Source organism: Odocoileus virginianus, chromosome 9, assembly GCF_023699985.2.
Source record: "Odocoileus virginianus isolate 20LAN1187 ecotype Illinois chromosome 9, Ovbor_1.2, whole genome shotgun sequence".
Classification (NCBI taxonomy): domain Eukaryota; kingdom Metazoa; phylum Chordata; class Mammalia; order Artiodactyla; family Cervidae; genus Odocoileus; species Odocoileus virginianus.
Genome location: NC_069682.1, coordinates 9,718,337 through 9,786,311, shown reverse-complemented (window position 1 = coordinate 9,786,311; position 67,975 = coordinate 9,718,337). Strand labels below are relative to the sequence as shown.

At 44.8% G+C, this 67,975-nt stretch overlaps 1 protein-coding gene across 1 annotated transcript; it reads right to left on the bottom strand.

Moving 5' to 3' along the window:
- Positions 1-13,818: 13,818 nt before the first annotated feature.
- On the bottom strand, positions 13,819-36,689 carry RBM17 (RNA binding motif protein 17). Its single transcript, XM_020906587.2, has 12 exons — positions 36,556-36,689; positions 25,886-26,023; positions 25,233-25,349; positions 22,583-22,749; positions 21,751-21,848; positions 20,641-20,697; positions 19,319-19,460; positions 17,212-17,363; positions 16,084-16,157; positions 15,491-15,589; positions 14,246-14,318; positions 13,819-14,121 (listed from the first exon to the last, which is right to left on the bottom strand). Exons 2-12 carry the CDS (start codon positions 26,006-26,008, stop codon positions 14,018-14,020), a joined length of 1,206 nt encoding a protein of 401 aa, XP_020762246.1. The 5' UTR covers positions 26,009-26,023; positions 36,556-36,689; the 3' UTR covers positions 13,819-14,017.
- Between the last annotated feature and the right edge of the window lie 31,286 nt (positions 36,690-67,975).

Genomic DNA, 67,975 nt, shown 5'->3' with positions numbered 1-67,975 from the left:
GGTGAGATGTGGCAAATGTGGAAATTATACACCAGCCTTCTTGAGCAACTGTCCACTGTGAAGTGTGCAGACAATCAGAGAAACTGTCAGCTCTCCTCTTAGGAAAGGAATGGAGTCTTGGACTAGAGGGCATCCTTGGTGGCTCAGCGGCAATGAATCTGCCTGCAGTGCAGGAGACTCGGGTGAGCTCAGGGCAGGAGCCTGCGGATGGCAGCCCACCTGCCTGTGCGCTGTCTCCATATGTGGGCCCAGCTCCTGGGTCACCCCTCCACCCACACCAAGCTCTGGATTCGAGCTGAGACGTGACTAAGCCCTTCCTACAGCTCCCTCACAAGGGGGTGTGTGTGCACCTGTGTGCATACTAAGTCGCTTCAGGCATGTTTTACTTTGCTACCCTATGGACGGTAGCCCGCCAGGCTCCTCTGTCCATGGGATTTCCCAGGTAAGAATACTGGAGTGGGGTACCATTTCCTCCTCTAGGGGATCTTCCGACCCACCCAGGGAGTGAACCCACCTCTCCCGCAGCTCCTGCACTGCACAAGGATTCTTTACCACAGAGCTACTGGGGAAGCCCAGTGGGGGGTGGTGGGGGGTGGGCAGTGACAGCTAAAGAGAAGACAACTGAGGAAAAGCTTGAGAGGACCATGACTTTCACGGACAGGAGGCTCCCCTCAGTGGGAATGCCAGGAACAGACTGACCAGAGACCAGCAAAGTGAGTCAGAGATCTGCATCATCGAGAAGACGATGACTCACTGGACCAGGGACAAGCGAGGCAATAGAAGTGAGACATCCTTCTCCCAGCCTCCTTCAGGCTTTCTATGGGACCAAGGATGTTATTCTTAGTAACCGCCATGTCTCCCCTTTCATGTTATCTGATAACATCCAGACTTAAGAAATCACTGCAAGAAACCCTGACTTTTTTCATGCCTTCAGGGGCTTAGAAAAGCCCCCACAGGAGGGAGCATGGAGAATGCATCTGGAAGAACAGCGAGGAGGAGACTCCGTGACGCCCGGATGTGGGAGGGGAGGGCGCCACTCTCCGTGGACAAGGGCATCCTGGGCAGAGACGGAGGTTCAGCTGTGTGCTTCCAAAGGGGCAGACTTGAAGCACCATCGCTTCCCTTGAGCGTCTCAGGTAACCAACAGCCTGCATCTTATTATTTTTTTTAAGTTATCTTTGGAGTTCTTCAGTCATCTCTGGTTCCTACGAACCTAGATCACTTTTTAAGGGAATATATTATCAAGACATTTAGAAAATCATTTAATAAGCACAGTAAGTTTTGGAGATAAACTTAAGAAACTACTTCTCACATATCATGGGGAAATAGACAAGCTACCCTGACTGTGGAAGATTGCTGGCTGCCTACTTAATACCCATTAACCCTCTTTTTTTCAGAAAGAGAACTTCCAAGGTTTAGCAGGACATAAAGCTGTCTGAAAAAAGGCTACACCCCCAGCCTCCTTTCAGCGGACTGTGCATCTGACAGAGTTCCATCCGCTACAACAAAAACAGAAATACTGGATTGTTTCTCAAAGAACAGATGGCACGTGCCTCGTAAACTCTTCATCTCCTCTTTCTACTTCCTGCAGGTGGGAGGCAAATGCGATGGCTGGAACTTAGGCAGTCTTCACACACCATGAGTAGAAGGCATGTGCTAAACATGGTGGGGCGATCAGATAGGTAGCCCCTGGGCTCCTGATACTCTCATCTGGGCCCCTCAAACTGCTTGTCTTGGAACTCTTCTATGAGACAAAAACACATCTTATTTCTACTTTATTTAAGCTACTGTACTGGGGTGAACAGTATCCCCCAATTTATGTCCACCCAGAACCTCAGAATGTGACCTTATTTGGAAATAGACTCTTTGCAGATGCAATTAGTCAAGATGAGAGCAAACCAGATTTGAGTGACCCTAAATCCAAGACGACTGGTGTCCTTGTAAGGAAAGAGATACCTAGACAGAGTGCTGCAGGATGGAGGTCAGGAAACTGCATGATTGGCCACAGCTGCCAGAAGAAAGGGAGAGGCCATCAGAGAGAGCTCAGCCCTGTTGACACCTTGATTTAAGACTTGTAGCTTCCAGAACTGTGGGAGAAAAAAATGTCTGCTGTTTTCAGCCCCCCAGTTTGTCGTCATTTGCTACGGCAGCCCCAAGAAACCGGTATAGCTCCTGTTATGTTTTGTCTTTGTTACGCAAGGCCTAGCCCAACCCTCTGTATTAACCTTGCAGAACCACTGCTTTTTTCATCTCCATGCCAACATCACTGTTCACTCAGGGGCGGGAAATCCTGCTGGCACACGGCTGATGGTTTCCACTGATTTACAGGAGATGAAGGTTTTATTACCAGCTCCTCTTCACTCTGCCCAGAACTTCCTCCCTGCACTTCCCATTGAGACTCAGCAGTGCTCTGTGACCAGCTTTCTGCACCACTGATTAAAAAATGCAGGACATTTGGCTCTTCATATCCACAGGTTCCACATCTGCAGATTCAACCAGCTACAGATGAAAATATCTGAAAAATTTTCCAGAAAAAAGTTTCAATAAGCAAAACTTGAATTTGCCCCATGCTGGCAACTACACAGCATTTACATTATTAGGAACTATAAGTAATCTGGAGATGATTTAAGTATATGGGAGCATGTGGGTAGGTTATTTGCAAACTCTATGCCACTTTTTATAACAGACTTGAGTCTCCTCAGACTTTGGCATCCTGGAGGTAGGAGGGGGGTGTGTGTGCCCTGGAACCAATGCCCCTTGGATACCGAAGGATGGCCTTAGAGGAAAGGAGGGCAGAGCAGGACCGGTGCCCAGTCAGTAAGGTCACTCAGAGCTTCCTCTCCAACATACAGGTTCTCTTCCGCTCTTGTGCCCTCGTCCCTCTGCGCCCTCTCCTGCCCTCCTCTCCCTGAGCCATCCATTCTGGGTGAGGAGCCTCTGGGCCATCCCAGACACAAGTCACAGAGTGCTAACTGGGAAGTGCGTTCAGACCCATTTAGAGGAGCTGGGGTAACTAAGTCTTCTCTGCCCAAACTTCAGGTTCATAACCGCACTAACTCCAAAATAAAACAGAATGACCAGAATCTGAGCTGGGAAACTGCCACATTAGAGGCGCTTTCTGCGCAAACTGCGAGATCCTTGCTCTTGGCTCCTCCTCCTGATGTAATGGCAGGCGCCAACCTGACAGGCTCACACAGCCCCTGCCGTCAGCCTAAGCCACGTCTCCCTGCTGCAGCAGCAACAACCCACAGGAACGTGTGTGTCAAGTTCTTTTTCCAACACTGGATGACTGCACTCGTCTCTCAATCTTCAAGTACATTAATATCTCTGATGTATTACTGCCAGGCTTCGAGTGTCTCCTCAGGCATAGAAGCCCTCTTTTAAATTATGCAAATGAGCTTATTTACAAAACAGAAACAGACTCACAGATTTAGAGAATGAATTTATGGTTACGAAGTAGGGGGATGGACATGTACAACTGCTATACTTAAAACATAACCAACAAGGACCTATTATAGCACAGGGAACTCTACTTAGTGTTACATAACAACCTAATTGGGAAAAGAATCTGGAAAACAATAGACACATACATACGTACTGGGTTGGCAAAAGTTCATTCAGGTTTTTCCATAATATCTTGTGGAAACACCCAGACAAACTTTCTGGCCAACCCAATATAACTGCATCATTTTGCTGTCCATCTGAAACTATCACAGCACCATTAATCAACCATACTCAAAAAAAAAAAAAAAATTAAAAAAAATAATAAACCCTTTTACTGATGGCAGAAGTTAGAAGAGGCAGCAAAAATATTTTTTAAAAAGCTTCCTTTGGGTTGATACACATTATCAATTCCCTTAAAACACCACAAACCTTAACTTACTGATACAAAGGGGAAAAAAGTCAAGAATAATTGTCCAAAAGTCACACCAGAAACATTCAGAATTCAGAGAAGTTGTCACTCCTTCATTAAACAGAGACTAGAACGCCTACTCTGTGCCCACTGATACTGGGCATGTTGGCAGTGTGGACACTTTCTGCAGTCTGGGGCGGGCGGGGTGCAGAGTGGCAGCCACACGGGCTCCGTGACAAACTAATACAAGGTCCAGAAAGAGATCCGATTAAGGAAGGGGAGGGAATTACCAAAGCAAAATGATATGTAGAATTTCCAGGATATGAACTCAAAGGATGTGAATTCCAGACTGAAAGAGTCCCTCTCTGACACCCAGCACATGTGTGAACAGAGGCACATCAGACACAGTGTCGAGTTATGACACTTGAGAACAGCGGCTCCGAAACTTTCCAGAGAAGGAAGACAGACCATCGAGAGTGACGCTGCCTCTCTCAACAGTGAGAGAACAGTGAGAGAACAGTGTAGCAGTGCCTTCAAAATTCTGAGGGAAAATGGACGTTAATCAAAAGTCTATAGTCAATTACCAATAAAGTATGATGACAGAAAGATATTTTCAGAGGCAAAGCTTCAAAAAAATGTATCTCCCCAGTCTATTTTCTCAGGAAACCACTAGAGAATAAGCTCCATCTGAAATAGAGAGGATATCAAGAAAAAGATCCAATACGGGAGAGACAGAGATAGAATTTTAGTATTCCACTGACTTACTAAAAAACGAAAAAGTCCAGCCTCCAAACACCCCTTATAACCCTCTTTGCTCATTCTTTCAAGTTAGTCATAAAACATTAAAAACAAGTCAGAAATTAGTACTTCTATTTTTAAGACATTCTGTATATTGCTCTCAGTGGAGTCAACTGTATACAGTGACTAATTTTCATTGTTATACAACTTTTCCCGGACTAACTGAGTCAACTTTTTCCTGGAATGGAGTCAAGTTTGTAATAAGTCCATTCCATTTCCCCCGGGGAGACACAGGTCTGAGAGCCCTGCTCCTCCTGCTCCCGGGGGCCTGAGCTCTCCAGCCTGTCTGCACATCACGGCTCCTGGACCAAGCTTTCCTTCCCCTCATCCTGGGGACGACTCTCCCTCTCTCCTGTGTCAGGTCCCCCGCTTCCCTCGGCCAATGTCATCCTTTCTGGACTTACTCCTCTGATTGTAGTGGGAATTAGGGAGGTGGAGACTGAGTTCAGACTACTGGCCTTAGATACCTGCTCAGGCAGAGAAGAATGAAGAAGGCGGGCAATGTGTGTGTGGCTGGTGGGGGAAAGAGCCTCATGAGGGTGTATTTGGAAACACGGAGTCAGAGGCCAGAAGCAACCAGCTGAAACAGTTAAAAGTAGTGACCGCAGGAGAGGTACAGAGTAGAGGAGGGTTGTTTTCCATTCTAAGCCTCTGGTCACATGGGTAGCAATCCGCTAGGGGCAAGATAATTGATGGAAGACTAGGGGAAAAGTCCAGTACTACAGGCAGAGGGAACACTGTAAGCAAAAACCCAGCCAGTGTTTCTACTGCTGAAACTGAAGGTGAAGGTGTGGTGGGGGAAGCCTAAGCATGGAGTACGGTGAACTCCCCAGTTTAGTCGCTTACGGAGTATAGACGTGTCTAAGGAGAAGTCACAGACTAATACACGGGGTAACATGAACAGCTGGGGCACTGCTTTGGGAGATCAGAGAAGCGGATTAGAGCAGGGAGTCTAGCTGGAGACCAGGGTCTATTACAGGCAAGAGATGATGAGGGTTTGAGATCAAGGAACTCCGCCAGGTTAACGTGAGAGATGAGAAACAGAATCGACAGGTCTCAGTGAGACTGGGCTGGGTACAAGAGGAAGGCAGGGACCTAGGATGATGCCTAGGCTTCTGACTTGCACAATGCTTTCCCCAAATTAGAGACCCTGGCCAGCCTGAAAGGGGAAAAATGAGCAAAGTTCAGGACACATGTCTGAGATGGAAAGGGGTCACATAAGAGGTAGTTGGATACAGACCTTAAGCTTTTTATAATGAGGCCTGGTGGTGATAAAAATGTGTGTTGGCCACAGAAGAAACTACAGGCCAGGAGAGGAGCTAAGAACACCGAGGAAGAGGATGAAGGGTAAGAGAAAGGGAAACACTAACAGGAAGAGTGGTCACCGGCCTCAAGAAGGAGTGGTTAACGGTGTCAGATGCCATAAAAGGTCAAGAAAGAGGACGGAGCAGATCCCATGAGACGTGGGACACAGCGATCTGTAGCAGAGTGGCCAAGAGGAAGCCTGGTGAAAATACAGGTCTATTTTGTAATAGTCACAGCCCCCGTTCCCAGAGTGTGGGCTGAACCGAGGTGGTGATAAAAGGAAGGAGGTGGGGGCAGAAGGCAGGTGACCCTGTGGGAAGCCTGCTGTGAAAAGAAGGAAGAGGAGGGGCTCTGGGAGCAGCAGAGGGAGTTAAAATTTAAGGGTTTCACATTTTTCCCCTGAAGAAGGGTGAGACTTGAGAATGCTTATCTGAGTCAGAAAAGTAGTTAGTACAGGGAGAGTGTGCAAGCACAGGAGAGGCAAAACTGAACAGCCTGCCATGCAATCCAGCTTCACACTGCCAGACATTTCCCCAGCTAGTATACAAACTTATGTGCATGAAAAACCTGCACACTAACGTTCATGCCATTATTTATTTACTCATAATCGCCCAGACCTGGAAGAGGTCCTTCAATAGGGGAACAGATAAACAAACTGGTACATCCAGGTAACGGAATAAAAGATGAGCTATCCAGCAACAGAAAGACACAGGTGACTCTGAAATGCTACCTGAAGGAGGGCCAGTCTGAAAAGGCTGCACACCATATGATTTCATGACATGATCTTCTGGAAACGGCAAAAGTAAGGAGACAAGAAATAGGGCAGTAGCTGCCAGGGATTGGGGAGGGGAGAAATCTGAATAAGTGCAGCACAGGGCATGTTTCTCAGGGCAGTGAAATCGTTCTGTATGACAGTGTGATGCTGAACACAAAACATTAAGCATTTGTGAAAATCCATAAAACTTTACAGCCCAAAGAGTAAGCCTTAATGTATATACATGTTTAATAATTCATTTAACAGGCTGGGGGATCCTGGGCTGAAACGCAGAATGTGGCAAATAAATCTAAATGTATTACAAATACATAAAACAGTACTGCTGAAGGCTGGGGCGGGGAAAGTGTTAGGTAACTTTAGAAACACATGGAGTCTGTAGGCTCAGGGCATGATACACAGTGCACAGAGCCGTGGACTCCAGCTGATAGGGCTCTTGCCCACAGGGGCATGGATCAACAGTTCTGAAAGTGCTGCATGTGTATGCTGGAACTGAACCACTAAGTAGATGGCAGAAGTGGGGGCTTCTCCCTCCCCATGGCACTGGGGGTTACAGCTGAGCAAGTGAAGGAAGCTAGAATGACCAGATCAGATCAGACATCAGCATGAACTTGTGCTCACCTTAGTACACATACAGATGGTTACATATCTAACATATACTTCCTTGCTCTATTAGCTGAGAGGGCCAAGTCACAATGACATCCCAACAGCAATAAGCACACCTGATGGCCAGATTATGGATCCTAACCCCACTCTGTAATAAAGGAACCATGGTCAATTCTAGGACTGAGGCAGGAAGTAGATAAGATGAGCCTGCAAGATCTTGCCATTCCAGAAAGTGAGGAAGTGCTAAAGAAACAAAACCAAACACCATCCAGCAATGGGATGGCAAAGCCAAAGGGGTATAGATGCCAACCGCAAGAGCTTCCAATAGCCAAGCCTGAACCATGTGAGCAACACCACAAAGGACTACTGAATTCTAACCCAGAGTGTAATATCCGTGTGCTCATACTGATATAAATGGCTTAATAGGTAACAGAAAATCTTCCATGCAGAGCTCAAAAAAGCTACTCCATTCTAAGGAGGTGGAACATACTCCTACTCCTGAAGCGTGGGCTGGGCACAGAGGAGCAAAGGAGAGAAAGGAATCACTTCACAGCAGGGAGGCCTGACAAGCACAATCTCAGCCAGGTGATCAAGCCATCATCAGGGCTAAGTCCTGTTCACAGTGTGCACCCCGATACAAAGTGACAGGAACATACTTCACCTTCCTTCCTCTCCCTGAAACATCGCTCCAGCCTTAACCATGAGGAAAAACACTCAACAAATCCCATTTGAGGGTAGACCTACAAAACACCTGACCAGTACTCAACACTGTCAAGATCATCAAACAACAAGCAGAGTTTGAGGAATAGTCACAACCAGTAGGAGCCTAAGAAGATAAAACTATTAAATGTAATGAGGAATCCTGAACAGGATCCCAAAACAGAAAAAGGACTTAGCTGAAAACTAGAGAACTCTGAGTACATAATATGCTAATACTATGCGTTCTACAAGTATATGCTAGTGTGTCTGTATCAGCTCATTAATTGTGACAAACGTACCACACTGAGGTAGGATATTATTAACAGAAGTGAGGAGTGCAGAAGGGAACTCTGTACTGCTGTCACAGCAAGTTCAGTTCAGTCGCTCAGTCATGTCCGACTCTTTGCGACCCCATGAATCGCAGCACGCCAGGCCTCCCTGTCCATCACCAACTCCCAGAGTCTACTCAAACTCATGTCCATTGAGTCGGTGATGCCATCCAGCCATCTCATCCTCTGTCATCCCCTTCTCCTCCTGGCCCCAATCCCTCCCAGCATCAGGGTCTTTTCCAATGAGTCAACTCTTCGCATGAGGTGGCCAAAGTATTGGAGTTTCAGCTTCAGCATCAGTCCTTCCAATGAACACCCAGGACTGATCTCCTTTCAGATGGACTGGTTGGATCTCCTTGCAGTCCAAGGGACTCTCAAGAGTCTTCTTCGACACCACAGTTCAAAAGCATCAATTCTTCGGCACTCAGCTTTCTTTATAGTCCAACTCTCACATCCATATATGACTACTGGAAAAACCATAGCCTTAACTAGATGGACCTTTGTTGGCAAAGTAATGTCTTTGCCTTTTAATATGCTATCTAGGTTGGTCATAACTTTCCTTCCAAGGAGTAAGCGTCTTTTAATTTCATGGCTGCTATTACCATCTACAGTGATTTTGGAGTCCCAAAAAAATAAAGTCTGACACTGTTTCCACTGTTTCCCCAACTATTTCCCATGAAGAGATGGGACCAGAGGCCATGATCTTAGTTATCTGAATGTTGAGCTTTAAGCCAACTTTTTCACTCTCCTCTTTCACTTTCATCAAGAGGCTTTTTAGTTCCTTTTCACAGTAAAGTGTGCATCTAAAATGAAAAGTTTATTCTAAAGACCATGGCAGGGGGTGAGGGGATACTCTTGAGCAGGGAGGTGCCATCAGAACTAGCCTTGGGTCAGCAGGCCGCAGCGAGACAGGCGGGGTCACACTGTCCCTCCTCCTTCCCTCCTCTGCAGTTCTGCCTGGAAAGCAACCCCCTCGCCTCTCCCCAGGGCAATGCCTCCTCTGTCTTCAGCCCCAGCACATATCCCCTCGTGTTTATGGCCATGCTGCACCTAACCACGCCTAACAGACCTGCTCAGTCATCTGTGACCTCGGTACTCTACACGCAGGCAGCGGACTCACCGCTCATTTATTGTCTACCTTGTGCGTGCCAGACGCTGGGACTGGAGATAAAGTGCCACTGACCCCAAAGAGCTCAGTCAAGGGATGTCTCTCACGTTAGCCTCTTTCACCTTTCACCTTGCTTTTGCTTCTCTAAAATAAACTATGAACTCTTTGAAAGTATTATTCCCTTGTTCATTTTCTTCATTCTCAGTGCTAAAAACAATTAGCAATATATACATAGCAACTCACAAAGAAATGCTCGTTGAAGCAAAATGAGGAACTGAATTCTCCTTTAGGTATGGATGACTAAGGCGGCAGACTATAAGAAAGTATGTCTGCAAGGTTTTATACTCAATAGTTTTTAATTGTCTACAAAGTAATTTCCCCCAGCCTTTGAACGTATCACACATATTTTGGGACGCAGACTATCGGCAAGAGGTGAATCTGCCTGCAAGCAGCAGAGAGCCCAAGGGTCGAGGGCTTCCCTCCGTTTTCCCCCACGAGACCTGCACCCAGGGCTGTGGCAGCCCCTCACTGCCTGTGACCAGGACTCCCCTTCCTACCATGCTTAGCATGTTGGCCTCAAGTTCACTGAATGGCTGCCCTGGTTTAAATGGAAATGTGAAAAGCATTTTTAAAACTACCTCAACTGCCACTTACAGCTCACTGGCCAAACATGGGGCCATCCCTAGTTCCACGTTAGAAGTTCAGTCTTTTGGACTTTAAAACAGAAGCCTAATAAAGACCATTACAGTATACTAACACATATATATGGACTTTAGAAAGATGATAACGATAACCCTATATGCAAAACAGAAAAAGAGACTCAGATGTATAGAACAGACTTGTGGACTCTGGGAGAAGGCGAGGGTGGGATGTTTCAAAAGAACAGCATTGAAACATGTATATTATCTAGGGTGAAACAGATCACCAGCTCAGGTTGGGTACATGAGACAAGTGCTCGGGCCTGGTGCACTGGGAAGACCCAGAGGGATCGGGTGGAGAGGGAGGTGGGAGGGGGGACTAGGATGGGGAATACATGTAAATCCATGGCTAATTCATTTCAATGTATAACAAAAACTACTGTAATGATGTAAAGTGATTAGCCTCCAACTAATAAAAATAAAAAAAGAAAAAAAGAAAAAAATAAAACAGAAGCCTAAGAATGCGAGGAGGAGCTTGGGAACAAATGCTGGGCTGGATAGTGTCTGCCACAGCCAACCTTTCTGGCTCCCCACAAAGTACACGTCCATCCTCCCACACTCACCCTGGGCTGAGGAAGACGACTCCAGTCTCTTGCAGTTGACTTCAATGCAGTCTCGGGCTGAGGCGTCTTCTCCTCAGGGCAGACGCAGCCTCTGTGCTGCAGCTTTCGCTAGAGAGCCAGACCAGCTGCCCTGGACGCAGACCCAACATGCCACGGCTGGAGAGGACCAGGAGAGACCTCACACCCCAGGCCTGCCTGAGTGACAAAGGGCTTCCCTGGACGAGCTCTTGCCCAAGCGCTCTGTCTTACAGCAGCTGATCCTGGGCTGTCCAGTCCCTCTTGCACCTCAGTGGCCAGTGTCTCAGGGCAAGTCAAACCATCGCTTGTAGTGGGAAAGAACACCTTTAACCCCATTTTGCAAGACCACACTCTCCAGTCTCAACTGCTAAGGCTGCCAGCTGCTGGGCTCTTGGTTGAGGCTGTTATGGTAGGTTTTCCCAAACCAGCAGGACTCTTATCATGGGACTGCAAGCCAGAGTCTGGGAAAGCTTCTCTTGGCAAGGCCAAACTTTCTTCTTCACCCTGCTTTCAAATCAGCTCCTTCAGCCTGACTATCCAGCTCTCGTGAGGGCTCTACAGTTCCCCATGTATGGCTTGCTTAACCTTCCTGACAACCCTAAAAGTGGGTATGATCACTCACTTCGGTATTTGGCAGGGCCACCTGGTCAACACAGAGTGACCCCATGAGGCCTGGCACCACCACAAATGCCTCAACAGATGACCAGCACAGCCACACCCAGCAGAGTCCCTGTCCTTCAGTCATCACCGGTCCGGTCTGGACCCTAAAGCACAGTAACAGTTGGGCAAAATGTTTTGCTACTAAATAACTAGGTTCATTAATTTTTCACCAACTAACCTAGGACAGTAGGCCCCCTCCTCCGTCTTTTAAGATCTGTCACTTTCAGTTCCAGGTATCGACTTGTTCTTGGTTACAAGTGAGTGCATTCACTTTGACCGGTTTAAGCAGAAAAAGCACTTTACGAAAAAACAAAACCTAGATAGCAAATGCAATCTCCAGACTAGCTCCATTCATGCCTGAAGGCTTTACATAAATAAATCACAAATCACAGCTACAAACTGCTCCAAAGAGTGCCCTGACACAAGAGGCCCTGCCTCAAGACAGATCTCTGCCCCCAAGGCTAGGCAACACTGGGCCTACCTGCACAAGCATGAGGATGGCTGACGGAGAGAGGCGAGGGCCATCCTCCTGCCTCGAGGGGCTGCCAGGCAGGCTGGGGGAGCACGCTCAGAGTCTCTACCTCAGGGAGGCAGGTGAACGCAGGGGACCCCCAGAGGCAGGAAGGGCTTTCAGATCAGAGGCAGGCCCGCGAAGACAAATGTCTGACGCTGAGGCTTTCTACTTATACTGGAGCTTCATTCATTTTCAACTTACACTGGAAATTTTCCATTGACATTGATTTGAATTTTAATTAATATTAAAAATTAATTTCACATTTCTCAAGCACTACCTTGTATAAGATTTTCAAATTATTCTAACACAGGAAATTAACTGCAAGTAATGCACTAGCTGATTACTGCAATCATGGAGAGTTTAACAATTAGACAGATTCGGGAATATTCACTAAATTTCACCCATGCCAACAGAAACCTCAGTGAAGCACTTGCATCTCTCTGGTTGATGGTGAGAATGTTGGGAAAAGCCGCCTCAACAATGATGTTATGATAAAGCTCAACAGTGATGCAGCTGTCAAAGGGGGTTGGAACGTATACTTCCCAGACCTCAGGGCTCACACAAATTAAACTAAGCCGTCATAATGAGTACCCAGCACGAGCACATCTCAGCCTCTGTAAGCCCAAGCGCAACACCGTCATGGGTATCTGGAGCCAAGTGTGCGGTAGGCCTGTGCAAGTGTGAGGCTGGCTGCTGACTCTCAGGTCCTACAAAATGTCTAATTATGTAGTTCTTTTACCTTTTGTTCTTAAACTCATATTTATTCCATAGAGTATGTGCACTTTCTTCTTAGAAGCAGTCTTAATTCACTTTAACTCAGTAAAATAATACCACAAAAGAGAAAATGTTATTCTTTTATTTTATGTTAAATAAAAACATGAGAAAATCCTTTTTTAAAAAGGGTCAAAATATTCCTTATGTCTCCAAACCAAGTCCATGGATGCAAAGAAACACTGGCTACTTTCCTCCCCCGCAGGGTCACACACACTGTCACGTTGAAAGCACCTGAAGAGACACCACGGCGCATGGCCCTAGCCGCCGCTTCAGGTTAAGTCACATGCAATATCTGGGCAAGCAAGGAGCAGAATACAGGCAGGCAGACTCTAGAAACACTTCCTGCTTGGGCCAAACATTATTATTTGTTTTGTCTTGCAGTCTCGCTAAGCATTTAGGCCACATATACCACTGTACTTCGATGGTACAGTTTTTCACAATTCCAGAATTATATTAATTGGCAGTACAGTTTAAGTAGCTGATGTGGCTGAATTTTATCAATTTAAAAATTACATATGAGAACTAACAGGACTGCAAATTTTGCCAGTAGAAACATGACCCCAGGGAATCACCACTTCCACATTATTGGGCACACATTTACAATGTACCCATAAGGTTCTGAGCTATGCTAAAGACTAGGCTTCAATCTCTGAAAACATATGCTATATTCATGATTTCTATACCCAAATACTCCTAAGACCATCACAATCTCTCAAGTCTGACTTGACTTAACTGAAAATGATTCATCCAAACAGGTCATGGTAGGCTCAAGATTCTTCAACCTTAGTTTAGGTTGTAAAGAGCTTTTTCTATGACTGGAGTCAATAAGAATTTCTCTGTTAGAGAAAGCAGAGGGTTTCACCTTAGGCAGACTGCCAAGATGATACTTTATTATAGAGTTTATGAAGCTACAGTTCAGTAACTTGCAGGTTTTATTAAAAGAAATCAAAAAAGAAAGAAAAGGGGAACACAACCCCGCCAAAACTTTCTAGATTTTTTTTTTAAGTGCAAGAAATGCTGTATCACTGAAGCACTTGAGACTTATCATGAAACCCTAGCAAAAAATGTAATCACCTCAGAAGTGGTAATAAAAAAGAGAAACAACCAGAGAGGCACACAGATTGCTTTTTGTTTGTTTTTTTAAAAGGATTTTTATACTATATTAAAAAACCACAAAATAAAAAAGGGATCAGTCAACATATCTTAGAAGTCCTTACAGAGTCTCTGCACCCACAGCCAGGAAAGGCCCCCTGATGCCTTGTTCTCCTCTGCAGCTCGCCGAAGGATCACTGGAGATGACTCAGGCTCTAGTTTTTAAAATCAAACTTGTTCTGCCAAATCCAGGACCCTGAATTTATCCAAATTGTAGAAACATGCTTTGACCACCCGTCCACCAAAATACCTCCCATTCAGATCAACAACAGCTAAAAGGCAAACAAAAGACAGTTAGTTAAGGCGGGAATTCCACGAGACATTACAATATGTCTTCAAAATATTAAGATCACAAGTTCAACTTTTTAATTCTTTGTCATTAGCTGTACAACTTACCTTTAATTGCTGACTCAACCCTCTCGAATTCTAAAAATATTCGTACTGCTTCATCATCAGGGGCGCCAGGAATCTGGAAAAGAAATGGATTGTAGTAACTAAAGATGTCATCAGAGATGTCAATGATTTTTGTCAGAGTGAGTATTCCAATTACAGATAAGCAGGGGTCAAATGCCAAGGATATTAGTGTAATTTGTGTGTGCATGTGCACGCTCAGTTGTGTCCAACTCTGTGACCTCATGGACTGTAGCCCACCAGGCTCCTCTGTCCATGGGATTTGCCAGGCAAGAATACTGGGATGGGTTGCCATTTCCTTTTCCAATAAGCGTAATTTACTCATCATCAAAATTCACTTAACGTCTGTTTTGGACAGGCTGTGTGCTAAGTGCAAGGAAAAGGCAGCTAAGCAAGACCTTTGCAGGTCCTATGTCATCAGACACATAAACAGATAATTATGCAATCAACAGACGCAAGCCAGCATGGAAGAGAAGCTGAGGTGAGCAGGAACTAAAATAAAACATCTGTACGTGAACTGTCTGTCACACCAAGCTGAGTTCCTCCATTATGCTTTCTAGGCCCCACTGCACTGTGTAAGCACGACTGCCGCTAATCCCCACCACACCCACACCATCCCAGTCTCCAGAAGACGTGACCCTATGTGAATGCCAATTCCCTCCTACCCAAATCCTACCCACAGTCCAAAGCTCCGCTCACATCTGATACTGTTCAAAAAGCCTCCTCGAACTATTCGGTATTGATCTAATCCTCTCTCAAATTCCTGTACTTATAAGTCAATGTTACTGAGTCCAGCAACTGAATATTCTCTAACTTCACATTTGTTCTGTCGTTTCTTCAGCTGAACGTATCACCGAGAGCACAGGAGGCACCCCCCCCAACCCTAGTGCAGTCAGTACTGGTACGTGGGAGGCACTAAATAAAATACTTGCCGAAAGAATGACGCCAAAGGCACATGTGACACCCCTGTCACTAAACCACTGAGTCCACTGTCATCAAGTCTAAACGTCAGTCACAAAATGAAATGTTTCTTCACCAAATAACATTTGAAGTTCTTCTGATGCTAATATCTGAAATTGCAGTAACTAAGTAAAAGCAGTATAACTAACCAACACATGTCACCTTCTATTGTAAGACAGGATATTACTTACAATGGATCCTCTATTTATAGAAAATGCTTTGTAACCTATCAGTCGTAACTTGGGTTATAAACAAAGAAATTTCGCTTACTTCAAATATCACACATTTTCCAACTTTGCCGTATTTTTCACACTCTTCCTTGGTTTCTACTTCCAAGTCTTCATCCACCTCTCCTGCACCAACCATGTTCTATAAACAAAAATAAATATATAAATTCCAATATCGAGTATAATTGACAACTATGTAAAAGAGATGTATGAGTAACTTTCTTCCACGATGGCAAGTGTTTCCAAACCCAAATGACCCAAAGAAAATTTTCATTTCTGAAATATCCTGAAGTAGGCTAGTTTTTTTAAAAAACTAAAAAATATACATTAGGCTTCAAGAAGAATTACCAAAGCAACTGGGCAAGGACCAAAATATATAAACCAAGCTGAATTTCTGACAATTTCAAACATTTTAAAGTAATTTATCACTGTAGTCTTAAATACTATGTTTAGCAAAGAGACACTAGTGAAAAGGAATCTAAAAACCAGTCTTCCAGGGAGTCTACCCACAAGTACCACTTTCAGTTCTCTTCAGCTATCCCGTCATTAGTGGGGCTGACAGCATGCAGGGACAGGGCAAGGGGGAAGGACACACGACTCAAAACGGGCAACAGGGCTCCTCCTTCAGCTGCTTACCCTGAGTAGGACCACTTTGGTAGGACACTTAAGTATTTCAGTTAATGGATTTGAATCTGACTTCTTGGCTGCGTCTGTAAGAAAACATCATCAGACATAAGTGTTAGGGCACCAAGTCTAAGTTACAACGAGCAATTTACTTTCAACAGCAATCCCCACTCTCTGTGTCCTAAAGCCAGCATCTACACAGTCTCTGAGCAAAGATGCAGCCTTATCTGTCTGAAAGCATCACTTTGCTTTGGTATAATTTTTACCATAATTTCTATAACTTTTTAACATCCTCAGTGAGGTGCATTTTTGCTTAGTTCACTTCCTAAAGGGCCGACAGGGCACGGTGATCACCACCCTCAGAAGCGAGCCTTGGCTCAAGCAGTGGTCAGCAGTCCTGAGCGCAGTGTAAACGAGCGGGTCAGCGGCCAGCCACAAGCTGACAGTGTCAGACACTCCCACACATCGGGGTGACTGCTTGTTTCTGGTTCCAGCCTGTGAGGCTCACTGCTGCTTCCTCAAGCTCCACATCAACATGCCTGCCAGGAAAGTTCTCTTCCTTCTTCAGGAAAAGGCATTCAGCTAAGACTGATTCAAAACTACTCAGTTCTGCTGCTTAAAGTGCTAAATCATGTTTGACTCATTCCAGTACGCCCTCACTACAGAACAGACTGTAACAATCAAATGAAAATAAAACACCAAGTAGGCACCAGAAGACTGCAAAGTAACATCAGTTTTACAGAGCAGTCAGTAAGAAAATTAGGATGAAAGGGCAGAAAAAAGCAGAGAACCCTTACAGGATAGAGATACAGTAGAAAGAATCACTGATATACTGTGTATGGCTCTGTACTGCTATAAAAACACAGTAACGGTTCTATCAGTATAACAAGACTCTTTCCCGAGGAGAAGCAGGCATGACAGGATTTCTGGAGTCCTGTTCATTTCTGCCAAAGCCTCTCGTCTTCTTTTCCTCCCACAGGCGTTCTGTCTCTCTGTCCTGAACTATTTGTATTTGTAAAGATGGGCCTCAGAATTCTGTTTCCACCACCAGCTGGAAGGCATCACGATGAGGAATTCTCTCATTCAGGATGGCCTGCCCCCGCCCACACCCCCAGGAGCCCTGCTCGAGGGGGGGCCCACCTTTCTCGGTGGCGTCGCCCACGATGATCTTGCCGCCCCGCTTGCTGGTCTTCTCCACCGACAGCGCTGTGCTCAGGCCCTGCTCATGCTTCCCGAGACCCTGGCCTTCCCGGAAGCCGTACTTCTGCATGATTTTATGTGCTACCGTGCCCCTGCGAGGAGGAAAAGGAGAAAGGTCCCTGCACTTGGGTCATCAGCTACAGCACAGATTATAGATTTCACATCACAATTTCTTCTGAGAGGAGAGAATGTAGATTCCACAAGGGTGTTGATGATGCCAAATATCTACTAACGGGTTGAGATGGAAGTTGTGGGATGTTCAGGAGAAAGATAAAGAGTGAATGCCCTTAGATTACCTGAGGTGAAGGAAACACTAGTTCCTCTGGTGAGAATTCCCCAGGGCCTGTTAGAAAATACCAGACTTCCTGTGTCCATGCTCTGCTACAAGGCTCATAACTAGTTTAAGTAAGCCTGTCAAAAACTAAGTATGGTTTCATGTAATGAAGACGACTGCATTTTTCTAAGTAGTATAGAAGAGTTTCCAATGACTGACTTCATAAATGAAGGATGCTTAGGGACCATCTATTTAATAGATGGAAATGAAGAAACTGGGGCCCACAGTGGCTGCCTAGCTTAAGGCTGACTGAGAGCAAAGCAAGCCACCACATGTTGGTATTAACGGTGGGACTGAAATTGAAAGCCATAACCCTGAATTCTTAGTCCACTGCTCTTCCTCTAGTTCGTGATAGCTTTCAAACTGCACAGGGAGGGGCCTCAAGGGTACCCACACTGACCACTGCTTCTTACGGCCTGAACCCCAAAACCCTGCTTCAACCAGAACTGTACCTACAGTATTTCACATATGTAATTTCCTTAAACATTTCATTTGAACAAGTTGTTCCAGAGCTAAAAAGACTGAAGACTTATCAACTGTACTACATTGCACCTTCTTCAGGCATAAATATTTAATACCTTTTTCTTACCAGTAATAAGGCAATTTGTTTCACTAGCAGAAAAAACCAAAACCAGCCCCCAGTGATGTCACGCCTGTGCCCCTGCAGTACACTGTCCAGGGCAGCCCCACGCGCATCTCTCCAATGAGGGAACATCCTCTGTCTGCACCGCCCAGGGCAGTATATTGAGCTTTGTGTGGCTACTGAGCACTCGAGACTAGCATGAGGAAAGAAATACACGCTGAATTCTATTCACGTTCAATTAATTCAAGAGCCATAAATGGCCAGGAGCCCCCAGAGAACAGCACAGGTCGAGAGAACAGGTACCAAGGTGAGAACTCCAAACCCTCCGACACCATGTGAACGCTGGCCCGCTCCTCGGCTCTGACCAGCCCCGCCCCAAAGGAGTGAAGACAGAACAAAGCGCTCGCACAGGCGAGGGCAGACCAGAGAGACCTCACAGGCACAGCCTCCCCACCAGAGGCGCCGGCCTTCCAAAGGCCTCGCTGCGGTGCTGCTTCCGACACCCCTCGGAGCACGAGGGGAGCACAGTAAAGAATATACACACTCTTTTAGCCGAAACACATGCCAAATCCAGCAAGTCCTAAAAACAACCCACAAGCCCCACCTGAAGTCAACCTTAACACTGACTTTCAAACGCTGGCAAACAAATTTCTAAGTATAGGTAGAATGACTAAAAGTGTTTAGACCAAAGGTATAGACTCATGACCTTAAAGCAAAGGTCATTTTATCAAGGAAAAAAAGGACACCATTCATCTTTTGGACATAGTATAAGTCAGGTCTAATTCATATGAGCTATTCTATTTGCCAATGTTCTGAAAACAAATATAAATAACAATCAGAAACTGTTCCTACCTAGAGGATATAATGTTCAGCATCCAAATCACTCAACACTTCCGACAGAAAGCTCTCCGTTTTGTACAAAACGTTAACAGGGTCGTGCTGCAATACCCTCCCAGTGACTCGAGCCCTGATCCCCTGTGACTGGGCGCCCCAGGCACGCCCTGTAAACCCGCTGAAGCCCTCATCTGCAAACACGCTGCATCCACTGGAGGGGCTGACCACACCACCCCCGCCCCCCCAGAGTCCCACCCTCCCTGCACCCACTGAGGCGGAAGTGCCCGGGCCGTTACCCCATGTTGGCGAGGAAAGAGTTGCCAGGGCCGGTCGGGGATCGGGGTCTGTCTTGTTCCTCGTACACTGGGGGAGGGATAGCAGCTTTGGAAGACTGTGAGCGAGGTCGTGAATCCTCTTCATAAGGGAAGTCTCGGGGCACTGTTGGATGATAGGAAACAGGATTTTATTTTTTGTGCTCCTTACCCCAGCAGACATCAAAGGTCTCCGAGGTCAGGGACCACATGCCAGTTCAGTGAAGTGCAACCCCAGCTGTGCAACAGAATCAGCAAGGAGCTCAGAGAGCTGCAGATGCTTGGGCTCCACTCCCAAAGACTGGCTTCAGTTGGGGTTTATGGTCTGTCAGGTATTTTCATTATTAACTTTTTTTTTTCTGTATTGTCTTCTTTATAAAAAGGTAACATTCATAGTGCAATAGGTATTTAAAAACTCTGAGGACTGTTAGACTTTCTCAGGATAGTTTAGGTATGCTCCAACACAGAGAGCAGGAAAATGAACTAGGAGATTCACCAAAGTCCAGCTCCAACCCCCAATTCTAGAACCGATCCCTGGAGACTTCTGGGAATCTGAGTCAAGGCGCACAACCTGTGACTGAGAGACCTAACTCGGGGACGTGCTGCCACCTTGTGGAGGGCCACAAAGTTAACAGCTCCTAGATCACTGAGAGCTGCTGGGAGTGCGGGACTGCAAGGAGATCCAACCAGCCCATCCTAAAGGAGATCAGTCCTGGGTGTTCATTGGAAGGACCGATGCTGAAGCTGAAAGTCCAATACTCTGGCCACCTGATGCGAAGAGCTGACTCACTGGAAAAGACCATGATGCTGGGGAAGATTGAGGGCAGGAGGAGAAGGGGACGACAGAGGATGAGATGACTGGATGGCATCACTGACTCAATGGACCTGATTTTGGGTAAACTCCGGAGTTGGTGATGGACAGGGAGGCCTGGCATGCTGCAGTCCATGGGGTCGCAGAGTCAGACATGACTGAGCGACTGAGCTGACCTGAGATCACTGAGCACAGAACTTGAAACTGAGCTACTATTTGTTTTAACCTAACTCCAAATATGAAATGTTAGAGAAAACAAAATGAATTATTTTTAACAACAAACAGAAAAGCATCTTGCTGCAGAAAAGCCCTAGAGACTGGCATAAAAACTTCTGAAACATAAGGGCTGGAAGGTGCTCTTGGCCGATGGCTCGAGTGAGGAGGGTTTGGGGGCCTCTTCCCTGCACCCAGGTGCCTGGCTGATTCCAGCTGAGGCTTCCCAAGATTGGGTTAAAGACGTGCAGCTGAACAGAAGAGGGAAGAAACAGGTACGTACACTCTTTGTCCTTCTCCACAAGAGACGTGGGAGGTGCAATGGCAGCTCCGCCCATACCTGCAAAACAGACATTCTGCTGAGCAAGGGCTGAGTGAGGGCAGAGCGAGTCAGCCCGGGCCCCGTTGAATCGCACCCCCACCCCAAAGGAAGAGGCAGCAGGCACACTACTCCAGCCTCTCGCTAACACCTAAAGAGTCCAGTGTCTGAACCCAGGGTTAAAAGTACACAAGTAGGTACCACTGCTTGGATGTGTGGGTACTTCTGGTCAGTCTGCTTTGTGTTGTCATCATTCTTGTTCACATTGCCTAGACAGAGAATGGTGGACACAGACAAACCAACGCAGACTCCGTTTGCTATCAGACCACCAGAGGGAAAACGTGAGCAGAGAACACAGGGATTTTTCACCAGGGAAAAGCCCTAACATATGTATTATAACGTAATCATCAATGAGACACTGCAAAAAAATGATAAAATGTAAATTAAAGAAACTAATTACAAAACCATGCTGCACCAGCATGAAATGTTTCACAGAAGAAATTCCCCAGAATCAGTGTACAGGCAGCAACCACATGTGATGAAGCCGTTCTCTCAGAATGGACACTGCTTAGCTATCTAGCAGTCACCAAGAACCTGGCTCTCACACAACTGCGATGCTGCCTGTGAGGCTTCAGAGATGGAGGCGGCCTGACAGAGCAAGAGCTCACACCCTGTCTCCCCGCCCTCCTTACGACACTGCCAGAAGCCAGCATTCAGGGGCTCAGTCATGCATGTGGGTGGCAAGGATTCTGGATAAGAGTGCACTCTCCACTCAGTGCTGTTCTTAATGCAAGTGCAGACGGACAGAGCACAGGCAGGCATGGCTATGGTACGGACAGAGACAAGCACAGGCATGTAGTTTAAGGTGTGCTAAAGGGCCGATAAGGAAATGTTAGAAAGATTATCTGTGAAAACACAACAAAAAGTTAAACCCCATACAAATGTGGGTTTTTGCTGAAATTCCAGAGAGAAAACCACCCAAATCAATGTCAGCTAAACTAATTGTCAAACTGAATACAGAAGGAAAGGGTAGAATTGCACATCTCAAACATGACATTTATGTTCACGCATTACTTCTTTTCCTCCTCTCTCGCTCATAATCTTCATCTTCATCAGAGTCTGGATCGGGTCGCCTGGAAAACCCACTAGCTTCATGTCTGTCTTTACGCCTCCTGTGATAACAGATGGAACAATTCAGAGATGTGAACTCAAGGGCCCAAGTGAGAAAAATCCAGAAGATAAACTGAACAAATTTAACAGGTATATCCATATAAATAGCAAGAAAAAAGCTTCCTTCATATTTACCTCTTTCAACTTTAAAGCAAATCAACACAGGTAACAGTTAATAAAATAATTTTGATTCTCTAGAACATGCTTTCACTCATGAAATGAGTCAGTAAATAATGAGAAATAGTATATTAATGTTTATATAATCATTTAATAATTAATATTCAGCATTTTTAAGAGAAGAAATGCAAATAAATCTGTTACCCATACTTTCGAAAAACATAAAAGATGTTATGAGTTCTTAAAAACTCTATCTGACTCAAAAATAGTAAAAGGTGAGAAAAACATTTTAAGTATTTTAAGCAGTATGACTCTAGTAGAGTCCGAACACAGGAAAAAAGAAAAAACCTATTATTCAACATCAGTTTGTAAGCTATTTTTCTAAAAACTCACTCAAAATGTCTGTTCTAAGTTTTCTGCATCTATACGTGAATTTACTCTGGAGTTTGTTTCTATGATGGGATATAACAACCACACACTCTTAACAACAGTCTGACTCCTGAGGACTGTTCAGACCAACCACAAAACCCACTCAGTCCACAGACAACACTAAAGTTCACTCATGACATCTGAGCGAACACTTCAAACAATCCCATCCCACATGTGCATGAGGCCTTACTTTTCTCTCTCTTCTATTTCCTTCTGTCTTTCCAGCTCCCGCTGCCTCTGTCGCTCCTCTCTTTGGCGCTTCACTACTTTCTCATAATCGTTAGGAAACATGGGATCATATTCATCAGCTAAGGGGATCAAAACTTCTCCTGCAGAAAACCCGCTGGGAACAGGGTCCTGAGGAAGGGAAAATGCCCAAGTAAGTATCACCCGCTGTCTTGGAGTTTTACTCACAGAATTAAGGTCAAGGACCATGTGGGCAAGACTGGGCCCCGAGGACCACCTCCCTCTGCTCTACAGAACAGGGAGCAGATGCCCGGGGAGGCTCGGAGACTCGGCATGCTCACGCGCCCGGCCCAGGGGCGGCAGAGCACGGCAAAGTTCACCTCTCAGTTCGGGATCAATCCCATAATACCCTAGAGCATTTTCCTGAAAGTCTTAAAACAAGCTGCCATCACCCAAAATTTTAAGCAATAAATTTGATTTTTTAGACTAAATATAAAATACTTCTACTTTTATATACATAAAAACTTAAAATACAAAACAACTCATTAATAACATATTCTTGCAGTCATTTAATATAATAATCTCAGATTTTGATTACATGGAGACACAACATATTAAGACTCTCAAAAAAAAAAAGAAAACAAGGAAAGAAAAGGAGAAAGCCTCCTCCTGGGCTCTGAATGCTCCAGAGTCCACAGCCTCCCCAGGCCGCTGCATCTCAGGCTGTGAGTCTGAACAGCGTACATAACTCCCTTCACAGCATGGTTCATTTTTTAAAGTCCGCTAAATCAGGTTTTTGCGTTTCTTTTGTACATTTACAAACTGCTGAGAGAAAAAGAACAAAAGGCAAACAGTGCACTAGAAACACAAGATGACAAGGGGGCTTTGCCCTAGAATGGCGGTCTTGATCTCTGTGGTTCTCCTAAGCCCTGACCCACTGCATGGTCTCACGTTCCTAAATCTTCGTACTTTCTTCTGTTTGTTTCTCTAGCATGACACCCTCTTAATGTCTATAAAAATAAGATACCTTCCCTGGTCCCCAGACACCCAAATGAGTGCAGGTCAGGGTCCCTAAGCTCCCACTCTGCACCTGTCAGGAGGAGCGTGCCCAGCACTGCCAAGGGCAGGACAGCTGTTTGCAAAACGTATTTTACATATGAACACAAAACAGGCATGATACAGAGAGCTTATGCTCAGTATCTATGGATCCAAATCTAACAATTCCTTGACTACACTGTGCAATTGGACATTTTCTCATCATATTAATAAAACAAACACATCATGGTCTCCTTACAATTAAAAATCAAAAATCACTTTGACTTGTTGAATAAATGAAATTAGAAAAATGACTGTAATCACCTCCCAGGCCCTATCACTGGAAATCTGACACAAATCTATTTGCAAGGCTCCCAAAGGGCAGGTATTCATTTGTATGGACATAAAAGACATTTCTAAAACACAAAAGCACCTGAACAACACTTCCATTCAGTTATTATTAAGACAGGAGAAGCTAACAATCAGCAACTCAATTTATTTAACACTGCCATCACAAAGTTTCAACTCAGAGCACAAACTGTCATCATGAAGGTTAATTCTCTGTCATTTAAAATCTGACAGCAAACAACTTTTACTGTGTGAACTCTGCTAAGTTCAACAATGAGCCATCCTGCTCTAAATGCCAAAAAGAATAAGGGGCTTGCTTCATTTTAACAGATTGACAATACCCAATACTGCAGAGGGTGGGAAAAACTCAAACGCTCACACTGCAGGTGATACAACTCTGCCAGAAACAACGTGGCAATAAATAAATTGCCCAGGGAAGGGACTGATCTCCTAAAGTCACCTCAGGAAATCTATCCTAAGAAAATTTTAAATGCATAGAAAGCTCTCTGAAAATGTGTTCCCTAAAAGGTTTACTGGTCCTACAGTTAGGAAATGGGTGTGTAAATCACCATACACTTAGCTGATGGGAATACTTTACAATTAAAAATTGGCTATGGTGCAAAAAGGAAAATGTTTACTGATTAAATTTGGGGGTGATATTATAGGTTCTGGAGTCAGTATACAATACAGAAGAAGATTAACCAGTTTTTGATTAGAAGCAGCAAGAAAAAATTAGGTGACGAATTTGTGGGAAAAAATGTTAAATGACTAAGAATCCTCAGAAAAGTTCCCTTGTGGGGAACCAAGTGGTTTTCCCTCTTGACAGACTACCAGACTGCAGGAGAAGGATCAGTTCCCCTGGCCAGGAAACCCCACCAAGAGCTTCAGAGCATGCCACACACGGGAACACAGAGAAGCCATCAGGACGATCACATGGTCCTATACTTTTTGACACAGAGGGACAGCCACAGTGTATTAAGTGAGAAAAGCAAATCAGGGAACAGAAGATGCAGGAGGAAAAGAATACCAAGTTTTTAAATTCTTAAGTCATTTATTTTTCTTTTCGTCCACCTCCAGTTTCTGATTATATAAGTACTGAGCTTTAAACAGATTAGGTGTTTTAAAGTTGATAAAACCAGAGCAAAAATTAAATTGAACATGATACTGACTAGACTGCAAGGCCTACAGAGGAGGGGTGCTCAGAGTGACGTGTGTGAAGTGCAGCCTGGGAAAGCAGGAGAGCCCACCCAGGTGTGTGTGTGGAGGCGTACCTTGAGGCCCGCGGCCACGTGTGGCGGAGTGTCCACGATCTGCCGCTCATCTGAAGAGCCGCCTCGCTTTAGGTCGATTACTGGAGCAAGGACTGTACTTTGTTTTGTCCTCTGGCTCTAAAATCATCAAAAACCAAGAAAAATGTACTGAGACTTCAAACCAAAATTCGGATTACTTGTAGCAAAGCTTTTTTTTTGGTCTCTGCAACAAACCTTTCAGATATGAGAGAAACAATCTTAAAACAATAGCCTTTTAATTCAATTATTACGATAACCATACACTAGTTCCTTTTTCTTACAACACAAATCTCCCATTTTTATAAAAGGTTTACAGAAAGACTGGCTGCTGTTAAATTTTCATATGAAATAATACATTGAAAAACTCTATGCTTGGACATACTGTACTTTGAAAACCAGCATCACTGCTGGAAATCAAGAGTACTCTTTTCCTTATCCTGATTCTCTGAAGCAGTTCTATTTCCAGGAGACAGGAAATGACCTTCAACTCCTATTCCTCTCCCTTCCTACCCCAGCCTCTCCCCCTACAACGGATGAGCCCGACATATTTAACAAAGAGGCAAAGGAGTGGCTCTTAATCCTCAGGAGGCACCTGCCAGGACTCTTTCCTCACAGGTGGGCTTAGCTTCTCTCACCTTGGCCTGAGTGAGAGCTGCCTTCTTCACCTGGAGCTGAGACTGCAGGAGTTTGAAGTTTTTGGACCAGCCTTCTGTTTTTGAGTCACTGGTCTCCACTCCCAGGTCATCGTACAGGGACATCTTCTCAGATCAGTGCTGAAAGGGAAAGTGGATAGGGGTTAAAGAATGTAAGAATGTAGTGAAGATTTCTAACCTTCCTATGTTAAAATATGCAGTGGAATGGAATTTCAGAGGTAGGAAGTATTTGATGAGATCACCTCATCCAGGAATATTCAGTCACAGAAGTCAAGACACCTGATATCACCAATCGGTGCCCTTTCTAGTAACCATGTGCTATTTTCAAAATAAACCTCTAGCATGAAGTTTCCTGTATATAAGATCATGTGATCAAGTAATTCAGGAGTGAAATCATTCTGTTCTACAAAATGAGGGAAGAGGTAAGTTCCAGAGTCAGGGCATTCTTAACTACACATATTAATTTTAAAAATTCTACTTTCTGTCAGCAGCAAAAAGTAGAAGCCTTACAAAAACACCTATTACCAGGTGACTTAGCACAATTAACCACCTTTCGGTGGGGGGGTGGGGCGGTGGCGGGGAAGCTACCCTTTTATAAACAAAAATTTTATTATATGCCTACAAATAAGGGGGAAAACCCAGAAATGATCGCACAGATGTGACAGGAAAGTAGAAGGCTAGATTGTACTAATACCCAGGCTTCCTTGTATCCCACCTTGAGATCTTTAATGACACTGAGCACAAAGAGAGAATCAACAATCTGTATGTGAGTGACCAACACATGCTATCCCTGGCAGAACAGAGGAGCGCAGAGGACGAAGACAACAAAAATGACAGTAGTAACACTTGTTGTTCAGTCCTCTCAGTCATGTCCAACTCTTCGGGACCCCATGGACTGCGGGACCCCATGGACTGTAGCACCCCAGGCTTCCCCGTCCTTCATCATCTCCGGGAATTTGCTCAAACTCATGTTGAGTCAGTGATATTATCCAACCACCCTCAGTCGTCCCCTTCTCTTCCCGCCCTTAATCTTTCCCAGCATCAGGATCTTTTCCAATGAGTCGGTTCTTTACATCAGGTAAAGGACTGGAGCTTCAGCTTCAGCCCTTCCAACAAATATTCAGGGCTGATTTCCTTTAGGGTTGACTGGTTTGACCTCCTTGCAGTCCAAGGGACTCTCAAGAGTCTTCTCCAACAGCACAGTTCAAAAGCATCAATTCTTCGGCGCCCAGCCTTCTTTATGGTCCAACTCTCACATCCATACATGACTACTGGAAAAACCACAGTCTTGACTATATGGACCTTTGCTGCAAAGTAATATCTCTGCTTTTTAATATGCTGTCTAGGTTGGTCATAGTTTTTCTTCCGAGGAACAAGTATGGCTGCTGTCATCATCCACAGTGATTTTGGAGCCCAAGAAAATAAAGTCAGTCACTGTTTCCACTTTTTCCCCATCCACTTGCCATGAACTGACTTAGACCATTCAGGCATGATCTAAATCAAATCCCTTATGATTATACAGTGGAAGTGAGAAATAGATTTAAGGGGCTAGAGCTGATAGACAGAGAGCCTGATGAACTATGGACGGGGGTTCGTGACATTATACAGGAGACAGGATCAAGACCATCTCCAAGATAAAGAAATGCAGAAAAGAAAAATGGCTGCCCGCGGAGGCCTTACAAATAGCTGTGAACAGAAGAGAAGCGAAAAACAAAGGAGAAAAGGAAAGATATTCCCATTTGAATGCAGAGTTCCAAAGAATAGCAAGGAGAGATAAGAAAGCCTTCCTCAGCCATCAATGCAAAGAAATAGAGGAAACCAACAGAAGGGAACGACTAGAGATCTCTTCAAGAACATTAGAGATACCAAGGAAACATTTCATCCAAAGATGGGCTCGATAAAGGACAGAAATGGTATGGACCTAACAGAAGCAGAAGATATTAAGAAGAGGTGGCAAGAATACACAGAAGAACTGTACAAAAAAGATCTTCACGACCCAGATAATCACGATGGTGTGATCACTCACCTAGAGCCAGACATCCTGGAATGTGAAGTCAAGAGGGTCTTAGAAAGCATCGCTGTGAACAAAGCTAGTGGAGGTGATGGAATTCCAACTGAGCTATTTCAAATCCTGAAAGATGTTGCTGCTAAAGTGCTGCACTCAATATGCTAGCAAATCTGGAAAACTCAGCAGTGGCCGCAGGACTGGAAAAGGTCAGTTTTCATTCCAATCCCAAAGAAAGGCAATGCCAAAGAATGCTCAAATTACCACACAATTGCACTCATCTCACACATTAGTAAAGTAATGCTCAAAATTCTCCAAGCCAGGCTTCAGCAATACGTGAACCATGAACTTCCAGATGCTCAAGCTGGTTTTAGAAAAGAATATCCGCTGGATCAAACTGCCAATATTCTCTGGATCATTGAAAAAGCAAGAGAGTTCCAGAAAAACATCTATTTCTGCTTTATTGACTATGCCAAAGCCTTTAACTGTGTGGATCACAATAAACTGTGGAAAATTCTGAAAGAGATGGGCATACCAGACCACCTGAACTGCCTCTTGAGAAACCTATATGCCAGTCAGGAAAAAACAGCTAGAACTGGACATGGAACAACAGACTGGTTCCAAATAGGGAAAGGAGTACGTCAAGGCTGTATATTGTCACCCTGCTTATTTAACTTATATGCAAAGTACATCATGAGAAACGCTGGGTTGGAAGAAGCAGAAGCTGGAATCAAGATTCCCGGGAGAAATATCAATAACCTCAGATATGCAGATGACACCACCCTTATGGCAGAAAGCAAAGGAACTAAAGAGCCTCTTGATGAAAGTGAAAGAGGAGAGTGAAAAAGTTGGCTTAAAGCTCAACATCCAGAAAACTAAGATCATGGCATCTGGTCTCATCATTTCATGGGAAATAGATGGGGAAACAGTGTCAGACTTTATTTTTGGGGGCTCCAAAATCACTGCAGATGGTGATTGCAGCCATGAAATTAAAAGACGCTTACTCCTTGGAAGGAAAGTTATGACCAACCTAGATAGCATATTAAAAGGCAAAGACATTACTTTGCCAACAAAGGTCCGTCTAGTTAAGATTATGGTTTTTCCAGTAGTCATATATGGATGTGAGAGTTGGACTATAAAGAAAGCTGAGTGCCGAAGAATTGATGCTTTTGAACTGTGGTGTTGGAGAAAACTCTTGAGAGTCCCTTGGACTGCAAGGAGATCCAACCAGCCCATCCTAAAGGAGATCAGTCCTGGGTGTTCATTGGAAGGACTGATGCTGAAGCTGACACTCCAGTACTTTGGCCACCTCACGCGAAGAGTTGACTCGTTGGAAAAGACCCTGATGCTGGGAGGGAATTGGGGGCAGGAGGAGAAGGGGACGACAGAGGATGAGATGGCTGGATGGCATCACTGACTCGATGGACATGAGTTTGGGTAAACTCTGGGAGTTGGTGATAGACAGGGAGGCCTGGCACACTGCGGTTCATGGGGTCGCAAAGAGTCGGACACCAGTGAGCAACTGAACTGAACTGATGGGACGGATACTATGATCTTAGTTTTTTGAATGTTGAGTTTTAAGCCAGTTTTTTCATTCTCCTCTTTCACCTTCATCAAGAGGCTGGATAGTTCCTCTTCGCTTTCTGACATTAGGGTAACAGCCTGTCACCGTCACCAGGGTGGTCAAAGGCAGTATCTGCTGCAGAAGCCTAGGAGGAGGCTACCAGTAAAGCCAAGAGCAGTCAGGAGCGGGTGGGAACTTCCGGGTGAGATAAATCTGCTCCAGGTCAAATGCAGTCAGAAGTCCACACCTCTAGCTGCTAAGTCCTTACTGCCACGTTTAAAAACCTCAACATTTTGAAACCCACAACATGGCTCATTTCTCAAAATAAGATAGCAATCTGTTTCTCATAGCTGGAAAGGGGGAAAAAATTGACTAAAAACCCTAAACTGCAAAGAAATGCTTAACACAGGAGTTGCTAACTTATGAACACATTCCAAAAGTCTGTCAGTTCCCAGGCTCAGACAGCATTTCGCCACTGAAACCGTGTCACACAAATCCTGTTTTGCCTGTGTTATGTCTCAGGAAAAGAAGGTGATACATACAGGAAGGGAAATATCTAATTCTCCCCCAGAATCACATCTGACCTGGGGCAAAACTTCAGTGTCTGCTCACTTCTCCACCCTTCTGTGCATGGATCTTAAGACCCTGACACCTCGGCTGACCTGGTTCCACGGTGTGTGGGGTGGGGGTGAGGGGGTGGATGCCACCTCCCTCCCTCGGACAGCCGTTCGGCTCCTGAGCTGAAGTCAGCCCAGGTCACCTCTGGGTGCCTTTCAGAGCTCCTCCCTTCCTTTATACCTGAACCCTGCGATGACCTGAGAGCTCTCAGTGCTGATTGCTAAATGAAAGGCCCCAAGGCAGCACAGAAGCAGGGTGACTGAAAGCAGAGCCCACGGTACTGGTGGCTGAATGCTCCAAGTGACAGAAACATTGAGACATGCCTGCCGGTCCTCCCCTCAAGGCTCCTGAGACAACTCACTGGCTCCGCAGGGACAAAGATTCCCTGAAGAGTGCATCCCACAGGGAAACGCCCGCTGCCTTCAGTGCCAGACAAAGCGGACTTGGCAACACCGTGTCACGTTATTAAGCTTAAGACATGCGCAAGACACTGAGGCTAAACGTAGAAAAGTTAATGAATTCCTTTTCTCATCTCAGCATGCCTGAAATCTGACCAGGTCTCCAGAGTTTTGTAGGGAATACCCCTGGGGTCCACTTCAGAACCTACTATTTTAATCCATGGTCTTGTAAACTCCACGAAAACCTAGATCCTGTGTGTGGAGGTCACTGCTCTACCCCCAGACTAAGCTCAGTGTCTGCCCCAGAATCGAACAGGGAATCGGGCCAACTGCTCAGTTAACACACTACTTGCAACCCCCTCTCATCCCAGACTTCAGAAATTCTGGCCACTGACAACTGCATAAGACCACAGAGCTGCAGAGGCTGTCGTGCACTTTTCTTCCAGCCAACCTGGTATTCAAAACTAACCCTTCTTTTCTAGGCACACATCCTTAAAGTTTACATTTAACCTGAAAAACTCAACGCAACAGCAAAGAAAAAACAATGCTGAGTGTCCAGCTTGCAAAGGGCCCATGAATGATGCCAGGTTTGAGCTGCACAAGTCCATTTAGGCGTGGCCTGTTTTCCACAGTAAATACGACAGGACCACACCAGCCAAGGTTGGCTGAATCCACAGATACGGAGGGCCAACTGTGAAGTTATACGGATTTTCAGCTGCGGAGGGTTGGTGCCCCTGACCCCTGTCTCGTTCAGGGGTAAACTGTAATGTGGTTTTCAAAACACTACTTCAGAAATGACCATGCATCTTTCATCTAACCTAGTCTAATTTTTTGAGACCTCATCATTCAGTTGATCACCAGACCAAAGCCTAGTAAACACACTGTGGGTTCATTTGTTTTATCCTTCTTTATTCTTATAAAGGCAAGAGAAGATGGACACATTTTGGCAAATAAATATAAACAACAACACTTTCTGGGAAATTATAAAGCTAAATTATCGAACTTTGTTCACAAACCAAACTCTACTTTGTGTCAGTCGCTCAGTCATGTCTGACTCTTTGCGACCCCACAGACAGTAGCCCGCCAGGCTTCTCTGTCCATGGGATTCTCCAGGCAAGAATACTGGAGTGGGTTGTCATTCCCTTCTTCAGAAGAACTTCCCAACCCAGGGATCGAACCCTGGTCTGCATCGCAGGCAGATTCTCTACCATTTGAGCTACAGGGAAGTCCTTTTCCACTTTACTTCTCTCAATACTGCTTAGTAAGAAATTTGAGAACACCATCAAGAAAGGTATTTACAAACAACGTTGGTCCCTAGAGACTAGTTCAAGAGGTGGAGCAGAAGAATGTGCACTCATCTCCTGCCAGAGCACCAAAATCACAATTAGTGGTTGAACAGCCATCAAGAGGAAGACACCAGAACCCACCAAAAAAAGATACCCTCCATTCAAGGACAAAGGAGAAGCTGCAGTGAAACGGTAGGAGGGGCACAATCAAGACAAAACCAAACCTTACACCCACCAGGTGGGTGACCCACACTCTGGCGAACACCACCAGCGGAGTTCTCACACTGCTCTGAAGGCTCTAGGCCCCACATCAGGCTCCCCAGACAGGGGGTCTGGTCAAGGGACTGGGAATCCCCAAGGAATCTGACTCTGAAGGCCAGTGGGATTTGATTACAGGACTTGCACAGGACTGGGGGGAAACAGACTCCACTCTTAAAGAGAGTACAAACAAAACCTTGTGCTTACTAGAACCCAGGGGAAAGGAAAACTGACCCACAGGAGACTGATCCGGGCCTCCGTGAGTGCTGCAGGTCCCCTGCAGAGGTGCGGGTGGGCAGGGGCCCGCCAGGGATGGGGCACTGGCAGCGGCAGTCCTGGGAGATGCATCTCGGCTGGGTGGGAGTTCTCTGGGAAGTGCCAGAAGCCCCAGTGCAGAGCCTGAGGGCTTCCCTGGAGGCTCGGAGGGTGAAGTGTCTGCCTGCAGTGCGGGAGACCTGGGTTCGATCCCTGGGTGGGGAAGATCCCCCTGGAGAAGGAAATGCCAAGCCACTCGACTCTCTTGCCTGGAGAATCCCATGGATGGAGAAGCCTGGTTGTCTACAGTCCATGGGGTCGCAAAGAGTCAGACACAACTGAGCAACTTCACTCACTCACTCACAGAGCCTGTAGACTCCAGGACTGGGTCACCTCAGGCCAAACAGCTAACAGAAAGGGAGCACAGCCATCCATCGACAGACAACTGGAGTCAAGTTTTACTGAGCGTGACCCCGCCCACCAGAGCAAACCCAGTTATTCCCACAGCCAGTCCCTCCCATCAGGAAGCTTGCACGGCCTCTTATCTGTATCCACCACAGAGAGCAGACAGAAGAAATAAGAACTACAACCCCAGAAGCCTCTAGAACTAATATTACAATCAGAGAAAGCTGACCAAGATGAAAAGAAATAGGATTATGTCCCAGATGAAGGATCAAGGATCCCCAGAAAAACTAGAGGAAGTGGAGATAGGCAATCTCCCAGGAAAAGAATTCAGAATAATGATAGTGAAGATGACCCAGGATCTCAGAAAAAGAATGGAGGGGATACAAGAGATGTTTACCAAGGACCAAGAAGAATTAAAGAACAAATAAATAGAGTTGAATAATACACTACAAGGAATCCACAGGATAAAAACTGAGGCAGAAGAATGGATAAATGACCTGGAAAACAGAATGGTGGAAATCACCGCTGCAGAACAGAATATAGAAAAAAGAAGGAAAAGAAATGAAGGCAGTCTAAGAGACCTCTGAGACAACATTAAACACAGCAATATTTGCCTTCTAGGGGTCCCAGAAAGAGAAGAGAGAAAGGACCCGAGAAAATATCTGAAGAGATAACAGCTGAAAACTTCCCTAACATGGGAAAGGAAATAATCAACCAAGTCCAGGAAGCACAGAGTCCCAGGCAGGATACAAATAATGTTGGTCTCAATGGAAATCGAGTGACCAAATGCCCACTAAACAGAAGGAAAAAGACCAACTTATTCACTTCTGCATTTCCAATTTCTGGCACAGAGGAGGCATTCAATAAACATTTTTAAATATAAACAATTAAATAAATTCTTTTTAGCCACATGAATCAGCAGTGAAACTACACAACGCCCACAGGCTCCACTAGGAAGTAAAGAAACAAAAGCTTCTGAGATGGATGGTGGTAATGGTCACACAACACCACTACACATGTAAAAACAGTTCAAATGACAAGTTTTATGTGTCCTTCACCACAATCAGAATTTTTTAAAAACCAAGTAAAAAGGAGAGGAGCAGCAGCACAAGGGGAGGCAGTGTGAGCTAACAGGATGCTGGACATGCCCGAGGGAAGGAGTAAACGCGATGGGGACATTTTCCCTATTTCAGGGCTACACGCTCAAGCAGTGCAGAGGCTCTCTACCTCCAACAGAGTTCTCTCAGCCAAGAGCCCAACTCCTGAGACTTCACCACCCAACTGGTGAGGTTCCATGCCACCATACTTGCTCCAACTCCAGTCTACCTGAAGCTAGCTGCTGACAATAGCACCTGATTTGCCTCGCTCAGCAAGCTTCAAGTGTCATTGTGCAGCAAAATCTTATGTTCATTTAAAGTTCCCTGTTTCTATCCTCAAAACCTTCAAAAGCACACCTTAAATATCTGAAACTGATGTCGCCTTACTAGCACCTGCCAGCTTTCTGTACCTCAGAGCTTACACATCAGATCTCCTCATCACAGTAAAGGCAGAACAGCTTTCTTCATTTTTCTCTTCACAGATCTTCAAATTCACAGAACTGAATGAGCCACAGCAACGACACGCTGTACCCACCTGCACTTGTAAAACTTGCTTTAATTAACTACTATGCTGCAACAAGCGCCAGCGGGACAAGAGATCACCCTCCACCCACATGGTCACCACCCCATCCCGTCCACCCAAGTGAACTCCCTGGACCAGCAGCAGCCTGAACCCCATTCTCATTCCTTCCTTTCCTCCTTTTATATAACCTTACCGACACAACCTGCTGCATCCATTCCTTTAGAGGTGTATATATCTTCACTTTAGCTGCCTTGAGTACTTGTAAATATATCACAGTTGATTCATGCATCCCTTCTGCTGCAAACACTGAAAATAACAAGTGCACTAACAAGACTCTGTTATGACCTGAACTTCACCTAATTAATGCTCAGATGTCTTTCAGATAGTAAAACACATTTATGTCATGAAGTCTGGTGACAAGTAATAAAAACGGAGCACTTTCTAACATTTGGATATACCTTAGGAAGCCAGGACCAAATGGAAATACAAACAGTTGATTTTCATAGCTTCTTTAAAATACCATCTCACCATTGACGTCTTTTTCATAGTAACATCAGACTTTGATCAACACATCTTCCAGGTATGCTCTTTTTTCTTTTACTTAAAAAGAAACATGGTAGACACAGTTTTTCTGGAAGAATGATGACTTTTCAAGATTGTACCTAAGCTAGAGAAGTATTTTTTAAAACGAGTGCAACTGGCAAAAAAGAACATGGAAGACATATTCTTAGGAGCATCCCACATGCTCATCTTTTAAGTACATCTCTGAAGCCTTTGCTGACAACAACCCTCACATAAAACCAGCTACCTCCTGAACACACTCACATCATGTTAGGCTGTCCACCGGGTGACATGTCTGTCTCTTACTATATCATAAACCCCTCAGAGGCAGCAGGGGCTGTTTCTGTCTTTATATCTCCAATGGAGCACCATGCTTGGGACATTGTTAAGCACTTTTTAAATATTTTCTAAACATATCAGTGAGTGGTCAGTCAGCATACAACACGTTTCTTAGTATGTACCATTTGCTTTATTTCTTCTAAAAATAAAACACCCACAGTTTAAGTTACTAATGTAATATCCCATATTGCCTAAATATCCTCACTATAGTCAAACTGCCTGAGGCCTTTAACCCACAGAACTGTGGAAACCGAATTGCATCCTTTAAAAACACCTGTTGAGGGGAGACACAGTCCGCACCTACCTGAGAATGTGCAGAATTTTGCCCTCCTCCAGTATACCCTATTTCCCACCCACTTGCCTGCCTCTAGGAATAAGCACCTCCCAGGGCCCTCCTTCACTGACTTGTCAGAGAACCTTCTCGATCTGACCTGACTACCCCTATTCACACTTCTATCTGCCTTTCCTGCAGATTCCAGAATGCACTAAGGTGCTTCAGCTCTGCTACTTTTACACTTATTTCCTCGGCAGGGAAGCTTTCCCTCATTGTGCACATCTAAAAAAACACCCCCAAGGCTCAGTTACACGCCTCACTCCTTTGAAAGCCTTTCCAGACCCCACTCGAGTCCCTCAGACCGACCGAGGCGTAGCTTTTTACACTTGTTTCTCTGGAAACTAAACTCGCGGGAGCGTAGAGACAGAATCTTACCGATCTAACTATCCGCTGTTTCTAAACATGACCTGGGCAAAAGAAAACGTTCAAGAAAAAAAAAAAAAAAAAACTTGGTGACCGAATATTAAAGCTAAAATACCGCTTTAAGAAAAGACAGAGTCCGAGGCAGTGCCGGAGCCTCGTCCAGGTAAATCCCTCATCTCTGAGGGATGGCCACACCTGATTCGAAGCCGGGGGCGGAAACGGATTCCTTCCTCGGCGCCCCCGGCCCCGGCCACAGGCTACTCAGGCCCGCCTACCGGGTTCAAGGGACCAACAGCTGTTCCCGGACAGACCGACAGCGAGAGGGAGGGGACAGGAGAGGGAAAGGCGCCCTCGGGTCGACAGACAAGGACAGACCAGACAGACGAGGGAAAAGAGGGTAGAGAAGGGGTGCGAAGGCCCGGCAAGCCGAGACACATAAAGAAAGGGGGCGGCAGGGAGCGAGAGAAGGCGGCGAAGCTCATCAGCGGCCAGGACGACAGGCGCGGGGGAGCCAGCGGCGCGGGGCCGGTCCGGGACCCCCGCCCCTCGCGGTGCGGCCTAAAGCAGCGGCCTCGCCTTCCGCGACGCCCGGCCGGGGAGGCGCGCCGGCCCCGGCGCCCGCCCACCGGCCCCAGAGACCACTTACCCAGCGCGCCCGGCCGACGCTCCCGGGCCGCGGCGGCGCACCGACGCCAACGCGCCGCCGACACCGCGGGCTGGGCGCTCGGCGTCAGCCCCCGACGGCAACACCACTCCGGCGCCAACCCCTACGCAGACCCCGAGGGACGCGCGGCGGCGCGGGGTCACGGCGCGTACGGCCGGAAGAGAGGCGCCCGGCGCCTGCGTTGAGGGCGCTCCTGCTGCCGCGCGCCCCCTGCCGGCCGGAGGACCGCGGCAACAGAACCGGGAGACTTCCCTGTCACCAAGAGGGGTCGCGATGGCACAAGGTTGTGACGCTACAGACCCCGGGAGCCTGGCATTGGCCTCAGATGGAGAGGAGGACGACTGGTCCAAGGCTACAAAGGTCGACTTCAAAACTGTTCATCATCAGTGTGCACAAAGCTGAAGATAAATCATAGTAGGAGAGATGAACGGGGAAAGGGCTGTAAAGGACAAGACCAGGAGTGCTGAATTAACTGTGAAGTGATAGTCGCTCAGCCGTGTCGGACTCTTTGAGACCCCGTGGATCATACTGTCCCTGGAATCCTCCAGGCCGGAATATTGGAGTGGGTAGCCTTTCCCTTCGCCAGGGGATCTTCCCAACCCAGGGATCGAACCTGGGTCTCCTGCATTGTAGGCGGATTTTTTACCAGCTGAGCCACAAGGGAAGCCCAAGAATACTGGAGTGGGTAGCCTTTCCCTTCTCCAGGGGATCTTCCCAACCCAGGGATGGAAACCAGGTCTCCCACATTGTAGGCAGATTCTTTACCAGCTGAGTCACAAGGGAAGGGCTAGGGAAATCATGGATATGAAGTTAGGGTTACAGGATACATGTTATACACATATACATACATATATACATAAAAGGTACATGTTATAAAGCCTCACGATTTTAAAACGATAGGACAAAATTTGGGAGGAAAGAGAAAATAGGATTCTGTGTCAATGAGATTTTCACGTCTATATTTGAAACCGTATACAACCCCTAGGTCCCTTTCCTTTGAAGTAAAAGAATTTTGCTTAGTCTCCCAGGTCTCCCCAAGTCTCAAAAGGCTGACTCAAGAGTTAATGATTGGGAAATGTGAAGATTTAAAGTAGCTATTGAGCCAGGAAACTGGTAACAATCTAAACTATAAACCCTCCACAGAGCAGAATCACCCACTTCCCAGGGCCCTGAACGATAAAGGTCTGACACACATTCCTAGGTTGTTTTTACAGGAAACAGCCTCTGCCAGATGAGAACCGCTGACTGCAAGCATACAGACACTAAACTGGCTGAAACCAGAAGGTTGAAGATGCTTGAAACTTCACCTTGATGCCAACCAGTCTGAGAACTGTGCAGGAGCTGATCAGGCCCCCTGCAGCCCCTTCCCTCACCCTGCCTTTAAAACCTCTTCCCTGAAAGCTGTCAGATTCAGGTCCTCTGAGCATGAGCTGCCACTCCTGCTAGATGCCTGCAATAAATGCTGTACATTTCTTCATCACAACCCAGTGTCAGTAGGTTGGTTTTACTGCTTGTGGGCAAGTGGACCCAACTTTGGTTTGGTAACATATTTTGGGGTAAAAACATTTCAATTTGATAAATCAAATAGTCGGCATTTAAATATGCACATTAGTACAAAGGGACTTATGAAGAAAGAATACAGTTAAAAACTGGTGGTTAAGAAAAGAGAGAAGAAGGGACAAAAGAAGGAAATATTGTAGGCAGTCGGTAGTTAACCTAAAGAAATAGGTGGTTAAGGATATCATGTGGCATTCTGATTATCATTAACCCAGAACTAAAATACAACCTTTCAAATTCTCTAGACACATGCACACAACAACAGCAAGTCACATAAAATCACTCAGTGAAATATTTGTAAAAGTTAAAAAACAGAAACCATAACAGAACAGTAAGACAGAACTAAGACCACACATATATGTGAATCAACATAAACTAAAAAAAAAAAAGGGAAGAAGGCACAAAAATACAAAATATGGAATAAGGGGAATAAACTCTGGATACAAAGGAAAGTGAAATTAGCTTAGGGGAAGACTTTGTTCAGATTTAAATATAATAATCTATTATAATATTTATTTATTTATTATTTTGTTTATATAATCAAGGCTGTACATTATCACCCTACTTATTTAACTTATATGCAGAGTACATCATGCAAAATGCCAGACTGAATGAATCACAAGCTGGTATCAAGATTGCTGGGAGAAATATCAACCTCAGATATGCAGATGATATCACTTTAATGGCAGAGAGTGAAGAGGAACTAAAGGAACTCTTGATAAAGGGGAAAGAGGAGAATGAAAAAGCTGGCTTAAGACTCAACTTTCAAAAAATAGTAGGACCAGATGATGGTATCCGGTCCTGCCACTTCATGGCAAATACATTGGGGAAATGTGGAAAGAGAGTCAGATTTCATCTGGGGGGCTCCAAAATCAATGGGGACAGTGACTGCAGCCATGAAATTAAAAGACGCTTGCTCCTTGGAAGAAAAGCAATGACAAACCTAGACAGAATATTTAAAAAGCGGAGACATTACTTTGCTGACAAAGGTCTGCATAGTCAAAGCTATGGTTTTTCTGGTAGTCATGCATGGATGTGAGAGTTGGACCATAAAGCAAGGTGAGCGCGGAGAATTGATGCTTTCAAACTGGTGCTGGAGTAGACTCTTGAGAGTCCCTTGGACTGCAAGGGGATCAGACCAGTCAATCCTAAAGGAAATTAACCCTGAATATTCATTGAAAAAACTGATGCTGAAGTTCCAATACTTTGGCCACTTGATGCGAAAAACTGACTCATTGGAAAAGACCCTGATGCTGGGAAAGATTGAGGGCAAGAGAAGAAGGGGGTGACAGAGGATGAGATGGTTGTATGGCATCACTGACTCAGTAGACAGGAGTTTGAGCATACTCAGGGAGACAGTGAAGGACAGCAAAGTCTGGCGTGCTGCAGTTCATGGGGTTGCAAAGAGTTGGACACAACTTAGTGACTCAACAACAACAACAAAATCTGGATGAAATAATTTTTATAACAATATAATTTCTCAAAATGGACTTTAGATGAGTTATAAAATTTAAACAAACGAACTCTAACAGGATAAACAGGAGGAAAGAGCAAAGAGCTACTCTCCAAAACACCAGGTGCCGATGCTTCCACAGAGAAATTTTATCACACTTCTGTTGTTTATTGTTGTTCAGTGCTAGGTCATATCCAACTCTTTTGCGACCCCATGGACTGTAGCCTGCCAGGCTCCTCTGTAGCCTGTCCGTGGAATTTTCCAAGCAAGGATACTGGAGTAGGTTGCCATTTCCTTCTCCAGGAGATCTTCCCAACCCAGGGATCGAACCCAAGCCTCCTGCATTGCAAGTGGGTTCCTTATGGCTGAGCCACCAGGGGAGTCCTGCAATGAGACCTCCAGGGCCAATGAACTCTGTTCTGCAGTTCCAGAGTGTAGAAAAAGAAGGAAAGCTTCAAATTTCTCATACAGAGCTAGTATAGTAGTTATAACCAACAAATACAGCCCAAAGAAAACTGTCAGCCATTCTCACATATGACCCTCAGTGCAAAAATCCTAAATAAAATACTAGTGCAGCATTAGGACAGAAGTTGTCAGTCCCAAGGCTTGGGGATCAGCTCTGGGTGAGATATGAAGCATTCTGGCAGTAAAACAATGTGTCAGGGCTGGAGTGCTTGGCTGCAGATTTGGAGGAATCAGTCCTGACTTCAAAGCATTTATTTCTAAGGTTGCTTGGAGAACTAGGTTTGTAGGGGTCAGTTCCATTTTATTTATTTTTTAAAATATTTTTTATTTGATAATTTTTTTTTAGTTTTTCTTCTTCTTCTTTTTGATGTGTAGTCTTTAAAGTCTTCACTAAATTTGTTATGACACTGCTTTATGTTTTGTTTTTTTGGCCCTGAGGCATGTAGTATCTTATCTCCTTGACCAGGGATTGAACCCACACTCCCTGCATTGGAAGTCTAAGTTACCGGACCATCAGGGTAGTCCTGGGGTCAGCTCCATTTTAGAAGTGAGGGTTTCCAAAGCCGAGGAGTCATTCCTGGAGGGAATCCCTGATGCAGGTTCAAGTGCAATCAGGCTTAGGGTCAGGGTCAAATAGATCTGATTCTAAGCTTTGGACTTAGCTGTGGACTCTGGGGCAGAGAAGGCAATGGCACCCCACTCCAGTACTCTTGCCTGGAAAATCCCATGGATGGAGGAACCTGGTGGGCTGCAGCCCATGGGGTCACTAAGAGTCGGACACGACTGAATGACCTCACTTTCACTTTTCACTTTCACATACTGGAGAAGGAAACAGCAACTCACTCCAGTGTTCCTACCTGGAGAATCCCAGGGACTGGGGAGCCTGGTGGGCTGCCGTCTATGGGGTCGCACAGAGTCAGACACGACTGAAGAGACTCAGCAGCAGCAGCGGTGGACTCTGGGGGGGCTCCTTAAAGGGTCCTGCTGCACTTAGGAGCCTATAGAGGACCACACAGCTTTGCAGCCCCAGTGGAAGGAGAAGGGGGTGGGAAAAAAGGATTAGACACATTGAAGAAGTTGCTGGAGGTGACACAGTTGGGAAGAAATAGGTCACGGACCAAGGATGGGTACAACCCTAGGGAGCATGCCTATCACAGGGAGCCAGTGAGGGCAGGAAGTGGTGCAGTGACTAGGGAGTGGTGAGGCTCAATCCTCAGCGGTAGGACTTTGTTTTAGACATGCAGGTGATGGCTCAACTAGCAGCAGATCAGAATCCTAGTGGAGAGAGAGAGCCTCAAGGTAAATCCCTGGCTGCCTCTCCACGCAGTCTGTGGCAGGAAGTGAGTAGATGGCACTCCTGCACGTGGTCCAGAGCCCAGCGAACAGATGATACAGATGGGAACAAATGTGTTTGTCTGGGTTCTGGCTGTCTCTCGGGAAGGGAACCCAAGCCAGACCCACGATGCTCTGCACACCTGGCCATGCAGCTGACCAGCCAGCTGCCGTTCTTCTTGCTTTCTCATTTCCAGTCTGTTATTTATTTGAATGCAGCTGCAGGATCATGCAGGGGCCAGCTGGATAAGCAAGCATGGCCTGATGTCTCAGTCTGTGATCAGGCATCTACAGTGGTGAGGGAGCTCTCTGGAGTCTCTCCAGTGAGGTCACTAATCCCATCTATTGGGGCTCCACCCTCATGACCTCCGCAAAGCTCCGCCTCCTGACGCCATCACACTGGGAATCAGGATTCAACCTGTGAATGTTGGGAAGGACACAAACATTCAGTCTATAGCGCCTGGTATTTTGCAGAATTTGTTAGCAGGAGCCAATCCTGTGGAAATCAAGCTCAAAGGGAAACAGGAAATGGGAGTGACGTTCAGCTTAGGGCATAAGGAAGTGAACCTTCCCACCCCACATCCTACAAGATGGGCAGGAGACACACTATTCTCTTAGTCCCTCTGGTGAAGAAATGGTGCCAGTCTTTTTTTTTTTTTTTTAATATTTGTTTATCTATTTCCTTGCCTGTGCCAGCTCTTAGTTGTGGCATATGGGATCTAGTTGCCTGACCAGGGATGGAACCCTTGCTCCATGAGGAGCAAGGAGTCTTAGCCACTGGACCAACAGTGAAGTCCCGACCCTGCCCATCTTTTGACAAGAGCACTAAACGAGTGATTCAGAAGCGTAGCCCGTCTCAGAGAGCTTAGGATTTACTCTTGTTCCTGCCATCTGACTCACATTACCTCACCTTAAATCTCATGTGATATGGTGGAGACCTACATTCATTAGAAAGTTCCCCAGAGAAATTGAGAGAAAAGCATTGAGACCGTCTTAGTCAGCCCAGGCTGCCATAACAAATAGCACAGACTGTGAAGCTTAAACGGTGCACCCTGATCTCCAAGCGAGAGAAGCACCGCTCATTACGTTCTTGGGGAGGGCGCCCTCCTGGGCTGTCTGCGGCCACCCTCTCGCTGTGCACTCCCTCGGTGGAGACAGCTAGCCCCGTCTCCATCTTCACATCATGGGAGCTGCATCCTCCAGGCCTCATCTAAGCCTAATCACCTCCCGAAGACCTTGCCTCCCAGCACCATCACACGGGGCAGGGGTGGTTGGTGAATTTTGGGGAGACACAGACATGCCGACTGTGAGGGAGAGAAAAGACCCACACTTCTTGGGGCCCCTGGATGCCTCGTTTCGAAGGGACTGAAGCGGGAGGAGGAAGCCCCAGCTGCCTGCACAGCTCTCTCTCCAGTCCTGAAGTTTGTGGGCCCAGACTGTGGGCTCTGGGAAGCTTCCAGAAGGCGGACAGCGCCCAGAGGAGCTTGGCAGCGAGAGAAGAAAGATTTCAGCCTTTTTTCTTCCTCTGGGAGCCCTGAGGGCTGGAGAGACGTCCGTACTGGAGTCTGGGGAGACTCTCCACGAGAGACAGTATGAAGTGCTGCATCGTGCCTTTGAAAGGAGGGTGTGCTGATGACCTGTTTCTGCTCTTTTTGGGTCATAGTTTCCAGACTGGGGTCCTCAGGCCCTGTTGCCTCATGCAGAGGCCGGGCGGGGGAGGAAGAGCGTTTATTTGGGTCACACTGAACAATTCCACACAGCTGCAGTGTCGTCCCCACTTAACCGATGACGTTTCCTGAGCGGAAGTGACTTTCTCATGGGCACAGCCGGCGGTGAACACGCACCTGAGTTGCCAAGGCGGCTCCGTCTCCCTAGATGCCAGATAGGAAGGCGGCTGGGGCCGAGGATTCAGGCTGATTCAGTGCAAAAGGATTGATGAGTCATTCTTGCAACAAAATGCATCCCTTGAACATTTGAGACATGAGATGAACTTGCTGAGCACCTCCTGTCCACCAAACTCTGGAGGAGAAAGGGCCCAGAGGTGCGACAGAAGGTGTCCAGTCCCACTGTACCCACCTCCCTGATGGAGTTACAGGTGAGGGTGCAAAGACCTGCCTTCTGAGGCCAGAGCCTTCAGTGGGGCAGAGCGGGCACTTCTAGGCGGAATCTTCTGTCCCCTGGGGCCTCCTTCATAGACTGGACATGTCCAGTGTGCAAGCTGTTTACCACCGCCCCTGCCTCCTTTTCCGGTTGGATTCTGTGTGTTCACAAATCATTGTCACACACTTATAGAGAGCTTTTTGGTGAGAGCTGAACCATAAAGAAGGCTGAGCACCAAAGAATTGATACTTTTGAACTGTGGTGTTGGAGAAGACTCTTGAGATTCCCTTGGACTGCAAGGAGATCCAACCAGTCCATCCTACAGGAAATCAACCTTGAATATTCATTGGAAGGACTGATGCTGAAGCTGAAACTCCAATACTTTTGCCCACCTGATGAGAAAAGCCGACTCGCTGGAGAAGACCCTGATGCTGGGAAAGACTGAAAGCAGGAGGAGACGCAGGCAACAGGGAATGAGATGGTTGGATGGCATCACCAACTCAACGGACATGAATTTGAGCAAGCTCCAGGAGATGGTGAAAGACAGGGAAGCCTGGTGTGTTGCAGTCCATGGGGTCACAGAGCCAGACACAGCTTAACAACTGAGCAACAACATTTTGGTTTACAGACAATAGATGCAGTTCTCCATCTGGAATTTTCTAGTTTAACTCTCAGGAGGAAATCTTTTTTATTGATCCTTGTCTCTGAGACATTAGAAACATCCTTTTTACATTCACTTCCTGTCCATTGTAACCAGTATTCCCTTTATTTTACAAACTGAGGATCTAAAGCTTAAGTAGATGGAGGGATAGAACTCAGGCTTTTCAATGAGTGGGCAGGGTGACCAAATTGCGGAGACTGGGACTAGAGATGAGGGGCCTGGAAGAGGGCCAGTCCAGCACGGATGGAAAACTTCCCTTGTGACACCAGCAAAACAAGCTGTGGGTTTTCTTTCCAGCAGTGCTCAGCAGCCTGGAGGGAGAAGGGCAGAAAGTGGGTGGTAGAATCAATCAAAAGCTAGACGTTAGCAGAGCAGGTGTCCTAGAAAGAGAGGAGGCTTGGGGGGAGCCTGGATTGGCAGAAGAAAGGCTGGCATGAAATGCCTTGGCTTTCAGACGGCAGAGCAGGGAGGGAGCAGAGGGGAGAAGTAAAAGGATGCCGGAAAGGGAAGAAACAAGTTATCAAGATGATGGTTAGATCAAAATTATAATCTGACCAAAAATTAATTCCCAGGGTCTCTGTATGTAGAGATATTTCTGATATTTCACAGAGGATGATTTTTGTTTAATTTATCTCTTAACAATTTGTCCACTTTTCAGAAACTTTTTTGACTTTTTTTCCCCTTCATTTCTTTCCTAAGTCATTCTATACAGTTATTCCTGTAATGTTGATAACAACAAACACTTAGAAACAAATTCAAAAGTCCAATAATAAAGATTTAATGAAATTTAATGATGTTCAGTGGCAATTTATATTGAAGGATCCCAGTTTTGGTTTAAAAATATGGAAATATATACACAGATAGTATTTAATGGATAGTTACCAAAAAAAAAAAGATATTTACCAATAAGACTTTATCAAGATAAGTGGGATTATAGCCATTTTTTATATATATTTTTTGCTTGTTTGTATCTTTTCTCAGTAAAAAAAATATTAAAGAATGTACAATTTTCTGAATTAAAAAAAAGTTTTAATTCATTTTCTACTAATTGGTGTCTGTTCTGCTTTTTTGACAAGGTTTTCCATAACTTTTTAATTGCTTCGATTGGTTGAAAACTAATCCTTCCAATAAGAAATTTACCTTTTTATAAGTGATTTTTGTGCATGTTTTGTGATTTGCCTGTGGATATTTTTTAGAAGCTGAGTTCACACATGCTTAGTTGCTCAGTCATGTCTGACTCTTTTGCAACCCCACGGACTGTAACCCACCAGGCTCCTCTTGTCATGGGATTTCCCAGGCAAGAATACTGGAGTGGGAGGCCATTTCCTTCTCCAGAGGATCCTCCTGTCCCAGGGATTGAATCTGCATCTCCTACATTGGCAGGCAGTCTCTTTACCAGCTGAGCCACCAGGGAAATCCAAGTTCACATTTGCACACACCTAAATCGGCCAGTAGGTTTTAAGATGTCTTTATCATTTTCCAGCACTAAGATTCCCACTCTCTGAGCAGGGAGACCAACAGCCTGATCTGTAGGCAATGATTCGAGGGGGTCTGTTATCTTTTCCATCAAGTCGTTGGGTGCCTCCCCGGAGAGCGTGGGCAGAAGCGAGCCTTGCTCCAGAACTTTGATCTTGAGTACAGCTTTGAGTGGCAACCTTCATGTGGTCCTCAACGTGTGATCGGGTCATCAAAGCCAGATCAGTGACTTACGTGGCAGGATCGGGAAATGAGTTTATCTGTGATCAGAGGGTTTCGAGGGATTAGTAACCCTTTCAAGTTACACTCTCTGCCTCTCTGGAGCAAAAGTATTGCAGAGAGTAGCAACGACAGGTCACCTGCAAGATAAGATGTTCCTAGAGCAGCAGAGGAGAATTAGTGCCCACTGTGTGCTGGGAATTTTAATGTAAATCAATCTCATTTATCCCTAAACTCCCAATGAGACAGGCGTCATTATGAATAGGAACTGAGACTCAGAGAGATCAAATAATTTGCTAAACACAGTAAGTGGCTGAACCACGATGAGAACCTAGATCTGTCTGAGGTTAATGTGTTACTATAACAAAATACCAGAGACTGGGTGGGTCGTAAACAACACAACCATACTTCTCACTGTTCTAGAAGTTGGTAAGTCCAAGATTCAGCTGTTGGCTGATTGAGGATCGTGAGGACCCTCCTCCTGGTTCGTGGACAGCCGTAGTCTCGCTGTGTCCTCACATGGAGGAAGGGGCAAGGATGCTCTCCAGGGTGTCTTGTGAGGGCACTAATCCCATTCATGGGGGCTCCACCTTCATGACCTCATCACCTTCCCAAAGCCCCACCTCCTGACACCATCAGCTTTGGGGTTCTCACATATAAATTGAGGCGGGTGGGGCATGAACATTTAAACCATAGCAGATGGCTGTCTCTGGGTTCCATTACTGTTTTACACAAAGGAAATAAAAAGCTGTGGGCATTTAAAGAGCAGCTGAAAGCCAGAGGAATTCCAGAAGTTTATACAGGGTCTCTCATCTCCTGAGCAGGCGGGAGGGTGGAAGACACTGAAAATCATGTCCAGCCAACATCCCCTATATTTCAAGAAGATGCAAAGACCTCTTCTGCACAAGAGAGAACCCCTCCCTGCTACCTCCTCCCAGCCACTAGATTCTAGCGAGTGTTGAGGACCTACAGAACCCAGACAGGGCTTTCACTCCTGAGGGGCCTCATATGAAAAGGTCCTTTGTAATAAAAATTTCAAGAAAATCTCTCATTATTTCTTTATTTCTTTTCTTTTTTTGCCATGAAGCTGTTGAGGTTTTTACTTAGGTTTATTACAGATGTAATTCATAGGCTAGTCACACTCTTCCTTTGGATTAAATGTAACAATTATTCAAGTTTGCCTTTGGCTTTATGAAGTGAAAACTTACCAGTGTCTCTTATTTCTTGATTCAATGACAAATTCAGTGACGGATTACTGATTTATTCAGTGGTTTATTTATGATCCTACTTGATTGCAGGTTGCATTTCAAACTCTTTTTTTTTTTCCTAGTTGTAAAATTCCAAATAATGATTCCCCACAGCCCACTCTCATATTCCAAAACACACATTCTTAAACCAGAGGGTTGTTTCTTAACAGGGAGTATGGGAATCAAAATGAAATTGTTCAGTAGACATATACGGCTAGAAAATTATGAAATGACCTTGGGGAAAATGAAAAAATTTTTTTTGTTTCCCTCCTCCTATCTTCTACCATATTTCAAGGTAAGATGACAGCTGTGACTAAATAGTACCAACTGTATCTCCTCCATCAAGTGGAAAGACCACAAGCATTGAAGAGGATGTCTTTATCAAAATATCTATAATTGTGACCTTCAAAGAAACAGAACGAGAAGTGCTAGTGAATTGTTTTTTCACAAGTAGCCTTCCTTCATTTCCTTTAAAGCTGAGACCTCCTCCTCAAGCAAAAACATAGTTTCTCTCTGCTGCAAGAAAGTTGAAAAACATAATTATTTCCACCTGTTTGTTTTCCTCTTCTTTGATAGTTGGATTTCTCTGCTTTAGCAAGAGACATTTTGTCTGGACCTGATCATCATCCCAGAAAAGAAGGAAATTTAAAAACACCTTCCTGAAATCTGATATGGGTCGTCGTCTCATCCAAGGCCGTAAGGTGACTTGCCTGAATGCCTCTGTGCTTTCTTGAGTAAGAGAAGGGGATGGAACTGATCAGTCATCATGGGATCATATCATTATAGGGCTGACAGAGACTTAACCTTATTCAATGTGTAAATCTTCTCTACTATACCCACAATACTGGGATTTCAAGGTGCTAATTAATTTCATCTCTCTCCCCTCTGAGTTCTGAACCTGTTGAGAAAGAAAACAGGGAGTGTGATCTTGTGAATTATGATAAGAAACATATATATTTGGTATTTGTCCCCATTTCTGGGAAGGAGCTCCTAAAACCCTCGGAATTTCCTAAGTTGTAAGGATGATAAAAGTGTCTTTTGTTATATTAATGAGATGAATTTTAGAAAGCATCTAAGGATGGAGATTGGTGACCAGAGGAACCAACTATGTGACTCGAGGGCTGGAACTTTCAGTCCCACTCTCACTGATCTCCAGGGAGGGGAAGGAGCTGAAGATGGAGTCCAGTCTCCACTGGCCAATGATTTACTCAACTGTGCCTAGGTAGAGAAGTCTCCCAGGAGAACTGACTGTCTATATCTACAAAGATGCTATTAGAAGCTTTATTCTTTGGCAGTATTCAAGTGATTGGCAGTTGTGTAGTCAACACTCCAACATATACCCAACAGATTTGAGTATGTCTACAAAAAAAGTCATACAAGAATGTTCCCAGGGAAAAGACAGCCTTCAGAATGGGAGAAAATAATAGCAAACAAAGCAACTAACAGAGAATTAATCTCCAAAATATACAAGCAGCTCATGCAGCTCAATACCAAAAAATAAGCAACCCAATCAAAAAATGGGCTAAAGGACTAAACAGACATTTCTCCAAAGAAGACATACAGATGGCTAACAAACACATGAAAAGATGCTCAACATCACTTATTATCAGAGAAAAGCAAATCAAGACCACAATAAGGTACCATCTCATGCCAGTCAGAATGGCTGCTATCAAAAAATCTACAAACAATAAATGCTGGAGAGGATGCAGAGAAAAGGGAACCCTCTTACACTGTTGGTGGGAATGCAAACTAGTACAGCCACTGTGGAGAACAGTGTCGAGATTCCTTGAAAAACTGGAAACAGAACCGCTGGGCATCCACACTGAGGAAACCAGAATTCAAAGAGACACGTGCACCCCAATGTTCACTGCAGCACTGTTTACAATAGCCAGGACATGGGAGCAATCTAGATGTCCATCAGCAGATGAATGGATAAGAATGCTGTGGTACATATACACCATGGAATATTACTCAGCCATTAAAAAGAATGCATTTGAATCAGTTCTAATGAGATGGATGAAACTGGAGCCTATTATACAGAGTGAAGTAAGTCAGAAAGAAAAGAACAGACTCCAGTTAAAATAAATTAATTATTTAATTTTAAAAAATGAATGCTCACAGGGGAACCCTCCTACACTTTTGTTAGTAGGAATGTTAAGTTAGTGCAGTCACTATGGAAAACAGTGTAAAGGTCCCTCAGAAAACTAAAGACAGAATTACTATATGACCCAGAAATGCCACTGCTGGGCATATATCCCAAGCAAACTATAATTCAAAAAGATACATGCACCCCTATGTTCATCAAAGCACTATTCACAATAGCCAAAACATGGAAACGACCTAAATGTCCAACAACAGATATGGATAAAGATGTGGTTGATGTGTTCAGTGGAATACTAGAGCCACAAAAAAGAATGAAATAATGCCATTTGCAGCAGACATGGATGGACCTAGAGATTTTCATACCAAGTGAAATAAGTCAGAAAGAAAAAGACAAATACCGTATGATATCATTTTACATGTGGAACCTAAAATATGGCACAAATAAACCTATTTACAAAACAGAAGTGGACTCCAAGACATAGAACAGACTTGTGTTTACTCAGCAGGGGTCGGGGGAGGGGGTGGGCAGGGACAGCTTGGGAATCTGGGATTAGCAGAAGTAAACTAATATACTCAGGATGGGTAAACAACGAGGTCCTAACGTATACCATAGGGAATCACACTCAGTATCCTCTGATAAACTGAAATGGAAAAGAATATTAAAAAAACAATGTGTATAACTCAGTCATTTTGCCATACAGCAGAGATTGGCACAACATTGTAAGTCAACTATACTTCAATTTTAAAAACTAAATTAAAAAAAGAGAATGCATACTTTAGAATCAGTTCTAAATGAGATGGATGAAACTGGAGCCCATTATACAGAGTGAAGTAAGCCAGAAAGATAAACACCAATACAGTATACTAATGCATATATATGGAATTTAAAAAGATGGTAACGGTAACCCTATATGCAAAACAGAAAAAGAGACACAGATGTACAGAACAGACTTTTGGACTCTATGGGAGAAGGCAAGGGTGGGAGGATCTGAGAGAATAGCATTGAAACATGTATATTATCAAGTGTGAAACAGATCACCAGCCCAGGTTGGATGCATGAGACAAGTGCTCAGGGCTGGTGCACTGGGAAGACCCAGAGGGATGGGATGGGGAGGGAGGTGGGAGGGGGGATCGGGATGGGGAATACATGTAAATCCATAGCTGATTCATGTCAATGTATGGCAAGACCCACTACAGTATTGTAAGTAATTAGCCTCCAACTAATAAAAATAAATGAAAAAAAAGAAAAGAAAAACAAATAAAAAAAGAGAATGCCTACAGAAGATTTATTTATAATAATCAAAAACTGCAAATATTCAAAATGCCCATGGTAGAAGAATAAACAATTTTGGTTTATTTATACAGTGGAATACTATGCAGTAATAGAAAAAAGAGAAAAACTTACTGATATATGAAGTGACATGAATAAATCTTAAAATGATGATGCTAAGTGAAAGAAGCAAGCCCTTTGGAAAAAAATACACACGTGATTCCAGCAATATGAAGTAAAAGAAGAAGAAAAATGAGTGCATCATGATAGAAATCAAAAAAGTGGTTATCTCTAGCAGGAAGGGAATACTGATTGAAAGAAGGATGAAGGCACTTCCTGGGGGTAGGAAATGTTCTGTAACTTGGTAGGGATTGTGATTACAAGGGTGAATTCATCAGCCTGTACATTTAAGATGTGTGCACTTTAGTGTTACAGACACTAAGATTATACTTCAGCAAAAGCTTTTTAATAAATATTTACAGAGCCTCTGTTATGTGCCATGATCTGTGCTAAGCATTTTGGATTCAAATAAGAATAAAATCTCCAGGAAATTTCCATTTAGAAGGCAGTTGTTGAAGTTTTAGACAATCTATAGATAATTACCTTATAGTCTTCTCTTTCCCTCCTTGGTTTACAGTTAATACTAAAAACTTAAAAAAAAAAAGCAAAGGGACATACAAGGAATCAGAATATCAGCATTATTACTGACATAAGGGTTGGAGAACATGGCTTTAGATTTATTACCCAAATCTAGACAGACCTTGGGCTCCCGAGAGTCCACCCATGGAGAGTGGTCTGCAGACCAGACCTACTTTCTAAGACTGCTGGCTTCTCCTCCTGATGTTGGTGACAACATGGATGAAACTTGAGGGCATTATGGTAAGTGAGATAAGTCAGACAGAAAAAGACAAATACAATGTGGTCTTAGTGACTTGTGACATCTAAAAAAACTGAAGCAAGAAACAGCAGAGTGGTGTTTACCAGGGGCAGAGGGGTGGTGGGGAAAATGGGAAGAAATTGGTCAGAGGGTACAAACTTCCGGTCAGAAGCTGAATAAGTTCTGGGAATCTGATGAGCAGGATGGTAATTACGGTTAAGAGCGCTTCATCATATCCTTGAAAGTTGCTAAGTGAGTAAATTTTAAAATGTTCTTCCCACAAAGAAAGAAATGATAACTATGAGACGTGATCGGGGGTGTTAGCTAATGCAACTGTCATGATGGTTTTGCAATATATTCGTGTATCAAATCAGCACACCTTAAACCTACACAATGTATGTGCCAATTATATCTTTTTAAAAAATCATTTGTTTTTAATTTTCTGGCTGTGCTGAGTCTTCATTGTGGCCCTCGGGCTTCTCTAGCGCTGGCCCACAGGCTTAGTTGCCTCACGGCATGTGGGATCTTAAACTTCCACAACTAGGAATCGAAACTGCACTCCCTAAGTTGGAAGCTCAGAGTTTTAACCACTGCACCACCAGGGAATTCTCACCAATTCTATCTTGATAGAGGGTTTTTCGTTTAATATAGGGAAAAGGATTTCTAGCTTAAGGTTGTGGCAGATTGGAGCCACTTCCTAAAACTGCTGCCTTGGGGAATGTTAATGGAAGAAAACAAGAGCGAACCTCGAGTGCTCTCGAAGTTTCAGTAGATAAGCTCTACCAAACTGAGGAACAGAGGTCAGGTGGATGTCAGTTCTCCATGGAGAGGAAGAAGTTGGGGTGGGAGAAGAAGCCAACTGCTTACTCCAGCTGGAGACCCTTCCCCCATGAAAACTTGAGGCAGGACCAGCCACCTACCAAAACAGGGAGACAGACAGACAGACAAGCAAGTCCAAAATGCTTTGTCGATGATCACATTCATACCGGGTGCAGAAAAGAATGGTGTACTTGGGGATGAAGGTCATAAAAACTCACTTTAAAAAAAAAAGGAGAAAGATGGCCTGATTTTGACAGATGAGGAGTGGAGGGACTTTTCTGGGCAGAAGAGCTTGAAAAAAGCTGAGGAGGTATAAAATGTGGCCTGACACGGTTTGGGGAGTAGCTAGTTGGCATAGCTAGTTGTTCAGAGGAGTGTGAAAGAAGAGGCTATTTACAAATGCATTGCAGGCTCTGGCCAGGATTCTGAAATTGACTTCCACCAAATAGAGAACATGATACAATCGGATGTGTATGTTAGGTGATTGTGCAGATGCTGCAGGTTAAGACAGTGTCAAGGAGAGGGATGCTGAGGACATGCGATAAATCCTATGAGCGGGACAAAGAGATGATGAATGTAAAAGAGTTAAAATCCAAAGGCCTTGACCACCGACTGGAGGTGGAGGAAGCAGGGGAGGAAATGGAAGAGTCCAAGACCCCCAGTTTCTAGGCTGGATGGCTGACTGGATGGAGGGACCCTGAAGGAGACAGGGGGTCTGGGAGAACCACTGCGGGGAAAGATGGTAAGTTCAGTTTGGGAGATGTTACCTTTGAGAGGTGACAGGCACCGGAGTAAGTCTCTCCGAGACAGTCTGATGAATTATCACTCTGTAGCTGGCAGGGAAAATTTGGGCTGAATGTAGATTCACAAGAGATCAAAGTAACTAAAGCTGTGGCTAGACATACTGAGAACAGAAACACCCCCCTTATTGTTGGAGCTTCTGCATCCCTGCTGGTGCTCTTTCTTGCGAGTTGCAATGCCTCCCCACCCACTGGCATCTTTCTGGGCCATGCGACTTGCTTTGGCCAGTGGTGTGATGTATGGGCTTCCCAGGTGGCTCAGTGGTAAAAAATCTGCCTGTCAAGGCAAGAGCCCCAGGAGACATGGGTTCGATTCCTGGGTTGGGAAGATCCCCTGGAGGAGGAAATGGAAACCCACTCTAGTATTCTTGCCTGGGAAATCCCATGGATGGAGGAGCCTGGAAGTCTACAGTCCATGGGGTCGCAAAGAGTCGGACACGAATGAAGTGAGTTAGCATGCATGCAGCCTGGAATAGAGCCACAGCCCATGGCAGGGCTCAGACAGTCCTCAGTGGACATGCAACCTTCCCTTGGCTTCAATCAAATCAGAATAAAATTGTCAACTCCTCACCTGTGTCTACAGACACTGAAACCAGCCACCCCTCTGAACATCTCCAGATGCATCTCAGCTGTGTCTTCTGGCTCATCCACCGCACAGTCCTGGAGATGTTTTCTGTTTTCTGTTCCTAGGTGGTGAGCTCATCCCCAATTCCACCCCCCGCCCCCAATTGTTATGTCAACTAAAAAGATGCACAATGTTACAACTGCAAATTCAATTTTATTGGGGGCAAAATGAGGACTGCAGCCCGGGACATAGCACCTCAGATATATCTCTGAGAGATGCTCCGAAGAGGCAGTTGGGGAAGGTCAATATATAAGATTTTGGTGAAGGGGGAGTTTAATGCCATCCGATGCTTACTGTACAGGAGGTTTGCTGCTAGTCACGAGGAGCTGCTGTCACCATGAAAGGACTTCAGTGCTTTTCTAGAGGTGAAGAGATGCGAGGACTGGGATCATGAAATCAGTTGTGAAAACATCTAACTATAAAGATCTGTTCTACCAGATTCCCTAGAGCACAGAGTGCCTCACTCCACCCTGAGCTCCCTCGCTGGGTGTTGGAGGTCCACAGCACAGGATCCTGCATAAGCCTGGGTACGGTCTCCACAGAGGCAGAGAGCAGACGCTATTGTTGTTGTTCAGTTGCTGGCAAATGCTCTTGGCAAGCACCAATTTGGAGTTCACAGTCACCCGCTTTGTTCTCTCACTTCACCCAGGCCTCTGGTCAAGTGTCTACAGCTTTGAGGGGCTTTTAAAAACTTTTTTTAAGCTTTTTCCCCATGCTTCGTGTATGTGGGATCTTAGTTCCCTGACCAGGGATCGAACCTGAACCCTTTGCAGTGGAAGTAGACCCTTAACCACTGGACCTCCAGGGAAGTCCCTGCAGGGCTTTTGTGGACCCTGACCTTAAGAAGCATCCTCTGGGTCCCCTCCCCAGGCCCGCTTTACTCACCTGCGTTGTTTTTCTTTGTAAAACAATGGAACATTACACTGTAGGTTTTCCTTTCTTTATTCGCTTATTGCCCGTCTGCCTCACTAGGACTTAAGCACCATAACAATGGCAAGGATTTTGTCTGTTTTGTCCTTGCTAAATTTAATAGCTGGCTCAGTGTGCCTGGCAAACAGTGTAAGTAAATAGTGTATAAAGTAAAACTGTGCAAGTGTTAGCCGCTCAGTCACGCCCGACTCTTTGTGATCTCATGGACTGCCGCCCACCAGCCTCCTCGGTCCATGGCCTTTTCCAGGCAAGGATACTAGAGTGGGTTGCCGTTTCCTTCTCCAGGGGATCTTCCCAACCAAGGGATCGAAAGCAGGTCTCCTGTACTTCAGGCAGATTCTTTACCGACTGAGCCACCAGGGAAACCTATAGTCACTCAGTTGGTCTTTTCGACCCCATGGACTATAGCTCACCAGGCACCTCCATCCACAGGAATTCTCCAGGCAAGAATACTGGGGTGGGCAAACAGTAGATACTCAATAAATAGCAGTGGTAACAGCAAATGAGCTCATAAATGAGCTCAGCAGAAAATGAAGAATTCCCTTCTGTTCATAAAACAAGCAAGTCACCAAGGTGGGAAATATGCCATCAATAAGCAAGATAGGGCTTTTTGTTTTTGTTTTTCAGAAAAAAAAAAAACAGATAGGTGAGTAAATTAGAAATTAGTCCTGTCTCCACCCTGGATGAAATCAATCTAGTCTCAACAGATCTCAATCTCGTAATTTCTCAAACAAGAAACAGAATACATCACAGTAGTTTCGGGAGGATAAATATGAGGTTACTCAAAAAGTTTTGAAGTTCTAAGAAAGAAATAATTTCATCAATTCGAGGTATTGTTAATACCCCATCTGGCCACGACTGATGAAACAGATATTTGGATTCCATGAATCTAACCGCTTGCTAATGTCACTTCTAGAGTCTTCAGATGAGTTCCTTCGTTCTATTTTCATCCTCCAGGTGTCATAAAAAATGTGTGCCTATTATGAAATAATATTCTGGCATCATGACCCCCAAAAGTCCCTGCTTTGTTTTTGCTTTTTATTTTTGCATTGTTTCATTTTGTTTTCTCAAGCTTTGAAACTAGAGGTTTCCAGAATGAATGGTGGGGCAAAGTGGGAGCTTTTAACAGAGGATCACAGCTGCTCAGAGGGGAATGCTATTCTCTTCCCTCCTCGCCCCCCGCCTGCCTCCTGGCCCCTTACTCAGAAGACGAGGCTCCTCAGCTCAGTTCCTGGGGGCTCAGCTGCTCTTTTAAGAAGAGATGAGTCCAGAGCCTGAAAGGACACTCTCAGCTCCTCACCCCAGCTGGCTGACTGCACCCAAGTCTCTGGATTCTTGGCTGAAAATCCTGACCATCCTGCCTCTTGACAGTGCAGGTGTGAGTACAAACCAAACTCGGTGTATGTGTAGACTCAGAATGGCCACCATCAAATGACTTCTCCTGAAACCCAATTCCAGAAAGTAAGAGCCTGCTGAAAACTGGTGAAGACTGACAGCACATGACTTGTCTCTCAAAAGCAGAGCTCAGAATGGGCTCCCCATGTGATCACTCATTCAGCAGACTCTTACTGTCTGTTCTGTGCCAGGTACTGCACGGGGAATGAAAGGGGACGTAGAGGCACTTCCTGCCTCTAAGACACGTGGAGTCTAGTAGGAATGGTCAGATGTGTCTTCAGAGACCCAGAACACAGAAGTTGGGAAGTGTCTTGAGAGTGAGGGGATGTGGCAGGTAGACCTGGGGACCCAGACAGGTCTCCACCCCCAGGTAACGGGGAGTGTGGGCGTTTCACAACCTCAAAGAGATTCAGTGTCTTCGTTTGTAAAATGGAAATTGTGATGGTTACACTGACCTCATCCATTTTTACGAGAGGCTGGGGAGATGATACATATGGCATGCTTAGCACAGGGCCTGCCCTGTGGCACACATTTCATCACTGTTAGTATTGTCATCGGCTTCACTGAGGCACAAGAAGGAGAGATTAGGTGAGATTCCCTTTAGGAGGGAGCATCTGAACTGGATCTTAAAGAGTGACTTAGATTTGGCCTTGAAGATCTGGGAGAGAGAACCTAGGGGGATTAGTGAAAAGTTGATGACTTTTCTTTTCTCTTGTGTTTTTTTTTATAGCAGAGCTGTCATGTAAGGGCTGCTGCTGCTAAGTCGCTTCAGTCGTGTCCAACTCTGAGCGACCCCATAGACGGCAGCCCACCAGGCTCCCCTGTCCCTGGGGTTCTCCAAGCAAGAATACTAGAGTGGGGTGCCATGTCCTTCTCCAGTGCATGAAAGTGAAAAGTGAAAGTGAAGTCCCTCAGTCGTGTCCGACTCGTAGTGACCGCATGGACTGCAGCCCACCAGGCTCCTCCGTCCATGGGATTTTCCAGGCAAGAGTACTGGAGTGGGGTGCCATTGCCTTCTCCAGAATTCATGTTGAAAAGATAGGCTAGGGCAGATTATAAAGGACCCTGAGTGCCAGGCCAAGGAACCTGGGCTTAATTTCAAGGACATTAAAGCCATTCCTAAGATTCTAAGTTTTGGATAAAAGAAGAGAAAAAATTACAGTGTTCCTTAGAAAGATTAAGCGGAATCGAATGAGTGAGAATTGTTACGGAGTGAGAGACACATCTGAGCCAGGAAAGCCCACGTGGGAATCTGGGTAAAGGACTAAACAAAAAAATGATACAGATCTATGTACCCTCCGAATACCCCCAGCCCCTGAGCCCAGATGGAGCCCAGAACCTGCTCCAGGCAACTATTGGTAATTGATCATCACTGGCTTGAGAGAGAAAATGCATTATTATCCATCCCTGAACTAGAGCCACAATGGAAGAAGTGAGGGGGCTTTTACTGAAATCCATATAGCAAACACATCCTGCTCTCAAACAGAAAGGGAGAAAAGGAACCTCACTTTTTTACAAACTTGGTGGAATCCCACTGGAAAAGTCCTCATAAGCTGCAAAATGACAGCAAAGTCCCTTTTTACCCATTCGAGATGGAGGACTTGGTTTTTGGTTCATGCAAACCAGCTGCTCACTCCCAGTATTTTATGGGCATAGCAATCCACTGCTCCTTGGATACCAGATGTGTGAATCGGGGAGAGGTATTTGATGCATAGTGGAGTTTGTTTTTTCCACGGTACCCTTCAACTAGTGAAATCTGGTGGAAATTACAACCTGCAGAAATTCAACTCAGCGTCTCAATAACAGGATGCACCTGTAGATTTCGTAGAATTTGCAGCAGAATTTTCTCGACACGAGTTTGAGAGAAATAAGACTGTTTTCATAGTAACAACTGGGGTGAAATCTGAGGTACTGTTATGTCCCTCTCAGCGACAGCAGCTATCAGCCATGGCAGATACCATCCACCGTCTAACATGCGTGGATTAAAGACCTCCACGCTGCAGGCTCTCTTGCATGGATTGATTCAGTGTTTTGGGGATTATCAAGCTGACAGATGTGTCTAAAGTTAGCTGGGGCTTTTCTGATCCCCAACCCCCACGATTTGACTGTGGGCTCTTTGAGAGCAGGAGCCCTTGTAAATTTCCTTTTGTATCTCCCCATCCTCATTGAATTGAATTATACTGAAGAATACTCCCCAGAGTGCATGAACTACAGGAAAGAGTAAATTGGGGGACCTCCTCTGGAGAGTTCAAGTCCATAACTAACAGGTAAAAGGCAGAAAGACCTGGGACACCACACCACAGGCCTGGGAAAACCACCTGTTTTTTTAACTGGATAAGGCATATGTGTGCTCGGTCACTCAGTCGTGTCTGACTATGAGAGCCCATAGTCTGCAGCCCTCCAGGCTCCTCCGTCCATGGGATTTCCCAGGGAAGAGTACTGGAGTGGGTTGCCATTTCCTCCTCCAGGGGATCTTCCCGACCCAGGGGTCGAACCCAAATCTTTTATGTCTCATTGCCACTGGCAGGTGGGTTCTTTACCACTTGCACCACCAGGGAAACCCACATCCGCTATGTAAACAACAGGCTCCCTGCACCACCTCTGGTCATCACCCTGCCTCTATCCGGGAGAGCAAAGTTTCTCTTCTCTTGGATTCTGACTCTGAGACCACAGCTCAGCACATTGCTCTGCTAGAGAAAAGAGGTACAAGATGAGAGAGCAAGGCTGCTTTTATGTGGTACGGCTGGGTGAGGCAGGGCAGCCCTGGTGGCTAAGACTCCCTGCAACTCAAGTCATTCCCCTTGTGGAGGGCGCCTCTCTTTCCCCTTTGAGGAGACCCTGAACATCCCCTGAGCAGGGCTGTGCCCCCATTTCTTGGATCTCCCAGGGTCCTAGCACAGTGCATGTTTAACTGTAGGTGCTGTCAACTTCTGTTGATGGAGGACTTGACAAAGGTGAAATCATTTTTATTCAAGTCTCACTTTTTCTCTTTCTTGAACTTCCCTTGAAGGTACTAGAAAAAAATAAAATGGTTTTAAAAAAAAAAACAGAGGCAGGAAAGATCGGAGAGAAATCATGAAGTTCTGAGCTAAACAGCTATCTCTCTTGTCCCAATCTGTTGGAGAAAGCTGTGCTCAGCATCTGCACCCATTCTCCAAGCAAAAACAACTCTAAAAGGCATAAGCAAGAAATGGGCACCAGAACCCAGATTTCCATAGAATGTTGGCAGAAAGGGTTAACAATGCAAAGCAAATTGCAAAAATCTTCCAACGACTTTAAATTCCCCTTAATTTTTCACTCTGTTCCAATCCCTTCTCTGCCACCTTCTCTCAGCCCTACTTCCTCTTTGTCCAGCATTTTTCTTTTAATGAAGCACTTTTTCTTGGCCTTGGCTTCTTTAATGCACATACTCATGCCCATTTTGCAAGCATACCTTAGAGAACTGGCATTTTAATACCTGAAAACAGTAATAGGTGGACTCAATAAAAAGCTCACCCTAGCAACCTTTCATCTGCGGGAGACAGCAACTCCAGTGATCAGGGGTCAGCATCCCCCGGTGGGACTCATGGTCTCACTGCAGTCATTTCTTTCTTATCTCTCTCTTCCTTGTCCTACCCTTTCTCTTACTTCATCCTTTTATTTCTGCATTCAGTCTTTCATGATCCACTTCTTTTTATCTGCCTTTCATAGGAGAATCTGTGCAATTTAGGATTAGGGGCACTGTTGAAATGACCTTTGACAAGCCATAAAGGTAAGTGAAGGGAAAGTAAAAGAGGATTGATTTCTCACCATCTCTTCCTCTTTTGCCTGCTAGCTCTTTTACCCTCTCTCCCCAATCTAGATTCTGATAAATAGAAGCAGTTTGTTGTAAGTTGTTCACTATAAGGAGTGTAGGGAAAGATTGGAGAGCCAAGGCTTAGGATAGTCTGGATGATAAATGACAAAGCAAAGTTTGCATCTTCAGGACCAAACAAGAGAGCAAGAATGACAGAACAACCACAAGTGAACAACTAACTCCTACCTATTAATCCAGCAGTCCTCAACCTTTTTGGCGCCAAGGACTGGTTTCAAGGAACGCAATTTTTCCACGGGCTGGCCGGGGGGAGATGGTTTGGGGATGATTGAAGTGCATTACATTTATCGTGCACTTTATTTCCTTGTTATTACATCGGCTCCACCTCTGACCATCAGGTACTAGATCCTGGAGGCTGGGGACCCCTGCATTAACCCACCTTTCTGCCACTCACCTAACCTCAGCCTCATGCACCCAGGTTTAAACATCTTCCACCTTCTCCCCTGCTGCCCCAGTTCCTACTGGTCTCTTCATTTCACGTTATTAGCATCTTCACCTGGGAATACTCAAGGGAAGGAAAAGGTGAAACTCAAATCAATGAATTTCACTTCTGCCAAAGTTCACAATGTCCATCCCCTACCTCTTGCCTCCAAATACCAGGTATTACAAGCTGCATTTTTCTTTTGTCCTCTATTCTGACAGCAACCCTTATGCCATTCCAATTTGCATCATGCCCTCATTCGGGTCCTGTTGTTTCCTGCCTGAAGAGCATCTCAGGATCTCTGTCCCTCTAGTCTCCCCTGTACCTTTACTCTCCGCTGCACCAGCTCAGGCCAACGATGATGTCACTTGAATCATGTCCCACTCCGTTTAGACTTCATCAGTGACTGAAGTCCACACATCTCATTCTGCCCTTTGAGGTCCATCTCAATCTAAATCCAACTGACATTTCAACCCTTGGCTCCCACCCCCTCGTCTGTGTTGTTCTGTGTTAGTTGCTCAGTCATGTCCGACTCTTTGCAACCCCATGGACTAAAGCCCGCCAGACTCCTCTGTCCATGGAATTCCTCAGGCAAGAATACTGGAGTGGATCCCATTCTGTTCTCTAGGGGATCTTCCCAACGCAGGGATCGAACCCAGGTCTCCCACATTGCAGGCAGATTCTTTACCATCTGAACCACCCGACAAGACCGTCCTCTGTCTACCTACCTCTATTTCTATTCGACCATAGACCACACCTTCTTACCCCAGTATCCACCTACCATTCATCCTTCAAGGACAGTTCTTAGACATTCCTGATCATATCAGCCTTCCTGAATTTTTCTCTTTCTGAGCTTCTATGTCTCTTATCATTATCACTAGTATTTATCACCTTTTACTGCTACAAAATTGTCACAAACCTCAGAAAATGCAGTCTGGGTCAGAAATGTGTTGTCTGATTCAATGAATGGTGTCTTCTGGGAAGTACCAAGTGTTTCTGATAACAGAATTGAGCAACTTCCTGAAAAATTGAGATCAACTTGAAGAGTTGACCACTTCTCCTGGGAGGAACTTAGTTACCTTTAACCAAACTTTCCTTTCTTGAACATAATCTGTCTGTATCATCTATCCACCTTTTCTTCCAAAAAGAATCTCTACCAGGAAGGAAATCTTTGACCTGGACTGATTGGAAATGATCTCCTGGCAGTAGGCTTGAAACAAACCTTCAGTGTGTGCTCATGAGGAATTTGTCTGAAGTTGCTTTAATAGATGCCAGTTGTATTCTTATAGGTATAAGAATACCTATAAGATACCCATGTTGGATACCCACATGTCACACTCTGGGTTGGGTCATGTGAATTCAGCTCCCCAGAGGCCCATAACTTGGCAAGAAAATCTTTTCGTCTAAGTCCTCAAAGTGATGGAGACTCTTCTGAAATGGGCTCTTAACTTCCTGGGGATGTGTTGATGTACATTTTTTTCCAAGGGAAGAAATTAGAGATTCTATCAAATTCTCAAAAGCGTAACCACATCCCCCCAAAACAAAGATTAACCACCAGACTAGAGGAAGAAAAAGCATATGAAGGTGGGGACGACACCGTCTCTCAGAGTAGTGGAAATAAAAACAAAAATGAATAAACGGGACCTACTTAAACTCAAAAGCTTTTGCATAGCAAAGGAAACAATAAACAGAATGATGACAACCCACACATTCAGAGGAAATATCTGCAAATGATGTGACCAATAAGTGACTAGTCTCCAAAATTTACAATTAGCTCATGACACTTAACAGTATCAAAACAAACAACCCACTCAAAAAATGGGCACAAGACCTAAAAAAGACATTTCTCTAAAGAAGATATACAGATGGCCAAGAGGCACATGAGAAGGTGCTCAACATCACTCATTATTAGAGAAATGCACATCAAAACTACAGTGAGATATCACCTCGCAACAGCCAGAATGGCTATCATCAAAAAAATTCACAAACAATAAATGTTGGAGAGGGTGTGGAGAGAAGGGAACCCTCCTACACTGTTGGCAGGAAGGTAAATTGGTACAGCCATTGTGGAGATCAGTGTGGAGGGTCCTTAAAAACTAATAACAGAGGCACCATATGACCCTGCAGTCCCACTCCTGGGCAGATGGAGAAAAACATGATTCAAAAGTATATATGCACCCCAGTGTTCATTACAGCACTGTTTACGACAGCGAAGACATGCAAGCAACCTAAATGTCCATCAACAGAGGAATGGATAAAGAAGATGTGGTACGTATGTACCTCAGAATATTACTCAGCCATTAAAAACAATGAATTAATGCCATTTGCAGCAACATGGACGGACCTAGAGAGTGTCTTACTGAGTGAAGTAAGTCAGACAGAGAAGGAGAAATATCATATGACATCCTGTATACGTGGAATCTAAAATGACATGATCCAAATGAACTTACAAAGCAGAAAGAGACTCGCAGACTTAGAGAACGAACTTATGGTTGCCAGGGTGGAGGGGGAAGGATGAGGGGAAAGGGATAGTTAGGGAGTTTGGGATGGACACTGTTAATGAATAACCAACAAGGACCTGTTGTACGGCACATGGAACTCTACTAAATGCTATGTGGCAGCTTGGATGGGAGTGGGGTTTGGAGGAGAATGGGTACATATGTGTGTATGGCTGAATCCCTTTGCTGTTCGCCTGAAACTATCACAACATTGTTAAGTAGCTACACCTCAATGCAAAATAAAACATTCAAAAGTTAAAAAAGAAAAAAAAAAGAGTGGATGATAATACAGCAAAGCAAGCGCTGTGATAGTGTCAGTCTGTTACTGAACCAGGCTCATCTTACTCAACACAGCAAGACAAAATGCTAGGACACTGTGGTTTGATGCAGAGGGGGGTTATTCATAACGCAGCCATGTGAGGACACAGAAAAGCAAATCTCAAGTCCGACTCCCCGATGGCAAGGGGCTGGAGTATTTCTGGGATAAAGACTGAAGAAGCAGGATGGTTTGAGGTACGGGGAGTGTGGGGAAAGATGATTGGAAAAAGGTGCCATGATTATCTTTCTGTGCAGGGGTGACTAAGTTACCTGCAAAAGGTTACCACGCAGACACTCATATCTGCCCAGTTGAAGGGTCATTGGTTCCATCCAGTCTTAACCACATCAGCTTGAACTGGACACAGCAAACTCCAAATTCCTAGCCGACAACTTGGGCAAACTTGTTGTTCAGGCCACATGCCGCTTAGAGAGCATGCAAGTCTTAAAATGACCTTGATGAGCAAAGGCAGATAAAATGAAATTCAACCCAGGGTTTTGAGTCTGAGGATTAGAAAGTGATAGTCAATTGTCTTTTCTTCTCAGTTGTGAATCCACTATAGGGAGCAGTTTTGCTCTATGGAGCCTCGGTACAATATTTACACAATTCACGACAAAATGGGTCTGCCCTCTTCTCCTATCTCCGCCTCCTCCGGGGCTGTTAAGGTCAGGAGACTAAGACTGAAAGTTCAGCTCAGTGCAAGCTGTAAAACTTGACCAAGTTATTTGTCTTTTATGAGTCCATCTTAGCACCAGGAGCTGGTCCCCTTATTTTGTCAGAAAAATTCTGTAGACTTGTGACTTTTACTCACATGAATGTAGATATTTTATCATCACAATCCATTAAGTACTTCGAGACATTTGTTTTTCTGCTGCCTTACTAGTGGACTAGGCGCCGCCTAGCTACTTGAAAGAACTTCACCAACGTCTCGGTTCGAAGGTCAAGGTGTGTTTGTGTGAAACATTAAGATAATATTAGGAAGAAACCTCGATTAAATAACAGGTCAAATAATTGAATCATTTACCTAGATTTAATGTTTCGAGTCTCACATTTTGAAAGAGTAAGGGAAAACATGTTTGGTTAGAAGCTCACAAAATGCTGGGATTTTTTTTTTTCCATTTATGACGAGTCAGATTGAGACCATTATGACAATTCTTATGGGATTTGAGAGTGGTTGAGTCCTCCCTAAATAAACCTGCTGCCCCAAGGGAAGTCACTGATCCAGGAGCACGTGATGTTTGATCCGTCTATGGGAACCAGTGGTATTAGTCAGGGTAAGCTAAGTTGCTGTAACAAAAACCCAATGAGAATGTGACTTATATACCAGAAAATCTACTGGTTTCCTACATGACAATGCAAGGTACATCTTCCCCGTCATGCGTAGTGGTGCTCCTGGGCATTCAGGAACCCAGGGCGAACACTCAACTTGCAGGATGACGCTGGTCACTGCATTCTAGACATGGAATGAAGGGAAAGAAGGGACTCCAGGCGGGGGCACTAAAGGCCACTTCTGCTAACGTTTCCTGCCAGGAACACCGCCACAGAACCACGCTTAGCTCCAGGGGGCTAGGGAATGTGCTCTGATCGTTCACCCAAGAAGAAGGGAAGGGTGGCCTGGGGGACCTGCTGGCCGTCTCCTTCCTGCCACGACAGGTCGTCTCCATGACAACAGTCATGATGCAGTTGTCAACTTATTGCTCTCTGGTCCCTGTCCATAATTTCATCATGTGTTTATGATATTATTCAGTTTAATGAATCCCCACATGTGTATCATGTTAACTAAGCTCTGTGACTAAAAGAGTTTTACATGGTTGTCCCAAGAAGACTGACTTAAAAAGAATCTTTCATGGTTTTCCAACTTGGATTGACTTAAACAACACATCCTAACATTTCAAAGTGAAAATGAAGAGTTCCAACCCGAGATTTCTTACAAATGGAGAAGTGTGTATCCCAAGGTAAACCACCTGATGTGTTTTAGGAGCAGTGAGCAATTTCTACGTCCTACCTTTTCCCTAACATTCCAATGCGGAGCAGAATATAAAATGTGGCTTTGCTTCGAGGCTCTAATTCAGTAACACCACTCGTAAAAAACACAGTTATTTGATTAAAAAGACCCCCCAACCAGGCAACTGTAGGAAGAAAACTTCTAGTTGAACTAAAATAAAACCCATTTGCTAATTGTGGGGTGAAATAAAGCTTTTACATTATAAAAAAAAGCCCCATTTCACTATTTTTGTTTTCACAGTTTATACATTATTTTAAATAATAAACAAGATAAAATTAAAGATATTTAACTATTTTGCTATTACTTTCTTATTTTGTTGCTAATAAAATAAAATGGATTTAACTTTTCTGGTAATTATGAGAAGGGGTTGAGGAAAGTTCTGTTGTAAAGCAAAAAAAAAAAACTTACAACTCACTAAAATATGACACAAATGAACCTATCTATGAAACAGAAATAGATTCACAGACATAGAGAACAGCCTTGTGGTTTTTAAGGGGGAGGGAAGGGTTGGGAGCTCGGAATTAGATGTAAACTAATATGTATAGGGTGGATAAACAACAAGGTCCTACTGTATGGCACAGGGAACTATATTTTATATCCTGTGATAAACCACAGTGGAAAAGAATATGAAAACAAATAGATACATGTGTAACTGACTGACTTTGCTGAACAGCTGAAACAAAACACAACATTATAAGTTAACTATGTGCCAATAAAATTTTAAAAATTGCAATTCAAATTTTGATTATTTTAGATAACAGTGAATCAATCTGTGAAATTAATATTGTCTACCTACCTCAGTCCAAGTATATCTTTTAAGTCCTGGTTAATATTTCCTTGGTCCTCAAAAATTTTGTAAATAAATATCATTAAATTTAATTTTAAATTCACAGAAGAAAGAAAACTAATATAAAGCTGAAGGTACTAGTAAACTTTAGGTAATTGTTACTTTCCAAGAAGAAATATTACTTCCAAAGACCCTCTAGAGTTTAAAAAATATGAAACACTTTAAAAGCATGTATGTCAGGACTTCTCTGGTGATCCAGTGGCTAAGACTCCACACTCCCCATTCAGGGGGTCCAGGCCCAATTCCTGATCCCACATGCCAAACTAAAGATCCTATATGTTGCAATGATGATGGAAGGTCCTATATGCCACAGTTAAGACCTGGCACAGCCAAATAAATAAATTTTTAAAAGCGTGGAGGTCATCCTGGCTTGTTTGCTTCTTCATGACATACGTGCTCACTGAGCTTGGCTAGATTTCACATTTTGGTCTCATTTTCCTTTCATTGCTTTACTCTTGAATGCTGGGTACTAACCATTCTCTGCTCCCTCACTTTCTGAATAATTCAGCCCTAAATATCACATTGGCAGCTACTCTGGGGATGTTATTTGTATTATATTTCAAATTTTTCTGTGTTTGTAAAATTATACTTTGATACCTGTAGCCAGGAAAAATCTCCAGCTTAATAACTGGGGCAGCCCTACAGACAACAGGAACTGCTGCTCACATTCAGCGGGCTGAGACTGTTTCCAGCAGTGAGCGTAAGCCTGTCCTGGAATCCTACGATGATCCTGCCACATTCGGACAAGTATTGCATTCCCAGAAAGAAAGCAGTTCATGCTTTTCTCTGTAAACTCTGGTACTTAGTCTGGAAACCACTTTTAGTTCATCTGCAGGTGGCTGTGGCTCAGTGGTAAAGAATCTGCCTGCCAACGTAGGAAATGCAAAAGACATGAGTTTGATCCCTGCCTGGATTGGGAGGATTCCCTAGAGAAGGAAATGGCTACCCACTCCAGTATTCGTGCCTGGAAAATTCCAGGGACAGAGGAGCCTGGAAGGCTACAGCGCCTGGGGTCACAGAGCTGGACAGGACTGAGCACTCACACACTCATGCACAAGGCTCTTTTCAGAGATTGTAATTGCTTTTCTTCCTTCTCTCCCTCCCTCCTTCTTTCCTTCCTTTCTTTTTCTTTCTTTCTTTCTTCTTCCCTGGTGGCTTAGATGGTAAAGAATCTGCCTGCAATGAGGGAGACCCGGGTTTGACCTCTGGGTTGGGAAGATCCCCTGGAGAAAGGAATGGCAACCCACTCCAGTATTCTTGCCTGGAGAATTCCACAGGAGGCGCCTGGAGAGTACAGTCCATGGGGTCGCAAAGAGTCAGACAGGACTGAGCTACTGAGACACACACACCTTTTTTAAAAGTCTTTATTGCATTTGTTACAATGTTGCTTCTGTTTCATGTTTTGGGATTTTGGTCCTGGGGCATATGGGATCCGAGTTCCCCAACCAGTGCTTGAACCTGCACCCTCTGCATTGGAAGGTGAAGTCTTGGCCAGGGAAGTCCCAGTAATTGTCTTTCTTAGAGAATGTCAGAATATTCTTAGAAATTATCAATAACACATACTGGAACTATGACCTGTTTTGGCATGCCTGGATAGTCTTCCTTTTGTCAATATTTTTGCTTACTTGCTTATATTTTTTAAATTTTATTTTACTATAAATACATGATGACATGAATTTCTAGAGGGCAAAACATAGTCAACTATTCTGTGAAAATCAGAAGATAGCTCTGATCATTAAATAGGAAAGCAAGATTCAATTTTCTGGGGAAAAAAAAAAAAAGTCCAACGTTGAAAACCAAAATCCACTTTTGAGAAAAACACACCTGGTGGCAAAATATCTTATAAAATGACAACTCATATTCAGGACCCAGGGCATCATGGTGAGAGAATTACAGCTAGTGCTGATTGTAAGTCTTGGGAGAGCATTCAGGAGTTCTGAGCATGGGACAGCCTGCTGCTTCCTCTTCAATTATCTGAGTATTGGAGACCCCACCCGGAGACCCAGTGGACTTCTTAAAGGGCTCTGTGGTCAGACAGCTTTAGGAAATTCCCATCTAGGGCCAAGACTGCTTGGCATGAACTTGCCCCCCTCCATCTCAAGTGGCACCTGCCAACTCCCTGGGGAGCTATGA

Bases quoted from the DNA above. Each gene is read 5' to 3' on its own strand.
- RBM17 (XM_020906587.2), bottom strand. From the start codon at position 26,008: ATGTCCCTGTACGATGACCTGGGAGTGGAGACCAGTGACTCAAAAACA. The intron at 25,350-25,885 runs GTGAGAGAAGCT...TGATGATTTTAG, and splicing joins CAGCTCTCACTCAGGCCAAG to AGCCAGAGGACAAAACAAAG. The intron at 15,590-16,083 runs GTAAGCAGCTGA...TTTTGTTTATAG, and splicing joins CCAAAGTGGTCCTACTCAGG to AACATGGTTGGTGCAGGAGA.